This window comes from Sminthopsis crassicaudata, chromosome 2 (genome assembly GCF_048593235.1).
Source record: "Sminthopsis crassicaudata isolate SCR6 chromosome 2, ASM4859323v1, whole genome shotgun sequence".
Taxonomy (NCBI): Eukaryota; Metazoa; Chordata; class Mammalia; order Dasyuromorphia; family Dasyuridae; genus Sminthopsis; species Sminthopsis crassicaudata.
This window is the reverse complement of record NC_133618.1, coordinates 444,999,593-445,061,489: the sequence shown is the minus strand read 5'-3', so window position 1 is coordinate 445,061,489 and position 61,897 is coordinate 444,999,593. Positions and strand designations below refer to the sequence as shown.

The 61,897-nt window shown below is 40.6% G+C and overlaps 1 long non-coding RNA gene across 1 annotated transcript; it reads left to right on the top strand.

The window, feature by feature from the left end:
* The first annotated feature begins 11,028 nt into the window (after window positions 1–11,028).
* On the top strand, window positions 11,029–40,630 carry LOC141553585 (uncharacterized). The gene is made up of 3 exons (XR_012485537.1): window positions 11,029–11,193; window positions 34,537–34,639; window positions 40,227–40,630. It is a non-coding gene; the product is annotated as an uncharacterized LOC141553585 (long non-coding RNA).
* The last annotated feature ends 21,267 nt before the right edge of the window (window positions 40,631–61,897 follow it).

Genomic DNA, 61,897 nt, shown 5'->3' with positions numbered 1-61,897 from the left:
TTCAAGAAGAATATCAGGCTAGAAATAGATGTGCCCATTCCTTGTTATTTCTAGGCTAGGGATATGATTTGGGGTGGGAAGATATTAAAAGGAAAGTAGCTTCCCTGATTGCTCTCAAGCCCTTGCTTATATACATTAACTTAGTCCCTTCCACCAAACACTGATTGGGCAAAATGGTAAATAGCAAATAAACCCATTTAACCAATCTAAGTGGCAAACAAGTGACATATCAAGGAATAACCAAGAGTAAATAAGCCCTTCAGTGGGAAGCAAGATAAAATCTCAACTTAAACCAGAAGAGAGAAAATCTCAAGGTGGGGGAGAGGAAGGGAGGGTTCTAAATTCTAGAATGGCAAATCCTGGATGCCAAGCAATATGGTGAGACTGGTTTCTTATCTAAGTCACAGCTCCAAGAGTTCTATTCCATCATACCTTTCTGTCTGTCTCTCCCACTCCCCCAGCATAATCTCCTTTCCTGTGTCTCTCTGTGTGTCTGTTTTTCTCTCTCTCTCCCTGCCTCTGTCTCTCTTTATCTCTCTATGTCTCTCTATATCTGTTTCTTTCTTTTTGTCTCCAGCTCTCTTTCTATCTCTGTCTCTGTCTTTGTCTCTCTCTGTCTCTTAACCCCCATCCAGCATGTGTGTGTATGTATATCCTTCTTAAAAGCCATCACATCTCTGAAAGCAACAGAAATAAGTCCCGTAGAGTAGTCATGCAATGTTAAATTCTCTCAACTTATCAGGATTCACATCTCCTTATCTCCCCAAAAGTAGTAAGTAGCATTTAGGATTATCCTTCTGGACTCTACCTTTGAAATTTGGGTTGTTCCAACTGAGAAAATTATGAAGTGACCTGCCCATAGTCATGCAGCTGATAATACAACTATGACTTCACCAAAATCTTAGTCTTTTTTTTAATAAAGCTTTGTATTTTCAAAACATATACATAGTTTTCATCATTCACCCTTGCAAGACCTTGTGTTCCAAATTTTTTCTCTCTCCTTTCCACCCCTCCCTTTGACAGCAAGTAATCCAATATATGTGAAAATACTATGTTATGATCCATACTCACCCCCCACATTCCTCTCTCTGACTTTTTCCATCGAAAGATCTCACTATTGAAAAGAGCTATGTCTATCAGAATTGATCACACAATGTTGTTGTTGCACTGTCCCATGTCCTTCTGATTCTACTCATTTCACTCAGCATCAGTCCATGTAAGTCTCTCCAAGCCTCTCTGAAATCATCCTGCTGGTCATTTCTTACAGAACAATAATATACCATAACATTCACAATTTATTCAGCCAATCTCCAACTGATGGGCATCCACTTAGTTTCCAGTTTCTGGCCACTACAAAAAGGGCTGCCACAAATATTTTTGCACATGTGGGTCCTTTTCCCTCCTTTAAGATCTCTTTGGGATATAAGCCCATAGAGACACTGCTGGATCAAAGGGTTTGATAGCCCTTTTGGCACAGTTCCATATTGCTCTCCAGAAGGGTTGGATCAATTCACAAATGTAGAGAGCCACAGACAGAAGGGGAACTCTCGGTGAGACTTATGAAAAATGCCTGTTCTGACTAGGGTCCTCTTCTCCGTTTGTCAGAAAGTTTGCCTCCATGACATCTCACAAGATTCAACACCTGCTATAGTGTCTCACCCTGCAACCATCCAGAGGACTAAGAAGGAAAAGACTTTGATGGTGCCATTTGCCTTCCTCATTATGCAGACTCAGATAACAGCCGCTTCACAATATTGAACAAACTCACTGGCCCTGCTGATGGGGGGGAAATAATCATGTTCTCATAAAACAAAAAACAGGGAATTGTTAAGGACCATCCCTAAGTGTGAAGGGGCAGGTCAATTCTCCTGAAAGCCCCCACAGCTGTGAATTGTGACACATTTGAAGGAATTGCAAATCAGTCTTTACTGACACAGATGTTGCTTGTGAATTGGGAATGCAAGGGGGAAGATGAGAGAGGTCAGAGAATTTGACTGCCTCTCAGTCTCCTTGTATCATTATCATCCTCTCACATAAAGGGATCTGTTCTGTTGGTCAGAATAAGATACCCAGCAGCCACTGGTAGGTGGCTCTCATAACAACAAGCAGCCACTAGCAAGTTGCTCCCATAACACACAACTCTACTAACAATGTATCAGTGTCCCAGTTTTCCCACATCCCCTCCAACATTCATCATTATTTGTTCCTGTCATCTTAGCCAATCTGAGAGATGTATAGTGGTATCTCAGAGTTGTCTTGATTTTCATTTCTCTGATCAATTGTGATTTAGAGAATTTTTTTCATATGACTAGAAATGTTTTAATTTCATCATCTGCAAATTGTCTGTTTATATCCTTTTGAATATTTATCAGTTGAAAATGGCTTGTATTCTTATAAATTTGAGTCGGTTCTCTACATATTTTAAAAAATAAGACTTTTATCAGAATTCTTTGATGTAAAAAATGTTCCCAGTTTATTGGTTCCCTTCTAATCTTGTCTACATTGGTTTTGCTTTTACAAAAACTTTTTAACTTAATATCATCAAAATTATCCATTTTGCATTTTATAATGTACTCCAGTTCTTCTTTGGCCACAAATTTGTTCCCTCTCCACAGATCTAAGATATTCTTTGTTCTTCTAATGTGCTTATAATATCACTCTTTATGTCTAAATCATGAACCCATTTCTACCTTATCTTGGTATAGGGTAAAAACCTTAGTTTTCTGGCTCAAAGGCCAGTGTTCTTTCTACTATGCTATTTTTGTATATTCATGCAGGAAAGAGTGGAGTGTTTTTATTATGACAATCTATGAAACTCTGAGGCACCACTTCACACCTCTCAGATTGGCTAAGGTGACAGGAAAAGATAATGATAAATGTGGGAGGGGATATAGGAAAAACTGGGACACATATATTGTTGGTAGAGTTGTGAGCTGATCTAACCATTCTGGAGAGCAATTTGGAACTATGTCCAAACAGCTATCAAATTTTGCATACCCTTTGATCAGCCCTATCTCTACTGGGTCTGTATCTCAAAGAGATCCCAAAGAAAAATTTTTTAAAGGGAAATTATAGTGGCAAGGAACTGGAAACCAAGGAAGTCTACGTGAAAATCTTTGTTTAGGGATTTATATCTTTTAAACATCATATCACTCAAATAACATCATCTTCATAACAGTGTTTCTAGAGTAAAAGTCTAGAGAAGAAGTGTTCCTATCTCTTTTTTTGCACATATGCATCCATGTCACTCCTATAGTCAAAAAGCTTTTATGGCTCCCTATTGCCTCTAAGATAAAATAAAAACTTTTCTGTTTTAGGATTTTTAAACTCTTCACAATATGACTTTAATGGCTTTTTCTAAGCAGATTATTCATTACTCCTTCAAATGCATTCTACATATTCCAGCCACATTGGACAAGTTGCTGTTCTTCCATACATGATATTCTGTCACCCATCTATGTATCTTTGCACAGGCTATCTCTCCTTTCTAGATGTTCTCCCTCTTCATCACTGACTCTTGGAATCCCCAACTCCCTTCAAGTCTCAATTTAAATGTCATTTCTAGGAGACTATTCCTGATCCTCAGGAAGTTAGCATTCTCCCAGCCCATTAATTTTTATTGACTTTGCATAAGCCGACTTTCTTATTATTGTCAAGGTTACCACTCCTCTGTCACCCAGACTCACAATCTAAATGTCATCTTTGACTTCTCACGTTCACTCACCTCATATATCCTACTTGTTGCCAAATCTTATTATTTCTAACTTCACAATATTTCTGGTGTATGTCACCTTCTCATTACTCACACGGCCACTCCCATTTACAGGTCCTCATAACTTCTCACCTGGACAATGCAATAACTACCTAATTGGTCTCTCAAATTCCTTACCAATCCATCCTCCCCTCAGCTGCTAAAATGATTTTCCTAAAATAATGATTTGAAAACACACAGAAAGAGAGAGAGAGAAAAAGTCCAGAATGTAAACTCCTTTAGGTCTATTTCTTTTTTTGTCTTTGTATCTCTAGTGCCTAGCACAATGTCTGGTACACACTAGGTGCTTAATAAATGCTTGTTGAATCATCAATAAATATCAGGTTTCCTGAATCTAAGCTCCTTACTTGTACCATTCTCCTATATTTTAGGGCAAGGGTTGATGGGCTGAGATGGGGTAGAAAGGAGGGTGTTCACTGAGGACCTAGTAAAAGGTCTTCATCCCCTGTAAGCAAAATGGCAAAAGAGAACTCCTTTAAAGTATTCTGCAGTCCTGGCTTTAAAGTTCAACTGTCCTCATCCATTTGTCAAAGCCTTGCTTCCCTCCCCTTGGTGTTCCTCTCTCCCAGCAGCCCCAGTTTGGATACTCACATCCAGCCAACTTATAACCAGTAACCCTGAAACCTCAGGCTCCAGCAAGTCCATCCTGGGCCTCCTGAATTTCCCTGCTGGCTATGAGATTCTTTCCATATATAAGTGGGTCACTGTCCTTTCCATGAGGGGCTGTGAGAAACAGAATCACAAAAGCAATTTAAAATCACTTAAGTAAATCATGAAAAATTCAACAGAGACCCAGAAAGAGCCCTGACAAATGGCTTAGGCTACTGCTTCCAAACACTCCATACTGCTGCCTCCAAGCCCTTCTCATCAGTGCCTTGGTATGAATCTTGTTCTTCTCTCTTTAGGGTTCTTAAGTAGAATAATTATAGCCTCAAAGGACTGAAAGAGAGTTTAAGATATGAACCTGAAGGCAACTATACTAAGGCATGAATAGTGAGGCAGATCTTATCACGTGTGTAACTCTGGGAATGTCCATTTCTCCATCTGTAAAATGAGGGAGAGGTAATTAATTTGATGATATTTAAGGTCTCTGTCAATTATATATCTATCACCCTATAACTCCCACTGTGTATTTTCTTATCTATAAAATGGGGGTAATAATAATAATGATGATGATGGTGCATTCTCACCCTACTCAGTGAAATACTGGAGCGATATACTTCTAGAGAGCCAATCATAAATTTTCCATGTGAGCATTTATTCCTCAGAAATTGTTAAAATGCTGCAAATCAGGATTTGTTTTATTAAATATTTTATTGATTGATTGGGATTAAGAAAGTGTTAGAAAATATTGATTATGTAGCTTAAACTCAAAAATATAGCCTACTTAAATTTTTTTTTTTTTTTGCAAAGAGCCTGTTGTTAAATATTTCCCAGCAAGCCACTGCCCCCATGTCACAACTCTGTGAAAGTTTTGTAAGGCTCTATAGAAATAGGAATTCTTCACTTTTCCCTTGAGACTTCACATAACACTTTTTCTAGCATTTCTCTATGCATACATTGATGTTCTCATTTGTATTGAACTTAGGTCTAGGCTACTTCACACAGCTAGCAAACTGAAGGTGGAGTTCCATATTATTGAACCTTTGAATTTCTAGAATCAAAAAAGCACCATGAACACAATAGGTGATTGATAAATGTTTTTTATATTGAATATATCCATCTAGTTACCATACACAGAAAAGGAAAGGGCATCACTGAGGAAAGCTCAGATAAAAAAAAAAAAAATTCCTAGTAAGGCAAGAAGATAAGGGATTTGTGCTTAGGTTCATAGGATTTAGATCTGGGAAGAACCTTAGAGATCATATGATACAATTCTCTTCCGCATCCCACACTCCACAGGTGGAATCCTATCCCCTTGCATTTTGCAGATGTATAAGCTAAAGTCAAAGAGAAAAAGCGATTTGTCAGGGTGACCCATTTAGGGGATATAGGCTAGGTTTCATTTGTTCGGTAGCTCAGGTTCAGACACTTCTTCTCCAGACACTTTTATCTCTCACCCCATCCCCCATTTTCCCTTGCAATTAGCTCTGCCCTTTTCCCACTTCAGAGCCATGAAGACCATTCCCTTCCTGAGATGGATCATTAATATGCCCCCATGTCATTTCCATGCTGGAACAGATTCATCCCTAAGGCTCTTGTATAGGTTAAGAACAAATTGAAAGGAATTTAAAAGACACAAAGAGAGAGATGGACACGCATACACACTCAAAGACACACACAGAAGGAGACACACACACACACACACACAGAAAAAGAGACAAAAAGAGACACAAGAGGAAAAGAGAGAGACACATACAGACACAGAGAGAGAGGAGAGAGACAGACAAGCACACACAGAGAAAGAGAAAGATCAGAGAGATACAGAGACAGAGAAGAAAGGAAAGAGACAGAGACCCAGAACAAGAGAGAGAGAGAGACAGAAACAGAAATAGAGAGAGAGAGAGCCAAAGAAAGAGACAGAAAGACAGAGAGAAAGATCGGTGGTATCTGGTCCTTTGACCCAGTATAGGCTATGCTCAGCCCCAATAATCATCATATTTCACATTTATTTAGACTTTTAAGATTTTATTAAATTCTTTTTGTAATAATCCCATTCAGACAGGTAGTATATGTCTAGTTTTCCACATTTTATGGATTAGGAAACAAGGCTTAGAGAGGTCACAACTTTCCCAAGATCACAGAGCTAATAAGCATCAGAGAAAAGATTAAATCCAAGGTGTCCTGACTATAAACCTGGCGTTCTTTTCGTTACACTGAGCTGACTATAGGCCAAATAGGAGTTACTTGCCAACAGGTACACCTTTAAGAGGTATCAGAGGTCGCATTTAAAACCAAGTCTCCTTGACTCCTAGGCTAACACCCAATCCACTGAAACACATTCGATGCCTCCTCCCCTGCGTGCCTGAACATAGATTGTTCCTGTCCCTGTTTTCTGGATCCATTGTCTTGGCTTCTTCCCTTTCACTCTGGTTCTGGAGTTTTGAAGAACATGTTTTTTGTCTTGTTCAGCTAGTATCCTAGTCCCGTTTTCTCTCTTGCCTTGCACATAGTAGATTCACAATAAAGGCTTATTAAATTAAGTTGATAAATATGAAAGTGACTATATCTCATGGGAACAATGGGGAAGGAGGTACAGGGAAGCAAATTTTACTTCAAAGGAAAAATAAGGAAAATGCTTTAGGTGCAAAGAAGTATTTACACTTCTTTGTTCATTTAGATGGTATGAAAGCCATCTTTAATCAAGTTTTATGTTGTGATGACTAGACATTTGCTGGATAAAAGATTAGCTAAGCCCTTGGTGATTAAAAAAAAAAAAAACCCACAACCGTGCCAGCTCTGGAAGTCAGTCCAACTGAAGGAGCTCTAGAAGTTGAAGTGTAGTCACTTCTGGTGAACTAGAGTAATTTTCCAATAAATCTTGAGACTTGATCATTCCAAAGATAAGGAAAAAAGACCTAAGAAAGACCTAAGATTATCAGCTTTTATTCTCAATATTTTTGTTTTGTTTTTTCCCTTGGTACTTTCCAGAATAGGAAGACTAACCAATAAGACTTAAGAATTGGTCCTTCTTGGGAGAGGTACAGAGAAAAGGCCTAGAATTTAGTTCTCCATCGTTTTTATTTTTCTCTGCATCTCTCATTTTCTCTTGCAATTGGCTCTGTCCTTTTCCCACTTCAGAGCCAGAGCCTTCCTGGGATGGGTAACTAATATGGTCACATGTCGTTTCCATGCTGGAAAAAATTCATCCCTAAGGCGCTTGTATAGGTTAAGAACAAATTGAAAGGAATTCAGAGAGACACAGAGAGAGACAGAGACAGAGAGAGACAGAGGCAGGGAGAGACAGAGACATTGATTTCTTATGCTGATCTTCACAAAGAAGCACCAAACTAACCTTTATTGTGTCAGATTTTTTGGTATATTTTCCTTTCCCACTTTTTTCTTTAGTACTACCTTGTGAGAAATTATCATTAATAACCAATAATTTGGGAGGGGGAGATTCCAAACTCCCTGTTTTCTAAAGTCCTTTAAAAGTTCAGTCTGGAGGACATTATTAATAATAAAATTGCATTGACTGCCCTCACCTTGGCCAAACCCTACCCAATCTTGCAAAAAATTTAATCTATGGGGAAAAATGCCCATTGTATTCTACTCAAGCTTAGGTAAAAACAAATCCTTTTTTTAAAATAGTTTTTATTTACCAGATATTTGCATGGGTAATTTTACAACATTGACAATTGCCAAACCATTTGTTCTAATTTTTCCCCTCCTTCCCCCAGCCCCCAGATGGCAGGTCGACCAATACATGTTAAATATGTTAGAGTATAAATTAAATACAATATATGTATACATGACCAGACAGTTGAAAAACAAATCCTTTTGTCCAAATAGTCCAAGGCTGTAGGTCATCTAAGTAAAAATAATTTCCTATGTCTAAGGGTAATATAATAATGGATAACATCAAATCCTAATTGCTTAAAAGGGTATATAATCTGTAAATTCTGCCACCATAATTGTCTTTATATTAAAAATGGCCAAATAACTATTCTTTTATTAAAAATCCACTAGCCGAAACTGGAAGATGAATGGATGTCCATCAACTGGAGAATGGTTGGGTAAATTATGGTATATGAAGGTTATGGAATATTATTGCTCTGTAAGAAATGACCAGCAGGAGGAATATAGAGAGGCTTGAAGAGACTTACATGAAATGATGCTGAGTGAAACGAGCAGAACCAGAAGATCACTGTACACTTCAATGCTATATGAAGATGTATTCTGATGGAAGTGGATATCTTCAACATAAAGAAGATCCAACTCACTTCCAGTTGATCAATGATGGACAGAAACAACTACACCCAGAGAAGGAACACTGGGAAATGAATGTAAATTGTTAGCACTACTGTCTATCTACCCAGGTTACTTATACCTTCGGAATCTAATACTTAATGTGCAACAAGAAAACACACATATATTGTATCTGGGTTATATTGTAACACATGTAAAATGTATGGGATTGCCTGTCATCTAGGGGAGGGAGTAGAGGGAGGGGAAAATTTGGAAAAATGAATACAAGGAATAATGTTATAAAAAAATTACTCATGCATATATAATGTCAAAAAAATTATAAATAAAATTTTTTTTAAATCCACTAGCCTTGTTAATTAAATAATTAAATTACCCCAAAACTATGTATCTCAAACCTTTTTAAACATCATAATCGTATGCTAGAAGGTCTGTCCGGAAAAAGGGGTTATAAGCATTTAAAGGGAAGAAAAATCTCTAGAAGATGCTTAGCACCTTATCACCAAGGAATAATATGTGATAGAACCAGAATTTGTCTGACACAAATTCCTTTTCTCTACCCACAACATGGGAGGCTTTACCTGAAAGAAGTATCCGGGGCTTGATTGACCTCAAGTTCTCAAAAACCAACTTCTGGCTGCCTAGTACATCTAGAGGCACAAAAGTTCTTGCTACTTGTAGTCTTACACTGGTTGGGTAGTTGCCAAATCCTGTAGCTCTGAGATATGTTACCATGGTCACAACACTTTCTAAACCTCTGTTTTCAAACTCTATATTTGTGCCCACTCTTCCACTTATGCTGTATATATTATCTATAGGAAAATGTACTCCACAAGGAAATATTTTGAAGCTATTTTTCTCACTATTATCATTTCAGTAAATGCTTTTTCTTTGAGCTAACAAAATGCATGACTATTGAAGATGAACATACCAGTGGGGGCTCAGGAGGCATAATTATAGAAATATGGATTCACAGAATACCTTGAATTTGGCATAGTTGTCTCCCTGTAAGATCTAACCTATGAGTTAGGGTTTGGAGGGGAGTATACCCAGAGAGAGGCTGCATTATGAAAGATTATTTTAATCATTAGAGCTGCCAAATAACAGTCTAGGCTACCTGGGAGTATTTTCAACTCCCTGTCATTGTAAAAGTTTAAACAGAGCCCAGATGGCCAACTTTTAGGAGTTTATAGAGAGGGTTGGAAGAATTAAACTAGAAGACCTCTCTGGTCTCTTGCTACTTATTCTAAGATTCTATGATTTCATGTACCCTGTATTTAATGGAGAAATCTCTCCCAGTTTTGCTCCTGGATGATGTTAGCAAAGAGAGAATGCAGATTCTTCCAGAGGAAGCCAAGGTCCTATTCTCTAATCTGTCACAGATGGTCACACTTCAAACTGCTATCAGTCATTAACACCTCAGGTTGAATATATTTCAGATTCTTTACTGAGAAACACATTCGTTTAAATACATGCAGTGGGGAAGTAGACTTGGGTTTGTACAAGGTATGACTATACAGTAAATATGGCATGTTTTTAAAGAATACAACAAAACTGAATCCTCCCGATGATCGGGATGCTTGATCCAAAAGATGATGTGATTGGAAATGAACTTGACAAGTTCTAGAGTCAGTCACTAGTAATTCCTCAGTTTCCCTCTTTAGAAAAAAAAGGAGTGGTTGAGATGATCCCTTTGGGGTATTAATCCTCTGATTTTGTAATTCTCCCCCATTTGCTGCAGTCCCAGTACTATACCAGAGCGTGCAGAAGATGGAAGAGAGTCTGCCGGGCAGCTTCCTCTGATCACTTTATAGCAGGGTCACTATGGGGGCTTTAGATCATGCTAATCAAGCAGAGAGACCCCACAAGCAGAGTGGGGAGAAGCAAGAAAATAGCACATACAACGGCCAAAGGGGAGACCTTTCTCATTCTATTCCCCAGAAACTGCTCAATAAATGCTTTTAACATCTTTTTTTAATTTAGAAAAAGTGAAACTCATATATGATATTAACATTTCTCCCATTTTCAATTAGCCCAAATGATCTTGTTAAAAGCTATTAATAAACCACCTTTAGCAGAGGCCACGAACACATACCACCTGTTCAGCACCCACATGGAGCCCACGCCCATGAAGTCAAGGCATCAGTGAAAAATTAACTGCCTGAAATTAAGTTTAAGCATCCGAGCGGTTAAACCATTGTGCTGTAATTGTGTACCATCCTCCCTTTCGTCAGCAATTAAGGCTGTATTGATCTGATAATGTGGGGAAAGGACTGGCGAAGAGCACTCACTCTGCCTACCGTAATGAAGAGTGATCGCCCATTGTTCCGGGGCAACCAACACTCCCTCCCCTCCCGCCAGCCAGGGATTGATTCCAGCAGACAGCGGGGAATCTCCGAGCCACTTCCTTCCTGGGGGCCCTGCCCCCTCTTTGATGGAAAGCCTCCTCCTCGATGGTTAATGGGTTCCTGATCACTCTGCTGGAGGGGAGGTGGGAAGTTGGCTTGCTGTCTCTGTCAGTTTTCCAGAATGCTTTTCACACCATCCAGAACCTGGTAAGTTCTGCAAAGCTCATACTCAGAGCCATAGCTCTCAACCCAGAAAACAATCATTTGAGTGAAATGGAGAAAGAGTAGGAAGGACAGTCCACAATGGGCACAGTCAAGGTGAGGGAGGACCCTGATCAAAAGGTATGGTATCCACTTAGGACAACCAATCAGCTCAAACAGTCCTTGAGCTCCCCAATAGGGAGCAGGAGTGGGGAGGCAGTCAAGTTAATGAGTGGGGAGGACTCGGGATGGAGGGAGACATATTAATGAGGAAAGACAGACGTAAACAGAGAAAATCACGCCAGTGTTGGAACCCAGCAGGTAGCAGGTGCCAGGGAAGGCTCCGAGAACAGCAGGTTGAAGGATTGATATCTGGAGAAAGCATGCCCTCTGGGATGTTAGCTCCTTTGCAAAGCTCTAGTCACAAGAGCACAGATATAGAGTTGTAGGAATCTTTAGAGGATTCCTGATCCAACTCTTCCTTATTTTTATAGATGAGGAAGCTGAGGTCCAGGGACAAGGACTGATGTCCAAAGTCATACAGGAAATAAATGGTAGAGCCAGCATTTTAATCCAGGTCCTTCAATTCTAAACTAAGTACATTTTTTCCCTGTTGCATTGTAGAGAAAGTAAAAAAAAAAGTTTAACAATGTATATGAAGTGAAAAATTGAGCCTTTCCTATATATACTTACAACTATCTTTATTCAGAGTAACCTCCATACGTTTTAGAGGCTTCACTGGTATGAGTACAACAAGCAAGTCTCCGGAAGCAAAATCAGCAGGAAATTCACATAATCTTTTAGTCGTGCAAGACAACCAACTATCACTGTTTGGGATCATCTCAATCAGACTAATGTCTCTCCTATTCCTGGAGAAGTCCCTGGAATATTAGAAGCTGGATGTCAGAGTTCACAACTTAAGACGGAGACATGTCCTGAAGGAGAGGGTCAGCTCAGGCATGCAACAAGGCTGAGCCTGGAGGTTTACCTTACTGTCAGGTCCCTATTGGGGTTAAACATCCAGTAAGGGGACCACCAGCAATCGAAATCAGACTGCAATCGCACCAGACATAGTATGGGAGAACCAATGGGCCACGGCCTGCTAGAGTCCTTTCCTAAAGAAGAGGACCTTCGGTATCATTTAAAAACACAGAGAGGGCAGCTTCCTTTATGAATTTCAGATCACTGCAATGTCATTCTCTAGCTTTTCAGATGATCCTACTTTTGTCTTCCCTCTGCATGCAGTCAGAACTAGTGGGGAAAAGGGATGTGCTGTCTCCCCTATAGAATACAAGTTCCTTGAAGGCAGGGATTGTTTTTGCCTTTCCTTCCTAGCCCCAAAAACTAGCATAGTTCCTGGCAGGTAACAAGCACTTAACAGATGATTGCTGTTTAATTGATTGCTTGGCTGGTTTCATGTAGTCTTGATGTGAGCAAATCAATTAGACCAACTCTTTATTACATAAAAGACTCAGAAGATTTAGGGAATTACAGCTCTGCCACTTCTCATCTATGTGATCTTGGACAAATCATTCAACTATAGCAGAAAGAGCACTGGAATTCAAGCTGGAGGCCCTAGGTTCAAATCCTAGTTCCATCACTTAATGCTTACATGATCGTAGAGCTAATTACTTCACATTTCTGGACTTCAGTGTTCTTATCTACAAAATAAGATGACAGGACCACCAGATGAACTTTAAAGTCCTTTCAATTTCTAAATCTATGGTCCAGTGTCCCTGTCAGGACTTCAAAGTTTAATTCTCTTTCTACTGTGCTACATTTATGTCTATATCTATATATAAATCACATTTGAGTGACAATTTCTTGCAGGGATCTCTCCTTAGCCCTGGGTTATTCAACATTTTTAGCAAGGACTTGAAAGCAGCATGGTGCTGTGGAAAGAGTGATGGATTTAGAGTAAGAGGATGTGGATTTAAATGTTGATTCAGATATTTATTAGTCAGGCACAATTCTGTGCCTCAGTTTCTTCATCTTGAAAGAGAGGGTTTTACAATCAGCAGGATGATCTAAGGCCTAGAAAAACTTACATCAACTGATGCTAAGTGAAGTGAGTAGAACCAGGAGAACTTTGTATATGGCAACAAGATTATGTGGTGATCAGTTATGATGGACTTGGTCTTTTCAGCAATGAGATGATTCCAGCCAATTCCAATAGACTTGTGATTCAAAGAGTCATTTGCATCCAAAAAGGAGATTATGGGAACTGATTATGCATTACAACATAGTATTTTCACTTATGTTGCTGTCGTTTGCTTGCTTTTTGTTTTCTTTCTCATTTTTTTTTCCTTTTTGATCTGATTTTTTTTGTGCAGCATGATAAATGTGGAAATATGTATAGAAGGATTGCACGTGCTTAACATATGTTGGATTGTTTGCCATTTAGGAGAAGGAGTGAGGGAAGGGAGGGAGAAAATTTTGGAACATGAGGTTTTGTAAGGGTGAATGTTAAAAACTATCTCTGCCTATATTTTGATAATAAAAAGCTATTTTTTTCTTTAAAAAAGAAGGTTTTAAGTCCTATTTCAAAGAATCTGTAATTCTTTTAGGAACTCCAGCAATTTGTTCAACTTATATATATATATATATATATATATATATATATATATATATATATTTTATCCATTAATGTTAACCAAAACTGAGAGGGGAACATTGAAATATCTTTCCATTATTGAATTATATGTATTCTTGAAGTCCAGTTAATTTTTCCTTTATGAATTTCTTTACTTAGCTTTATGCTAAGGATTTGGAACATAATAAGCTTAATATTGATTTGTTTTGTATGGATACTTACAACATAATATATTTTCCTTGTTTATCACTTTTTATGATATAAATATTTATATTTTATTTGATCGTATGATTATACCTCCTATTGTTGTTGTTTTATATTGTCCTAATTAATGCCCTTTATGGATTTCTTAGTAAATAATATCATAAGCAAATATGAAAAAATAAAATTTTATTCAATGGCTTCTAAAATCCTTTCCATTTTTAAATCTATGCTCTTAGAAATCTTTTTCTTTTTAATTCTCTGGACCTAAATTTCCTCATTCATAAAATGAAGAACATAGACAAAGACTGAATGATTTCTATGGTCCCTTTCAACTCTAGGTCTATGATAAAATAGCATGATCTGCACGTGGCAGGAAGGTGAGAGAGATCCTAATATGTTGGATAGCAGAATAAAAAAATATATAAAGGAGGAAAAGGACTCACATTTGCAAAAATGTTTGTAGCAATTCTTTTTGTGGTAGCAAAGAATTGGAAAATTAGTAGATGCTCATCAATGAGGGAATGGCTAAATAAGTTGTGGTATATGAAATTAATGGATTATTATGTTCTATAAAAATGATGAAAAATCTGACTTTTAGAAAGACCTGGAAAGATTTACACAAACTGATATTGAGTGAAACAAGAAGAATCAGAAACACATTGCACACAGTAACAGCAAGAATGTGTGATGATCAACTATGAAATACATGGTTCTTCTCAGGGATTCAGTGATCCAAGGCAATCCCAATAAACTTCTGCATCTACATCCAGAAAGAGAACTATGGAGATTGAATGGAAATCAGCACATGCCATGTTCACTTTTTTTTTTCCTGTTTTTTTTTTCTTTCTCTCATGATTTTTTCTTTTGTTCTGATTTTTCTCTCCCAGTATGATTCATAAAGAAATGTGTAATGGCAAACCATTTCAGTGTTGTTTCCAAGAAAAGCCCAAATGAGATACAACTAAAAAAAAAATGACTGAATACTAACAATAATCAGAACAAGGGAAGTGTAATAGGAAGCACTAGATTTGGAGTGAAAAAGCAAAAATCTGCTTTGATTTTTGAGAATTCTGAGATTTTCTGAGAAAGCTACAATTGGAGTTCTGATTTCTTAACTGTGTGGACGGGGCACCTCCATCTACTTTGCTCAAAGCTCCTTCCTTGGTGTCAACCTTTCATAAGGATCATCCATTTAGAGTGGAAAGAGAATTGAGAGCCCATCCAGTCCAGCCCCCTCCAGTTACAAATGAGAAAACAGACTCTGAAATGTTAAGTGATTTTCCCCTCACTGCTAGCACTCTCTCTCCTGCACCACCATATATTTATTTGTATTGATTCCATTTTTTTTTCCTATATGTACTTGTCTCCTGCATTAGAGTAAGGAATTTCATTATTTAAATTCCCAGACCCACATTAATGAATGCTTGATTGATTGCCCAGGTTCATACAACTAGTGTCAAAGGTGGCATTTGAACCCAGGTCTTTTAAGTCCAAATACATTGTGTTATCCCTTGGTTTACGCTGTCTTTCCTTCCTCTGTTCCAAAGCACTAGGTAATGGTATCCACTTCCCTGAATTTTGCCCTTAGCCACAGTTTTCTTCCAATTCTGAGTTTTTCTGTTTGCTGCTGTAGCTCTGATTTAATGATACTATGAGCAGAGCCATTTTAAGGCAGGATTGTACATGGGCTAAAGGCTGAAGACAAGGCCACCTTTCTTCTCCTCCCATCACCGGCTCTCAAGGAACTTCAAAGCAAAGTTCTTAGAGGAGCATCCACTGCTGGTCCCAGCCAGGGCTCTAGATGGTTTCCTTTCATACAAAAGGGAAAAGAAAAGGAAAGACTGGGTAGGCAAGGACAGAGTCAAAAGCTTCCAATTTTGCTCCATTATCCTGAAACTGCTCCTCAGCCGTCCTCCCAATAGGAGGGAGAAGGAGGGAGGGACCAGATGCCAAATTCTTCTCCCTTTCTTCTTGTTCCCCTAGTACCTGTGAGTAAGGAATCATACATAGTCAGGAGGAGATAAGGAAATGGAATAAAGAAGCAAACACGAAGAAGCACTTTTGTCTTTCCACCATTTTGTGTTTACATTTTCCTTGTCTGGATTCTCCATCCCCTTGCCTTTCAACCACAAGCCTAACGAGAAGCATATGGTTCATCCATTAGAAAACCTTTTGCCTCTAAGAGCCCCGTAGGGGGGTCCAAGATGGGTCAGACAGAGCTTCTTCCCTTGCCTTCTTGTTTAGGACCAGGATTTGTTTAGGACCTAGCATGAAGACAAAAACTTAAGATTGCAGATGAAGAATACTGAAAAATAAAAGAAGCATTCAGCCTTTTGTCTCTGGGGTCAACGTCTTGATTTAAGTTAGTGTGGAATAACAGAAAGAACCTTAATCCTTGAGTAGAGGACCCAGGTTCAAATCTCACCTTTGCATATGCTGTTTATATGACTTTAGACAACTCAATTAACCTCTTTATTTCTCAGTTTCTTCAGATCTGTGAAATTAAGGGATCTCAGGATGTAACCAAGATTGACCTAATTGTCCCACCCAGTCCAACCCAAATCAGATAAAAGCTCCTGCTTCAGCGACAACGGCCCCTCCTCTAAAGCCTTGTATCTAGGGTTCTCTGTCCCTTGCTGATTTTCCAGATGGATCCCGGGAGGTTGGTGACTGTACAGCCTTTCCTCACTTAAATCCAATTCACTTGGAAGTCCCGGCGACACTTTGATCTCATGGTCCCCTTCGAGATTGAAGGACAAAAAGATAAATTCTAGAACACATGAAGTACAGGTAGAGCGACGACCCAATCTTGAGATTCACAGCGTCAAGGAGGTGACCTGGGAAGCCTCGGCCCCAAGCAGACATGCGCCTGAAGGCGTGCAGGACAGGCGGACCATCTGCGCCCCTGGACTACAGGGCCCACTGGTTCCATTCCATCCCTTTTTGATGGATGGATATCATATGCATAATGACCCTCAGGTTTTTCTGCTGTGTTTTTTTTTTTTTTTTTTTTTTTTTTTTGTTAGGTTTTGCTAAAGCAACCTGCAAATTAATTTAATATCCTCCTTTGGTTAGGAGCTATGAAAGCGGGGCTCGGGGCTGATGATGCATAAACCATTTGTGGCATGTATTTAATCTCCGGACAATGGATAGAGATGTTAGTGCATGCTACACTAAGTTCTATTTACGCTGGCTATTAAGTGCAGTCAGGCTGAAGGCAATCGGAGCACATTACAGGGCCTAATGGGAGAGGAGCTAAACAACAGTACATTAAAGACTGAAAATGAATTAAGAGGGGAGCATGGTAGAGAAAGCAGACAAGCCAAGGGGTTTGTACATAGATAACTCTCATTGACAGCACACACACACACACACACACACACACACACACACACAAAATCCCTGACTGAACTCCCAAATTAAATTTGGGCATTGTACGCCTCTCTGTAGGGACAGCCTAGAAGCGTCCAGCAAGTCCCTTTTCAATCCAATTCAAGGCAAGGCAGGGCCTGTCTCTCGCCCTGAGCCAGGAAGCCGGCTATGTCTCCCTGTGAGATTTCTCATGCCAAGCCAGACTGGAGGAGGTTTCTCTCAGGCCTGCAAGTGGGACTGTCCCTTCTCCTCGGGCCCCCCAAACACACTTTTCCAGGCCCACAGAGGAAACCAAATCACTGTACTGGGGGTAATTTATGAAGTTAAACTATCTCTAAGCAGACTCCTATTCACACGCCTCTCTATTCCTGGACACTAGCTTCTCACTGGCAAGGGGCCAGTTAATTCGTAGCAGAAAAGGAATGAGGCCTTTGGGAACAGGAGGAATGGAGAATTCCTCCCATCCAACTGAAATCTGCTGAAGGACTCAGTGAGAGCAAATGAGATGTCACAAACACACCTGTTTAAAATGTCTGCAATTTGGAGAAAGAGTTTCATCCCTAATTCCTAACTCTCAGAAGAATTTCAGGGGACATTTAGCCCTTCACCAGAGCAATGATTCCTTTCTTAAGGAAAAAAGATGCTCCTGAAGACTTTATAAAATGATACAGAGTGAAAAAAAAAAAAAGAATCAGAAAAACAATGTGCCCAATAGCCATAATAATGTAAAGGAAAATGACACTGTAAAAGTTTCAGAATTCTAATTATGATTTCAGAGGACTGAGAGAGGAACACAGCCCACAAAGATATAGACTCCTTGGGAGATGTAGTGGACTATACTAGAGATGTAGTGTAAGGGATACTTTAGTACAGTTAATGTCTTTTATTTTGCTTGGCTGAATTGCTGTGCTATCGTTTGCTTGACTATTGTTTAAATTGTGTCCAACTTTTTTCATGAACTCATTTGGGGTTTTCATGGCAAAGATACTAGAGTAGTTTACCATTTTCCTCTCCAGCTCATTTTACAGATGAGGAAACTGAGGCAAACAGGGTGAAGTGACTTGCTCAGGGTCATGCAACTAGTAAGAATCTGAAGTCAGATTTGAACTCAGGAAGATGAGTCTTCCTGACTTCAGGTCCAACACTCTATCCACTGCTGCCCTTTGTTTGATTATCATTATTTGTAATAAAGAAGGGTTCCATGGTGAAGTGAGAGGAGAGCTCATGAAAAGTGACAGAAATATTGAAATAAGAAGAGTATCAAAAACACTTTTTTAAAAGGCACCATGAAAACTAATGAATTCATATGAATTCATTGGGGTTTGGTTTGGTTTTGAACAACTTCTGTGTTGAAAAAGAACACTGAATCTCAGAGTTGGAAGGGACTTCACAGAGGATCTGGTCCAGTGAAAACCTAAGCAGAAATATTCTCTTCAGCAGGGATATGAAACCTGTAGTTGGCCAGATGCACATAGTCCAATATGTCCCCAAATACTCCAGAACCAGAAGTATTTAGAAGTATTTAACAAAACAAATTATAAAAATGTAAGTGTTAATAAGTAGTTTTCTAAATTAATCTATGGCCACAGGGAGACATATATATATGTAGGTTAGTTGATCCTGTTCTATCTGAGCATAACTCCAATTCTAAATATGTCTAGTCATCCTGCATTTGCTTTAAAACCTCCAATTTGAATTAATTCTTTCCAATGGATTGAGCAATTCTTACCCTTCACATATTTACCCTTGAGTCATGGAGGGCAGAAGATAGTGCTCAAAGCACTCATTTTTTGACCATGTCCTAGTGCCTACAGCAATCATCAAAAATGGGAGCATAATGGAGCTCACACTGATATAGGATAGAAAGAGAGGGACTGGGAATCAGAATGCTGAGTCTGGAGGCAGCCACGTGATGCAATGCAGGGAGCACTGGATCTAGAGTCTAGAAGTTGCTGTTGTTATTCATTCATGTCCAACTATTTATGATTCCATTTGGGGGTTTTCTTGACAAAGATACTGGATTGGTTTGCTATTTCCTTCTCTAGCTCATTTGACATATGAGAAACTAAGGAAAATAAGGTTAAATGATTTGCTCAGGTTTGCACAGATGGTATCTAAAGCTGGAATTGAACTCATGAAGATGACTCTTCCTGATTCCAAGCCCAGTGCTCTATCCACTCTGCCATCTAGCTGCTGAACTGAGTTCAAATCCAGTCCCAGACACTTACTGTGTGATGCTGGACAAATCACTTTTAAAAAAACTCTTATTTGCCTCAATTACTCCTACTGTAAAATGGGGATAATAATAGTAACTACTTTGCAGAATTATTGGAAAGTACAGATTTATAAAGTGCTTAGCATAGTCCTGACAAGTGGTAGACATTATATAAATTCTTTCTTCCTTCCCCTAGATACCACCTCTGCCATTAACTTATTGTGTGTGAGCTTGGCCCTCAGTTGGTTCTCCTATTAAAAAAAAAAAAAAGTTCTGGATTAAATGAACTCAAAGTTGTTGCCAACCCTGACATTCTCATCTGAGTTTCCTGGATCTTCCCAAGTAATTACACATTTAAAGTTTGAAAGGGGCCTACCCTTCTATCTCATCATTTCCATTACCTGCTTCCTAAAGGTGGTGAGTTCATCAAGTGAATTGATGGTACTTAACAAGAGAGATCTCTTGATCAGTCCTCTCTTGGGCTTCTATGAAGGAAGCAGAAGTACTCCCTCAGTCCTACAGAGCAAAATTACTTCTGTGGACCTTCCATGCCCATATCTCCTGCCTATTCCTGCACACACACAGAATGCTTATATTACCTTCCCTCTCTTTTTTCTCTCTCTCTCAAGTCTCTCAGTATTCTCAGGTGTTTTCAATCAATCAATTTGACAAGCTTTTATAAGCATCTACTATAGACCAGGAACCATGAGAATATGAAGACAAATAAGAAACGGACCCTGCCTATAGGTGCTTGAATTCCACCACGGCATCTAACATGTATTTATATAATTAAGAATTAATAGAATATGTATAAGATAGTTGGGGATGGAAGAGGAAACATTAGCAGCTAGAAGGGGTCAGGAAAGGCTTCTTATAAAGGGTAGAACTGAATTGAGTTTTGAGGAAAAACTAAGGTTTTGAAGAGGCAGAGCTAAGGAAGCAGCACATTCCATACAAAGACATGGAGGTGGAAAACAGAGAAATGTGCAACAGATTGGTAGGAAAGCTATTTTGTCTGGGGTCATTGGAAGAACCAGAAGTAACTCAGTACAATCAGAGAGGTAAGCAAAAAGATGGGCTAGAAAGACAGCAGCTGCTGCTACCTCCCTAACCAGAGCATCAGAGCAGGAAAAAAAAATCAAGGAAAGGAAAAATCGGTGTGTTGATTTTCCTTAAGCCCTTATGCTATGACTAGAGTCAAGTGTGTTGACAGGTAGGAGAGTGAAAGAGCTAAGTATTACCTTATTGTGGTAGAGTAGCGTGACCTTCAAGAGTCTGTTTACCTGGTGGCCCTTCCTGTGTGTCTGTGGTTTTTGTACATATTTCTGTATTGTGTGTGTCCCTGGGACTCTTTTTTTGCATTGGTTTGTGTTACAAGCTGCCTGACCTCTTAGATACAGAAAATATTAAAAAGTCAGATGTTAATGACTCTGGCAAAAAGTCAGCAGATACCATGACTTTCCTACCTTTTGAATCTGCCATTCGGTTCAATGGTCCTGGATCACATGCAAGTCAAGAGACCTTGGTTATAGCTGAGTAAATAATAATAATAATAATAATAATAATAATAATAATAATAATAATAACTGATATTTATATAGCCCTTCAAGGTTTTCAGAATACTTGTTATATTTTTCAGCTTCACAGTATGCTATAAATCAGAGATTATAAATTTTATTTTCATTATTTTACAGCTGTGAAAATCAAGACTCAAAATGTTAAGTTGCTTATTAATGATCATGTGGCTAGTGAATGTCAAAAGTGAGACCTGAATTCAGGTTCTCCTGACTCCAGGTACAATAATTCACCATGCTACTTTTAAGATAAATAGACTTGGGATCCTTATCTCCAGTTCGAGAGCTCTTCCAGGAAATGGCAATTGACTTCACTAGGGTCTTCCCCAATGATAAGGAAGGATATCTCCTGGATAAGTGACCACTGAGATTTCCAAAGCCAGTGACAAATCCTAAATACCACCTTTACTATAATGTGGTTTTCCTCTTAAAATAGACTATTCACAGCAATGTTTGGTTCATAAGCAGCCTTAGAAGAAGGCTGCATTTCCTCTTCCTCCATCTTCTCTTCCTCTTCCTTTTCTTCCTCTTCCTTCTCCCTCCTCCTCCTGCTCTCTCTTCTTCCTTCTTTTCATCCTCCCTTTCATCCTGCTTTTCTTGCTAATCTTCTTTCTCTTCCTCTCCCTCTTTCTCTTTTTCTTCTCCCTTTTCTCTTCCTTCTCTTCCTTTTTCTCCTTAATCTCCTCTTTCTCTTCCTCCTCCTTATTTTCTTACTCCTCCTGCTCCTTTTATTCTTCCTTCTATTTTTCTTCCTCCTCCTCCACTTTCTGGGATGGAGAAGCTGAAATAAAATTCTGGGAGACTTGACATTGTGGTATGCTGATGCAATAGATAATGGCATTAGGTGATCTAATATAAAAGCTTATCAAATTAGGTAATTAAAGGTGAATCAAGGCATCTCAGAAAGGTCTGACTAGGATGAAATGGGAGGAATTTACTGTAAAAGAACCATCCTTCACTAATGCTTTCTACCTGGCGAGGATTCCAAGGAGCCATTTCCATGCTGCTGGTGTCTCCAAAGGAGAGAGACCCAAAGGATCCTCTTCTGCAGGTCAGCAATAGGGAGGCCTGGGCCTGGTGCCAAATATCTGCCCCATAACATCCTGAGAGAAGGGTGAGTGCTCTCTGCCAGACACAGCTTCTATTCCTCAGGTGTATTATGTACAGTGAGTGAATGAACACACAGTGCTTGAGGAAACAGAATGAAAAAGCAAATCAAAACCTGCTATTTCTTCTACCTGTCACTAAAATTCATGAAAGAAAAAGACGCAGTTATACTGCCCCTCCTGGACCAAAAATCTCCCCAATTATTATAATTTATAAAAAATAGAATTAATAATCTGGTGTACCAGAGATCCAAATCAGAAATACTTAACATTTTTTCTACCTTGGATTCCTTTGGCTATCTGCTGAAACTAAGGATCTCTTCTCTGAATGGTGCTTTTAAAATACACAAAATAAAATATATAGAATTACTTTTTTAAAAATCTGATTATTTTAAAATAAAGATGCATTTTTCTTCATCCAAGTTCATTAATCTGCCTGAAATCTATTTATGAATCTTTGGGAAATGTCAGGTTAAGAATCCTTGAGGATTCCCATTACCCTATCCAAATGACAAGCCCATCACCCCAGCTTAACAGCCTTCAGAGCCAAGATGACTTGGAAAGAATCAGAGCTCTCACAGGTTCAGAATAGTGGGAAGTGGCATTACACATGAGCTGCATTGGAAAAAATATATAGAAAAGAGAAATGGGCATAATAACAGGATACCTTGTTTTCTCTTCATTTTGGTTGAACAGGATTGAAAGATTTAGGTTGGTCATGACTTATGGAGACCTACATCCCCCATGCTCTGAAGATAAGCACAACAATGAAGGGGAAAGTAGCAGGAGCTTTTATATAACCTGCCCAGCCATGGGACCCCACAAATAAAACAGGCTTTTCCATACTCCTCTCCCCTGAAACATCATATGAAGTAGCTTTGAACCTAAAACTCCAATTTGTGTTTCTTTGAACTTAGGTTTCCCACAGCTTGTCTACAGATGAATAAGTCTAACTGTGACCACAGTAAATGGTCTATGGTACAAAAGAGTTCAATGTCCAATTCAGTCATTTATTTGCTTTGAGCCAAACACTTTGCCTCTCTAGTCCTCAACTTTCTAATCTGTAAAACAAGCTGATTGTACTAGATACACAGATAAGCAAAACAAATACTCACATTGGGCATAAATGAGTGATTCTCTGGCAGGAGGTGAGAAGCATTCTTTATCATCAATCCACTGGAATCATAGTTGGCTAATTGCATTAGTCAGTGTTCTTAAGTCTTTTAAAGTCTTTACAATGTGGTATTATTGTATAAACTCTCCTAGTTCTGCTCACTTCCCCCTCTATCAGTTCATACCAGCCTTCCTAGCTTTCTCTAAAACTGACATAGAACAAACTTTTTTTGTTTGGATTCATGAGATAATGTTGACATTATCTCCAGAACTACAGAACTGGCATAGCAAATTCTCTAGGTTGTTTCACGGAATGCCCTTGGTAGGCTGAATTTCACCTCTACATTCTTTTTTAAAAAATGAATTAATTAATTTTTATTATAGCTTTTTATATACAAAACATATGCATGGGTAATTATTCTATGTCAGATGTAAAAGAGACATAGAAATAGATAAACTGAAGAATTTACCATATAATACATGCATGGAATAAGCAGAGCAATATGAGAACCTTTGGAATCTAACATAAAATTCAGCAAACAACAGCAAGGTTGCTAAGGCAATGAAACAACAATTAAGTCTCCAACGTGGGTTGGTGTAGGAATTGGTGTTGCAAGCACTGAGCTATTGCTATAAAAATATTTAGTAGCCCTTTTTTGTAGAAGCAAAAAGCTGGAAACTAAGGCATGGGTTCCTGTTGGGGAATGGCTAAACTAATTGTGGTATTTGAATGTAATGGAATTATATTGAGCTATAATAAATGACAAAATGGTCAATTTCAGAGAAAACAGGGAAGACTTATATGAACTGATACAGAAGAGAATAGGTTTTTAAATAATATTATTTTTTTTTAAAAGACAATTTTGAAAGACCAGAAATCAATGCAATAACAAATCTCCATCCCAGAAGGGAAGGGAGGAAAGAAGGAAGGGAGAGAGGGAGGGAGGGAGGGAGGGAGGGAGGGAGGAAGGGAGAGAGGAAGGGAGGGAGGGAGGGAGGGAGGGAGAGAGGGAGGGGGGAGAGAGGGAGGGAGAGAGGGAGGGAGGGGGGAGAGAGGGAGGGAGAGAGGGAGGGAGGGAGGGAGGAAGGGAGGGAAGGAGGGAGAGAGGGAGGGAGGGAGGGAGGGAGGGAGGGAGGGAGGGAGGGAGGAAGGGAGGAAGGGAGGAAGGGAGGGAGGGAGGGAGGGAGGGAGGGAGGAAGGGAGGGAGGGAGGAAGGGAGGGAGGGAGGGAGGGAGGGAGGGAGGGAGGGAGGAAGGGAGGAAGGGAGGGAGGGAGGGAGGGAGGAGGGGGGGAGAGAGAGGAAGGAAGGATGAGAAATATAGTTCTGGGCACAGTCAATAAAGGAATTTGCTTTGATTGACTATGAATATCTCATCCAGTGGTGGAAAAGTGGAGAAATGAGGAAAAGTCTTAATGTTGCTTGAGGTTCAGAATTCCAAAGTACAATATGAAGAAAAGTGGCAGCTTCCTTCATATGTCTTTACTTTGCCAGAGAAAGAGCCCAAGGAGTATATAGTTAAGGCAGTCCTAGTCACAGCCTCAGTGTTAGGAGAAGTAGGGGAAGATGTCCTGTTTGCAGCCTGGGTTGCAGTCCATCCCATGCCTTTTACATTCCCGTAGATGGCTTGGGAGACAGAGGAAGCCATAGAGACCATTTGTTCTAACCCTAGTCAATAGCTGATGTTTCTAAGAAGAACACTTGGTAGAACACCACAGGAACAAATACAGCCGGAGCTGACAGAGAGAAAGTGTCAAGCAATCTTTATTGAGAAGATTTATTGATTTATTTATTGAAAAGAATTGTTCCTTCTCAATAAGAAGGGGTAATCAGAGAAAATGGACAGAGGTCAGATTTGCTGGAATTGAAATCAGGAGCCCCAAAATTCACAGCGCCTTTTGGACCAGAACTAGAAGGTCAATGCAGAGAGACCAGACCTAGGTTGCAGGTCAAGACTTGGGACTAGTGCAATTTCATGCTGGAAGGGAACACATAAGGAAGTAGCAGCCAGTCAAAATTCAAATTTTCCACTTGTGGGAAAATGGTTTGGGGCTGTTTACTTAAGACAGGTGACTCAGGGGATTTGAGCTTCCCTGGTGAGATCTTTGTGGAACCTGCTGAAGTTTTTATAGGGTGGAAGGTAGAAGAGACAGAAAATAAAATCCTCATTCATTGAAAAAAAATTAAATTTAAAAAATAAGTAGTTACTGTAAGATACTGACAGAACATAACAGCTCCACAAAGCAATGTGTATGTTCTTTTGAATAAATGTCTGTTCAGTTGTGTAGTGGGAAGAGCACTAATGTGGGAGTAAAAAAAATGAGTTAGAATTTTTACCACTTACTAGCTTTGTAACCTATGGCAAATACCTGCTCTTCTGGGGGCCTCAGTTTCCCCATTTGTAAAATCAAAGGATTAGACTTAATTATATCTAAGTTCCCTTCTAACTCTAAATTTGTATACAAGAGACAGGCCCTTTTTGTTTACTGCTCCTTCCTGACTTTGTAGAACCTGAGGAACTCCCCACAAATAAAGAAAATAAAGATGTACGTGTGTATGTGTGTGTATAGATGATGGATAGATAGATAATAAATAGATGTATGTATGTATATATATATAGATACATATATATTTATATGTGTGTGTATGTTTGTGTATAGGTGATGGATAGTAGATGTATGTATATATGAGTATATATTCATATATACTTAAAATATATACATATGTATACATATTTATGTGTAGATACATGGTAGATATGTATACACATATATGCATGCACTTACAAATAAACACTTATTTACACATTTACAGATACACGTGTAGCATGGGCAAGATCATAGCCACTCTTTCGGACTTAGTTATTCCTTTGCAAAATGGACGGATTTCTACAATCCCTAAGGGTCCATTTCATCTCTAAAGCCTAAGTCTTGCTCAGCAGACTTGGACATTCTGTCGCTAGACACACAGTTTATAAAGCAGCAGCCCTCAGTTACAGCTTCCCCCAGAAATTTAAAAAATATATATGAAAGCTTATACAGAAAAAAAAAAAAAACCACAAGCCTGTCTCTGAGTCTCAAAATCTAAGAACAAGGTGGAAGCTAGAAGTTAAAAGTGAAGCCAGGTGTCAGCTCAGCAACAGAAGCCGGTTTTCTGTCCCCTGTGCAGACTCATTAGGGAGTTTGGAGGGTGGACTGGGTTCTGATAACAATTCAGAAGACAGCATTTCTAGACTGGCAGTTGGCACCCTCTCAGAAGCCCAGTCTGCCAAGTCCCCACTTATTCACTCTAATGTAACAATCTCTGCCTCTAATAGGTCCCCAATCCTCCCCCAAATCACTGTGGATCGGAACCTCCAGGTCAGCCCAAGATCAGGGAAAGCAAAAGAGAAGGTGTAATTGAATTGTCAAAGGCTAAGGTTTGTCTGGGAGAGGCAATAAGGCCTAGAAAATTCACTTCTACAGGTTCACGATGGATAAAAGGACAATAATAATAGCTAACATTTATATAGCAATTATTCTGTGCCAGACACTGTACTAAGCACTTTAAAATTATCATCTTTTTGATCCTCATAACAACCCTCCTAACAATAGTATCTCCATTTCACAGATGAGAAAACTGAGACCAACAGAGGTTAAGTTGCCCAGAATTACATACTGTATCAAGGTTTGATTTGACCTCCAGCCCCTGTGTTCTACCCCACAAATCCAATAATCTTCCTAAAGGACAGGTCTGAACACAACATTCTATTACTTAAAAATTTTCAATGGTTCCCTATTGCCTCTAGTATAATAGGTGTAATTTTCAACATTAACTCTTGCAAAACCTTGTTTTCCAAATATTTCCCTCTCTTCCCCCAACTCCCTCCTCTAGATAGCAAGTAATCCAATATATGTTAAATATGTGAGATTCTTCTATACATATTTCCACAATTATTATACTGTACAAGAAAAATCAGATCAAAAAGGGAAAAAATGAAGAAGAAAACAAAATGCAAGCAAACAATAAGAAAAAGTGAAAATGCTATGTTGTGGTCCACACTCAGTCCCCATAATCCTGTCTCTGGGTGCAGATGGTCTTCCATCACAAGGTCATTGGAACTGATCTGAATCATCTCATTGTCGAAGAGGGCCATCAGAATTGATCATCATACAGTATTGTTGTTGAAGTATATAATGATCTTCTGGTCCTACTCATTTCACTCAGCACCAGTTCAGGCCTTTCTGAAATCATCCTGCTGGTCATTTCTTACAGAACAATAATATCCCATAATATTCATATCCCACAATTTACTCAGCCATTCTCCAACTGATGGGCATCCACTCAGCTTCCAGTTTCTCGCCACTACAAAAAGAGCTGCCACAAACATTTTTGTGGGTCCTTTGCTTTTTCATGATTTGAAGGGGATACAGGTCACATAGAGACACTGCTGGATCACAGTTTAATAGCCCTTTGGGCATAGTTCCAAATTGTTCTCCAGAACAGTTGGATCAGATCACAACTCCACCAACAATGTACCAGTGTCCCAGTTTTCCCATAGCCTCTCCAATATTCATCATTATCTTTTTCTGTCCTGATGGTTGATTGATTAATTAATATGGCTGAGCACTGGTTACTGGGAAAAGGAGCATGGCAGGAATATAAGTGACAAATGAAGCTAAGGTAACAGGAAAAGATAATGAATGTTGGAGGGAATGTGGGAAAAGTGTGAATACAATGCAGGCATGGAAGAGAACCTATGGGAAAAAAAAACATTGAGTAGAAGATGGAGTATCAACTATGAAGAACAGTAAGAAAACAACTTTGATTGACATGTAGAGCTCATCAAACAAAGCCATGTATATTAAACCTGGAAAGGTAAATAATGCCAGGTTGTGGAGACCTTTGAATGCCAGACAGAATATTTGATTCTTTTTGGTTTGATTTTTGGTTCTTGAGGTAATAGAATACCATTGGATTTTATTGAACAGGAGAATGACATGATCTATGTTTTAGGAATATCCCTTTGGCAGTTTTGTGGAGGATGAATTAGGGAGGAGGACAGGAGGCAGAAAATACAAGTAGGATATAATGGCAATCATCCAGAGGAGAGGCAAGAGAGCTTGATCTCAGATGATTGTGGTATAAATAGTGGAGGGGAAGAGCATGAGAAATGTTGTGGAGGTAGCTAGACTTGATGATTGAGTAGATGGGTGGGGTGGGAGAAAGTAATGAGGTTGACTGCAAGGTTAAAATCTGGGGGATTGGAAGGATGGAGAAGAAGCCTCTCTAGAAGGCTCCGGGAATAGGGCAAAATTGGCTGCCTCTGTCAAGCATTTCTGCCACCACACAAAGGTCTTTTCCTTGCCTACAATTAATATGGCATTTAAAGCCACCCATAGCTGGGCTCCAACCTTCCTTTCAGTTTTATTTCATACTTCTCCCGTAATGGACTCTGTTCTCCAAACTAGCCAACCAGTGGTTCACTGGCCTTATGCCATCCCCCACTTGTACACCTTTGCCTGGGCTATCCCTCACACTTCCTCTTCAGCTCTTCCTCCTGCTATTCTTAGCTTCTTTCAAGGCTCAACTTATGCTCTACTTCTCAGGAGATTCTACTTTTGAGCTTCCCAAGTGTCACTGCTCTCTGCCCCCTAAAATAATCTTACCTGCCTGTATGTTGTAACAATTCAGGGGGAAAAAATAACACTTTGAAGACAAGGAAATTTTTTCTTTGTTTTTGAATTTCTAGTGCCTGATACAGTGGCTTTGTATACTGCAGACACTTAATACATATTTGTTGTATTAAATTAAAGACCATTTAGTCCAATCTTTTCCATTTTACAGATGGAGAAACTGATGCTCAAAGAGGGGAAGTGATTTTTGTAACATAGATGTAATGAGGTCCCCAAGTTTCCCCTCACTGTACCAAATAATGTGCATCTAGGGGTATAGTCCTTGCAACCTATTTGCATCTATAACCTCTACACAAAGGGGAACGAGGGACAGAAAGGAGTTCCAAGGTTACTAAATGTTAAATTAATTCAGGAACAAAAACAATTGATTATTGTTCAATTGTTTTTCAGTCATGTCTGGCTCTTCATGATCCCATCTGGGGTTTTCTTAGCAAAGATACTGGAGTGGTTAGCCATTTCCTTCTTCAACTCATTTTACAGATGAGGAAACTGAGGCAAAAAAAAAGGTAAAGTCACTTGCTCAGGGTTACAAAGCTAGTAGGTGTCTGAGGCCAGATTTGTACTCAGAAATGTGAGTCTTCCTGACTTCAGGCCCAGCACTCTATCCCACTGTGCCATCTAGTTGCCTTTATGACAGATCAGTAACCTATCAGCCTACCTGACCCAGAACAAAGCTACCTGTGCCTAAATGATCCCACTTCTCTTGTGTGGGACAGGAGAGGGAGTATCTTGAAGAAGGACATCCTTTCCGTGAAGGCTTCCCATGGCACCTATATCATCCTTCTGCTCTAGGGTTTGTGAAATAGAGATTAAGGTCCAGGATCCATTCCAGGTGGAAAGGAAGACAGTTTGTGGTGGCTGCCTCCAGTGGGATATCCTATCTCCCCTTCCTCTTTGGCAATTGAGAAGACTGCTCCTTGGGAGACTCTCAAAAGAACAGGATCCCACAGTCCCCCAGGGTTGGGAAAGCTCCAGTGTGGGCACCTGTGATTTTTTAAATTTTACCCACACAGAAATGGTCTGGTTCCATCCCACATTACATTTCTCCTCCTCCTGGCAGTCCCTCCAAGTATGAGGAGACTGGAAGACCCCACTTCTGACCGTGCTCTCCCCTGCTGCAGTCATCCCGCAAGGGCACCCTTTCCTCTCTATCCTTCGTGACTTATACAAGTCCCTCTCTACACAATAAACTTGTCTCGAAAATAAAGTCGTCATGTTTACAAGACTTAATTAACAAAATCACTCATCATCCCGGGAGTTTATTGAATACCCATACATGACTCCACTTGAAAATGAATTAACCTGCATGAGGTCAGTTATCCTTCGGATCTGGTGGGTGGCTTCTTTTTTCAGCTCCTTACCAGCCCCTACATAGGCGCCTCCCTTCTCCTTTCCCCCTCAGTCCCCAACTACCCTTTGCAATTAACAGCTAATTAACAAACAAAACCAAACCTACCAGGTGGAACAGGAGAAAGCCATTCTCTCAGCTCAGGAAAGGAGCAATTAACTGGGGCCCCAGTCAGGACCAATCAATGTGCCCTCCATCACCTCTTGTGTTCTCACATCTGTTAACACAAAGACAGGAAATTGATTTAAAGGAAAAATTAAATCTCCTCTATTTCCTCTACATTAGATCACAACCTGGGCGATTCAAAACCTTTTTTTTTCTCTCCAAGACTTGCTGAAATGGTGAAAGCCTAGTATTCTGGATAAATCCCTCTCCTGTCAGGCTACAGAACTGAGTTCTAGCTTCAGCTCTGCCACTAATGCCCTTGGGCAAGCCACATCTCTCTGAGACTCAGTTTCCTTCTCTGTAAAATCTGGCTTAAACCAGATAAACTCAATAGTTCATTCCAGCTCTGATATTCTATGGATGACTCTATGGCTTCCTCACTTATCACCAATGCGAGGAGGAGAAAAAGAAAAACAAAAAGAAAGCTGGATTTTCATGGACAGAAAGACTCAGAGAGATTGGGGCAGGCGTAGAAAGAAAGAGAACTGCATTTTTCCCACCTGACTGCACCACACTCCTTTTTGACCTTCTCCCCATACTTCTCTCTCTTTTTCCACTTCCACACCCTCGCTTTTCAAAACAGACAGAGAGATGATAGATAGATACATATAGATAGATAAATGGATGGATGGTTAGACAGGTGTATAGATACATAGACAAACAGAGAGATGGACAGGTGGATAGGTAGGCACTCAGACAGAGAGATGGATGGATGGATGGACAGGGAAAGAGAAAGAGAAGAAGAGAGAGAGATGGACAGGTTGATAGGTAGATGGACAGGGAGATGGATGAATGGATAGACAGGTGTATAGATGTACATATAGATAGATAAATGGATTGATGGTTAGACAGGTGTATAGGTACATAAACAAATAGAGAGATGGATAGATAGATAGATAGATAGACAGACAGACAGATAGGTGGATATACAGATAATCAGACAGACAGAGATAGATGGATAGATAGATGGCTAAGTAGTGAGAGAGAGAGAGAGAGAAGAGAGAGAGAGAGAGAGAGAGAGAGAGAGAGAGAGAGAGAGAGGAAGAGAGGGAGAGAGGGAGAGAGGGAGGGAGGGAGGGAGGGAGGGAGGGAGGGAGAGAGGGAGAGAGGGAGAGAGGGAGAGAGAGAGAGAGAGAGAGAGAGAGACACAGAGAGAGAGAGAGAGAGAGAGAGAAATGGATGGATAAATGGATGGACAGATAGGTTATCTCCCATTCACATGAGAAATTTAATAGGAGGAAGACTGACAAAAGGACCGGGACAGGGACAGAGAATGCTTTAGGTCTGGCTATTGTTAACCATTCAACTGCTTTATTACACTTGTTCAGTGTCTTAAAACACTCTAATCTCCATGCTAGACTTCTTTTACTCGAGCCATGATGTGGAGCTAGGCTCACCTAAGGATGGATTCAGAATCCTGAATCGGCATCTACCTGTCTCTGCCCTGTGTGATTAGTTTACTGTGGATTTGAGAGTACTTGACGGACTCTCCCATTACCAAGCTTCCACTCTGCTGGTGAGGCTGGGATGGGGCACCTCTTGTGTGCAGCATTCTCATTGGCCAATTTTGTCCTAATAAACTACTAGTCCTTGGGAGAATGGGGTGAAAAGAATTATTAAGGCCCAAATGTAGACCTAGTCTCTCTAGAAGTTAACCTCTTCCAAGAATATCTTCTGCACTGAAATTTGCCTTCAAGGCACGCTTCTCATGTAACACATTTTATCCTCATTACAAACCTGGGGAAAATGTGCTGTTATTATCCCCATTTTACAGAGGAGAAAACTGAGGCAGGCAGAGGTTAAATAATTTGTCTAGGGTCACAAAGCTAGTAACTGACTGATTCTGGATTTCAACCTGGGTCTTCCTGACTCCAGGTCCAGTGCTCTATTCACGATACCTAGTTTCAACAACAATATAATAATAATGTATTCTAACGTATAATTCAATAAATATGTATTAAGTGCCCATTCTGTGAAGAGCATTGAGTCTTGCATGAGGGGTGAGTTTAGATAAGACATGTTCCCTGACCTCATGCAGTTTATAGCCTATGGGGGATAAAATGCAAACTCAGTTAAATCTAATATATGATAATGGCATTGATTTTTGGACCAGACCTGTGACTTCATTGGAATAGGAAATTTGTAGCAAGAAAACTCTCTCTACAAATAGAGCTCAGCACTTGATCTGCTTAAAGAGAAGCCCAAGCATTGGGAAGTATAGTGGCTTGCCCATAATCATATGGATCCGAACCTTGCGCTTAGCTCTTCCTGACTCTGAGGTTGGTTCTGGATCCATTATGCTGCACTGCCTCTCAGGTGACTGAGTTAGATTACTCAATCAACCAGTATTTATTAAGCACCTACTGTGTGTCAGGAACTGAAGATAAAGGTAGAAAGAATGAAACAATCCTTACTAAGAAGATGCTTATATATCTAAGCACAAATACATATGTAAATGTGCATGCATGAGTGTGTGCGTGTGTGTGTGTGTGTGTGTGTCTAAAATCAGGAAAGCCCAAGTTCAAATCTGAGCTCAGACACTTACTAATTGTGTACTAGCTGTGACTAGCTAGGTAAGTCACATAATCCTATTTGCCTCAGTTTCCTCATCTATAAAAAGAGCTGCAGAAGGAAATAGCAAAATCTCTCCAAATCTTTGTCAAGAAACTCCAAGTGAGGCCACAAAGAGTCAGACTGAAACAAATAAAGAACAGTAATATATATTACAAATATTATGTATTTAAACATATATGCATAATATGTGTGTGTAACACATGAATATATTCAAATTAGTTAAATCTGCAGGATTTGGGAGGAAGAGGGCACAAGCAATTCAGGAAATCTCAACTTGGAGAGGGACAAAATAAGGAACTGTATGCCTAACTGAGGGGCTAGATTGTTCAGAAAGGAAGGGAAGGAGAAGAAGCAGAGAGCATTTAACCTGGGACTTACAGGATGGATAAAGTTAAAGAGTCCCAAATTCCAATAAGTGAATGTACAGGAGTGTGGAAGCCATACATGTACAAGTGAAGAATTATGCAAAGTTCAGTTGGAGAGAATGTGGAGGGGAATGATATAAGAAAAGTAGGATAGTACCAAATTGTGGAAAGGCCTTGAATATGAATTTTACTGCATAGAATAAGGAAGATTTTTAAGCAAAAATATGAACAGACCAGTCTTATATACAAAAGATTATTCTGGCAATAGTATAAAGGCTGAATCGGAAGATGGAGAAAAATGAAAGGGGAAGACCTAGATTTCTTTACTATTAGATCCAGAAAGGACCTTATAAGTCATATCCAGCTAAAGAAATCCAGGACCAGAGACGGAATGGATTGCATAAAATCACCAGCTGCATTTCAAATCAAGCCCTTCAAATTCCCGGACCCTTCTATTTCAGCCAACCCATGTAGCCTCCTCCTTTTAGAAGGCTGCCACAATGGTCCAGGTAGAAGCCATGTTAGCAGCAGAGGAAATTGAGCAAGGAGACAGATGGGAGAGATGTAACAGAAGTGACCTGGAAACTTGGTCAGAGCTGGGAACTGAGGGAGAGAGAAGGGCCAAAGATGACCCCAAGGTTTAGAACAATAGCCAAATCCTTCATCCCAGAGTTCTCAATAGGAGGAAATAAGAGCCTGCCTGGTAGAACATGTCCCAAGTCCTCAGCTGCCATCATGAGAACTCGTCTTTCTAGAGTAATATTCAGGTAGACGGAAGTAAACGATTGGTTTCAGTGATTTTTAGAGAGGCCTAAGGCTCTGCTCTGTGAACCTGCAGAGACAGGGTCAGTTCCCTGTTGAGGAAGGAAGTTTTCCTGCTACTATTTGAAGCTCGCTAGCGGAGTTCTCAGTTGTACCAGTGTCTCTTCTTCCTCCTCCTTCTCCTTCCTCTTCTCCTTCTCTTCCTCCCTCCTCCCACTCATCTCTGTGTTCATCCCCCCACCATGCTTCTTTATCAAGCCCTTTTTTTCTGTCTCCTTGAAAAGGTTTGTGAAACCGGAACTGTACTTGATTCTATCGTAATTGGAAGGCAGCAGGAGCCCAGAGCCCCAGCCCTCCCCGGCATGAGGACACTTGTGTACAATCACGGTATGCAAAACAGCAGAAGCCTGAATTCATAATTGGACGTTCCAAAATGTAATTATGAAAGATGAAATGCTCCTTTCAATGAGAAGGCTGTAAATAGAATAATTAATTTTGTGTTTGCTTGAACAATTCTGTATTATGGACCTTATACTGGAACAGAAATTAATTAAGTGCACCAGGATTTATGGAGGAGGTGAAGAGAGAGAAAAAAAAGAATTAATCTGAAGTCAAAGATAGATGAGTTTGTGAGTGTAATGATGTGTTAGCCTGGGGTATTCTCTAACAAATTTACCCGGCATGTTCTGGGTACAAACGGCACGCACTGACAGAATTATCTCAACTCATGCAGCTGCTGGACTACAGAACAAATGGAGAGTTGCAGATGAGCACTTTAGATTTAAAGCCATTAACTGTTTCCTTGCTGGGGGCCTTGCCAGGGAAGCACCATGAGAACCCGGGGGGATCCACCTCCAAACAGAGATAAAGAACCCTGAGTCATCCCCAAACCTGCAGGAAGTGTGGGGATGAACAAGAAAAGAAAAGGGAGAGATTTTGCCAGGAGAGTTAGGGAGGGATTTGTAGTTTAGGGAGGGACCAAATGGATTCCACAGGTGTTCATGAGCTCAGCTGCTCTGGTGCTATTAAAAACACAATGTATCTGACACCAATAAACCTTAGATCCATCAAGCCTAGTTCTGGTCCTTGCTATGAGACCATAAGTAAGTTCCTTAATCTTTAAAGGCCTCAATTCCCTCATCTGTAAAATGGGACAGGTTAGCAATGCTAATCTTATATGAATCATAGGATTTTACATTTAGTGCCAGGATAGATTTTGGAGACCATCTAATGCACTCATCCTACACATGAAGAAAAGGGCCTGGAAAGGTCACACATTGACAAAGCAAGATCAGAACTCAAGCTCTCTCCCTTCAGAGCCAATATCCTTTCCCCCATGGGACATTGTGTTTTATAAACCATAAAACATCATAAAAATATCTATACATATATAGAGTTATGATTAGTATTATTATTATCTGAACTCAAGTGGCCCAAGGAGAAAGTGAGAAAGAAGCAGGAGGCCGGTTTGGGCCTGGCTCTGGAAGAGGCCCCTGGGAATGTCCCGCATCTCCATCCGCCTGCACCAGGTGAGACCATGAAATAAAGATCAAATGTAAAAGGAACAAAAGGCATAGCTAATATCTTCTGCCTCCCTGGCCACTTCTCCCTCTGCTCCCCACCACCACCACCATAGGTCCGCCTTAGGCAGAGAGCATAGGGCTTAGAGAACAGCATAACTCATGGACAGAGCCCTGCCTTTAGCCAGGCCCACCCACAGGAGAGGGGGAATCCATTCCCACCTTGATGAATAGTCTGAGTAATTCCATCTCCCTTAATAATATAGGGATGGGGAAGGATGACTTTTTTTTTTTTTTTTTTTTTTTGGTCATGGAGTTTTTTTGGAAAATCCTATGTACAGTTCTCAGGATAATAAAAATGGATTTCAAAATGAATCAAAAAAATATAAGATTATAAAAGAAACAAATTATATTAAAATATAATTATAAAAAAAATTTAAGCATATGTTCACAGACCCCCCAGATGAGCCCAGTTTTCCTCAGCACAAGTTATCATTTGGTAAATTCCAAAATTCATTCTGGGGAGTATTCTAGGGGCCAGAGAATCAAGAAAGGGATGCTTTACACAGACATTTATTTATCTGTAAAGCCAGACTCCCTGCACAAAATGGAGTTAAAGGTGAAGCTTTTAAATTCTTCCCTATTGTGTAAAAAGCAGATATGCATAACAATACATGTTGATCTCTGTGGGTAGAGAGCCTACATATGTAGAAAGCACAGCCTCCCATTTCTATAGCCTTTCACCAGAACCAGTGAAATGGTAAATGTAAAGTACAGTCAGTCTATACCAAGTTTGCAGTGAGAACTGCATTTTCCGCTAGCCTGATTATAGCTCTTTAAGCGACACATTATATTGTTTGCAAGAATACTTCTACAAAGTCTTTGCTTCATTTAACTCGGAGGACAATTCAGCCAGATTCGTCTATAAAAGTTGCACTTAAAATCAGGCCTGCCCCAGGACTGGACGTCATATTCCCTCCCACCCAAATTCTAAGACCTTGGAGGATGAGTCTGGGGACATATTTATGGCTTCCACATAACAGCTTCAGAGTTGCAGCAAATTCCGGTCACTTCTGGGGAACTTCTCTGTTGGGAAACCTGGCCAGGCAGCGGAAAGGCAGCCTCCTCCTCTTTCGAGGAATGTATTATTCAAGCATTTAGATATCTGTCATCGGGAAGGATGATAGATGGCTTTATTAACCCATGTAGACAAAGTCAGTGACAGCAAAGGACTCTCTTGTCAGAAAGAACTGTGTCGCAAGCACTGTACATTGGACTCCAAATTCTGCCTGTTCCCTGGTTGAGACTGGAAGGGAAACAGACTCCTGGTTATGATGTCCGATTTGGAATCAGAAAGAGCTGAGTTCAAATCCTGTCTCTGATAATTAGCAGTGTGACCATGAGAAAGACACTCAATTTCAATGCTCCTTAGAGTTCCTCACTCATAAAAGATGATTAAATCATAGAAGCCCTAAGGTCCCTATCAACCCTACAAGGTCAAGTGGAACAGAAGAAGTCAAGTTATGCTTCCATTATGGAAGCATAGGATTTAGAACTGGAAGGGAGCCGAGAAACAATCTAATCCCACCCCCTCAGAGAAATGATGTCTATAGAGGAAAAAGTAATTAATCAATTAACAAGCATTTCTTAAACACCACTAAGTGCCAGACATCATGCTAGCTTTGGGGGAAACAAAAATAAATATGAAAGACTCTGCCCTCAAGGAGATTACATTCTGCCCAAGATGGATAATAGGTACACATATAATTATATGCAAAATACATTTAAAATAAATACATGATGATTGCTGGGAGCAGGGACTTCCTCAGAACTAAGTGCATTCAAAAGGAAGAAAACCAGTTTGGGGGAGGGGGTATTTTTTAAAAATTTATACATGTCCACTCATTTTTATATATTTCCATATAAGTCATATTGGGAGAGAAATATCACATCAAAAGGGAGAACCACAAGAAAGGAAGTAAAAAGGTAAAAATAGGATACTTCAATCACATTCAATCTCCATAGTTTTCTCTCTGGATGCAAATGGCATTTTCCACCCTAAGTCTATTGGAACTGGCTGGACCACTGTATTGCAGAGAAGAATCAAGTCCATCACAGCTGATCATCACATAATCTTGTTGTGTAGAATGATCTCCTGGTTCTGTTCACTCAGCATCAGTTCACATAAGTCTCTCCAGGCTTTTCTGAAATCAGCCTGCTGCTCATAAGACCACCAGTTAGCTGAATGAAGAATATGTGAAGGGTAGTAATGTGCAATACCTGAATGTATGACATCAACCTACCTACAGATGAGAATCAGGCTTTAAAAGACTTCAAATTCCACGCAGAAGAGTTTGTATTTGATCCTTGAGATAACAGGGAATCATGAAAGTTCATGGAGCCAAAGGTTCAATAATGTTTAAAGGTGTGTCCGAGTCACCCAGGCAGCAAGTACCAGATCTAGAACCCATCCCAGGTTCTGTGACTCCAGTCAGGGCTCTTCCCAAGGGATACTGCCAAACCCAGCGCCTACAAATATTAGCCTTTCCCTTTGTCAAATACATCGACCAGTCCATTCACTGAGAGATGAGCACTAACCCACAGGGAATGATTTTCAAGATGCAGTCACTCCCAAAGTGAGCTGATGGATTGCTCAGGGTTACTGATTACTGATCACCCATTACTGATCTTGTAATATGGGTTCATAGCCACCAGACTTTTTGCTGCTCTCTGCACTCAAGGCCTTGGTCAACTGAAGTCTGAAACTCCCATCTTCCACTAGAATACAAAGGAATGCAACCAAACCTAAGGGGAAAGTCAAATCCTGCCACCACACTGCTCGGCCACAAAGAAATCTGATCTGAATGATCTCTCCTTCCTTTAAGGCTAGCTCGGCAACAACAGGAAAATTCTCCAGCCTATAACGCAGGCCAAGAAAAACAAAAAACAAAAAATCCCTCCTTTGCATTGGCAGAAGGTAGCCACAATGAGGGGGAGAGGGTGGCAGCAGTCTCAGGGTTCCTGGCAGTAGTTAATGTCTTCCACCCCCACAGTTCAATCACCCTGGTTAGGAGAGATGATTAAATCAGTGCCTCAATCTAGAGACTAAGGAGAAAGGGAGGGAGGGAGCTAGAGTCAGTGTCAAATGTACATAAGTGCAAGTCCTCATTCTCAAGGAATTCTATCAACCTGGGGGCTTAGTGCTTACTATACTCCAAAACTAGGGCATTTGTTGGGGGGAAAAACCCTTCCAGTTCCTTTATTTCCCTAATATAAAATCTTACGGACTCCTGAAATCTAAGGGCTATCTAGAACTTTTCAGCTGCTTGGGCCTATATATATATATGAGCAACATTACTTCTCTGCACCAGGTCAAAGCAGGATCCAGGAGCAGCAGGGGTGTGCTGGAGCCAGCTCTAACTGGCTAGTGTGCCAACTGTTAACTTTTCAGATTGAGTATTTACACCTCAGAAATAGAAAATAACTACAAATCAGGGCATGATTTATTTTTTCATTGGTTATAAGTTATAAGAAAGAGTTAATAATGTAGATTAAACTTAAAAATGTGTGTTCATATTTCTTTTCCCCAAGAGACTCCAGTTGTTAAACATTTACCAGCACACTCCTACATTGCTCTATAAATCTTGCTTAAGTTCAACGGGAATAGAGCAAAAGGTTCAGGGAATGAGGTTATCACCAAACTGGGGTCCTGGTAGCTATAGGTTAATAACAATAATAACTGTCATTTAAATAGTGCTTTATAGTTTGCAAAATGTTTTATGTCTGTTATCTTTTTTCAGCCTCACAGCACCCATGGATGACAGTGAAGAAGAAAGTACAAAAGTTTTGTGCTCTTTTGTATGAGTAAATACACTAAATTGTTTTGTGTATTATCAACAAAACTCATAGTCACATCAGCTTAGAATATGTTCCGTGAAATTTGTTGACCAGATTATCACATCCTGTTTCTCTGGTTCATTCATACACAATTTGCATGTTGATTTTTACATATTTCTATTCCTTTACAAATGTTCATGAATTTTTTCCTGTGGATATAGGCTATGTGCTCTCTCCCCAGGCAATAGTGAGCTGGGCAAGGACTGTCTTTTTTTCTGTTTACCTCCCTTTTAGTATCTATGTATTTTGTGTTCAGTCACATCCAACTTTCTGTAACTCCATTTGGGTTTTCTAGGGAAAGATCCTGGAATGATTTGCCATTTTCTTCTCCAACTCATTTTACAGATGAGAAAATTGAGGCAAAAAAGGTTAAGTTTAGTTTGCCCAGGGTCACACAGCTAGCAAATGTCTGAAGCCGGATTTAAATTTGCAAAGATGAATCTTCCTGATTCCAGACCCCTTTAATAAAAGGGATTGCAGATGGAAAAGACAATGTGACCTCCACCAAAAGTTAGTATGAACTCACTGCCAACAACCCTATATTTTGTTTCCTCCAGCTCTTCAAGACCAGTTACACCTTGAAACACACATCTTACATCATCTCTTCAGCCAAAGCCTTAAATTCATCATCTTCCAAGCTGTCCCCAAAGCAAGATTTACTAAATAACTGGGAGGAGATGAGGAGACGCCAGAAACCTTCATTTTGCACAACTGCAAGGACCCTGGTTCCAGGAATTCTCAGGAAAACAAACCTCCCTAAGATTCTTAATTCTCCACCATGACCATACAGCCCATGGGACTCTGCATAGCAACTTGGAATAATGGAAAAAGCAATGGACCTCTAGGCAGGAAAGACTTTTATTTTAGCCTTCTGGTTTAATCAAATTGAATATTGAATTGAATAGTCTTATGTCTGCAGCTTATCAGCAGGATGATTTTGAACTTGTTTTCTCCAGATCTCAGTTTACTTACCTGCAAAATGGAAAAAAATAATTGTATTTCAATTCAATTCAATAAACATTTACTGAATGCCTACTATGTGCCAGAACTAAGAGCTGGAAATATAAAAAGAGGCCAAAACAAAAGCCTCAAGGAGCTTACAATACAGTGGAAGAGACAACAAGCAAATAATTATGTATGAACAAACTATGTACAAGATAAATAGGAAATGATTAACAGAAGGAAGGTGCTGGAATTAAGAGGATTTGGGAGAAAGCTTCCTACAGGAGTTGAGGTCTTAATTGGGACCTAAGGGAAGCCAGGGAAGTCCGCAGCTAGAGTCAGAGAAAGAGAGCATTTCAGGTATAGGGGAGAGCCAGAGAGAAAATTGCCTACCTTATATTGTTGTTTTGAATAACAAATAATATAAAGTCTATAAACTGTCCTGTACATCATAAAGCACCATAGGAAAGCATCATAGCCAAGGGCTACCTAACACACAGTGAAGCAGTAGACAGAACACTGGGTTTAACTCAGGATGCAGTATGCCACTTATTAGATTGGCAAAGTATCTTCATCCTCTGAGCCTCACCTTATTTCTCTGCAAAATAGGAATAATAAGGCTTATTCTATCTACCTCATAACATTTCAGAGGTTTATGAGGAAACCACTTTGAGAATTATACAGCACAATAGAAATATGAGCTGTGGTCATTATTATTATTGCTATCGGAAAATCGTTTCCATCTCATTCCTTGGACTTAAGATATAAATAATCCTCAGACAAGTTGCTATGCTGCTGTTATCCTATTTTATTTAATGTTCTGTAGACTACGGCACAGGTAGATAAAATATCTGTATTTTTGCAGCTGAATAAAAGAATTAGGATATCACCTCATCCTCTAGCTTCGCTGACAGCATCCTTGGTACAGCTCCAGTATCTGACAGAATGATGACAATGATATGTACATTATCTTGTTCACCATGATTTTTGATCTCATCAGTAGGTCTCTATATTTTGAGAGCTTTGCGCTTCCCGCAGTTTGAAGTTTACGATTGCTTGAGATGGCAGTATCTATTGAAAATGCCCTTAAGTTTCAGTGCTGTGTCCCAGGGACTGAGGGCAACTGTTTGATTTATAAAATAGGCCTGGTTGTTGTATATAGTGCATTGGTTGAGTTCTCCAGGACATTATTAAGTCAATATTTATAGTATAAGGATGTGTCTATCAATCTATAAAAGACAAAGAGCTTATGATGTGTAATCCTGGCCCACCAGGTCATGTTGTGCTAGAGATTTGGTGGGTGGTAAATTTTTGCATCTTGCAGTGAGATTTTACCACATTTCCACCTTCCTTGCAGGAGCCTGCATTGATTACTAAGTTCGGGCTCCTTACCATCATCATCATCATCATCATCATCATCATCATCATCATCATCTCATTCTCCTTTTTTTTCTGTGGGGTTCAGAAAGAGACAATGATAAAATGACTTAGCCTTGGGGTTGGGATTGTGTTCTGGGGATTTTTCTTTGAAGAAAGGGAGCATGGTTAAAACTCCTTCTTTAAAAAAGCATTAATTCGGTTGCAAAAATAAAAATTCCATTTGACTCCCATAGATTTTCCATGGTGAGCTAGCATCGCAGAGAGCGTAATGGATGGGGGAGGGGTGGCTTCTATCAGTATAAATCAATGAGGACAGGAGGGGGAGGGAATAGAGGAGGACAGGGGCCGGCCGGGTGGGGGGAGGGGACTTCTGATGAAATCTCAACCTGTGAGAGCAAAGCCCCAGTGCTTAATGATCTCATCAGGAGGCCAAGATTGATTCCCAGCCTTGATCATCCATCCTTTTCTGCATTCATTACTTTAATAACATCCATATAGAACCAACTAAACATTTGCATCGGATGAACATTAATACCGAGTTTGTTTGTGGAGCCTGGTAAGCCAATAAGAAACATGAACAGATGATTTTTAAACGTTGGGACAGAAGGAGACAGGCGGGTGTAAAGATCAGGGGAAAATTATGGGAGAGAATAAAGGTGACAGCAAGAGGTCCCTAGCAGGGAAACGCCCAGGGCCCCCCCAAAGCCCGGCCCAGCCGCAGACTCTCCTCAGAGATCTCGCTACAAATATGCTCTACTCATTGTCAAATATTAACAAGCGGAAAACTTAAACATGGTTTTGAGGAGGGAATGAGACAAAGGTGCACCCCAGTCTGAACTGTGAGAGACTTTCATGTCTATGTGATTTTCATGCAAAGCCTTGACCCTCTCCTGGCCACTGGAAGCTGGTGATGAAGAAAGCCAGGTAAATAGTATGGGAAGGCAGGCTCTCTTCTGTCTGCTTGGAGGGATGTCACACACGGATGTCTCCAGCCTTAAGGAAACTGGACAGAGAAATTTCTCTGGTGATAAATGTATTGTCAGAGTTGGCAATGGCCAATTAGTTATTCTAAAACTGGGAACATGTCCAACGTGTCCATTCTAGAAAAGGTATTTTATTTATTCTAATTCAGATTCTCCGGAACTTCTTCCACCAAACCTGTGCTAATTAGTCCTGTTTCTTTCTTGGGGACATCACCTGTCTTAATCTTCCTTAACTTTCCCTGGAGAAAGGAACCAAAGTCTCCTATCTTTTCTCCCACAACTCATATCTCAGCAGGCCTTCTGGGAGGCCCTCCGGATTCCTTCCAGTGGGCCTTCCCTGAGATGTCTCCATGTGGGCACTCATTGCTGAACCCTGGCCCCCTCTATAGTCAGGATTGGACCTAAACGCTGGCTCAGGAATTAATCTCTGGTTGTTTTGTCAATGTTTGTTATCCTGTCCCCTAAGGCAATTAGGGAACTTTTGGGGATAAGAAGCTCCTCTTCTCATCCTCACCCTAGTTCAAAGACCTGTTGTGAACCAAGAGAATAAAGAATCAAGCCATTTGGCTTTAGAAATACTTTCATGCTTCAGGAATCCAGGAACCCACCACAACTTGACAACCCCTCTCATGAGCCGCTCTTCTCCCCCTCCCCCTAAAACCAGTCACCAGGTAGCCTCTTCAATTCAACTGATTTCAATTCAAGGAGCATTTATTAAGCACCTACTATGTGCCAGACTGGCTGCAAGTCACTGGAAGATGCACAAAAATGAAACAATTCTTACAGGGGAAGGATGGCCATGACATGTGCACTGATAAATAATTGCAAAGGTTATATAAAATAACTTAAATAATCCCTTAACTCCAGCAATCAAGAAAGGCCTTAAATAAGTTTTGAGCACCTGGCTGTACATGAAGTCTCTTAGATGACAGAGACACAATCTGGTCACCATCTATATACTTGGCGTTCTTCCATCCTGACAAAATTTCATAGAATTATACATTTAGAGCTAGAAGGGATTTTAGAAGCCATCAAAGCCAACCCCTCCTTCTACAGATAAGGAGTGATCCCACTTTCATAGCTAGTAAGTGTCTGAAGCAAAATTTAAACTCAAGCCTTCCTGGCTCCAAGTCTAGCAGTCCATGCACTGAGCCAACTTGGGGTCTGAATTGGCACAGCCTTTGAAAAGCCAGGGTACCTCAGGCTACAATGAGGAATCAGTAGAGTCCTGCCTTAGAGGCCTTTAGTGGAAGCTGTAGAAATGCTTATTGAGTGAAGCCCTTCAAAAGGACTGAAAAAATGCACCTCCTTCCCTTCCATGTCAAAATAGGGACCAATGGATTTATGGAGTGTTGTTTAGACTCTAGACTGTCACACACAAGTGATAGGTTGGTAGTTTGCTGAACTTTTTTCTCTTTTGTTTAATTTTCATCCAGAGAAAGAACTGATAAAGAGAAATATGAATGGAATGATTTTACATATATATGTATACAGATGATATACACGTCCACACATGTTTATGTCTAATGGCAGCTATCTCTACAATGGGATGGGGGAAGAGAGAAAAAAAAAGTTAAAAAAAAAAAGAAAAAGAAAAAACTTACATGATAACTTTATTTTATATTTAAAAGGAATACCAAGTTGTACATAATAGATTTTCAGCTTCATAGGCAATTATCTTTTTTCTATTCTACTATGTTATAGAAAAATTGTTTTATTTCTTAAGTTCAGACTATGAACTATGAAAAATTTTAAAGCGAAATATTTAAAAATGAAGATGATGTAAAACAAAAAGATATAAATAAAAATATTTGCAAAAATATATTTTTTATAAATTATTGGGGGAGGGGATATTCTTCTCGAATATCAGTGCTAAAATCAGGGCACTGACTACCCTGTCCCTTTTGACCTTGATCAAGTCATTTTATTTCATTAAGCCTCAATTTCCTCATCTGTAAAATGGGGGTAATTATAGCACCTTCCTCACAGGAGTCAAATGAAAAAAAAATATATATAGGTAAAATACAATATAATGATTAGCTATTATTGCTGTTCCTGTTGTCTGTTATTGTTTTGTTAGCTAGGATATGTGAAATGATGTCCAAAATCATGAAAGAGTTACACTCAAGGAGGACTGGCCATGTAAAAAGATACCATATGGAGCCCAGGGTTACAAAAAATCCTTCCTTCAAGGAGGGACTAATTCTACTCTGGAAGGCTCTCACCTTGCTGAGTTCAGTCTGTTTCTGCTTTGGGGCAGTATTATTTCTATGTGGAAAACCCCGTGCTCAGGATCGCCAAGGATGCTAAAATAAAACATAACTCAGCCTTATTCTTGAGGAACTTACAGAGCAATGGGATCCAGGCATTCTTCTATGATTAGAGGTGCCATGTGGTACAGTGGAAAGTAGGCTAGATCTGGAGTCAGAGGGGAGAACTTCCAATCCAGGCTCGTGCTACTCACTACCTGTCCGAGTCTTCTCAGCCAAGCTCTCTGGGCTTCAGTCTCTTCACCTTTAAAATGAGGTAAAAAATGACAAGATGACTTCTCAAGTGCCTTCCAGCTAACTCTGTGATCCCACGGATGCCAGCCTCCCTCTGGCACTTTGCCAGGAAACAGCCATCCCACCCCCACTTTTTTCCTCCCTTGCAAGAAATACAGGAGAATTCCAATGTAGGAGGGAAGCCCCCCCTTGATGTTTGGAGAAGGTGCTGATGTTGCACCAGATGTGCTGTTTGATCCGCTCCATAACCACAACCTCCCCCGCCCCCAGGTGGTCATGAGACACGGGAGACCAAATTCACCATCATGCTGTCCAACAAGGGACCCCATCCAGCTGAGCTGATGCATAGTGACTTTCCCAAAGGTGTTTTTGATCGCCATTCTGCACCATCTAATACTGTATTGGCTTAGGAAGCAAAAAGCAGGCAGCTGTACCAGCTCATCTCACCTTGTCCCCTGGGCTGTCCTCCCTCCAACCAAAAGCAACCCCTTCACCTTTCAGAGGAACACCATCTCTCCCAGTGCCCACCTATCCACATGTGTACTATTCAGAAATTATAGTGACAGTGATAAAAAATGATAATTTTTTTTCTTCCAGATGCTTGTAAAACAGCCCTAACATATGTCCGTGGTTTAATTAACAGAGCAGCAGCACAGTGGAGGGGTGCCAAGCTAATCATTTAAGGAAGCCCTCGCCCTCTCTTCTCATCCAAGTCTCATCACCTATCATGCCCAAAATCTAGAAGTCTCATTTTCTGGACTCCCAACAAATTATCCCCTCAAACAAGCCAGAGCAAATCAGGAGGAGAGTCAACCAATTCATTTTGGCTAAGGATATTTTTAAAGGGGGGGTGGGAGGTGGTTCTGTGCACCTGCCACATGAAGGGTCTGGTCCTTCCTCCCTTCTTTCCTACTCTTCTCTTATTAATCATTCAGTAAAAGGGGAGGGGAAGAAATATTTGAATCTCAATAGCCTGTTTCATAATTTGTGAAACTGGAAGCTCCTAGTTGGAGCAACTTGTCTTACCAGATGACACCCTTTCTCTCAGGTCCTTACTAAGACCAATCCTAGGCTCTGGGGATTGGACACTGGACATTAGACACCAGCCTATGATAATACATCAGGTAGCGATGAGGAGGTTTTTTGATCCATTTTAAAGAAGGCACAGGGATAATTAATCAACTATATTTGCAATTGCAATTACTGCAAGGGCTCTACCAATAATAAAACTCTTTCCAGTACCCTTTCCTATCTCCAGCATTTTCCAAGTGAGCATGCCTCAGTTTCCCTGGACAGTCACTAATTTGCTTCTGTTCATAGAGAAGCCATTTATAAACAGGGTAGAATTTTATAATCATTTACCTTCCTCATCCCTGGACAGATATAACCACCAATGCAAGGTCCCCTGCATGACTACTTACTGGCAAAAGTTCTTTCCAGAGACCTGGGTCTCCTATCCAGGGTTAATTATCAGTCCACACATACTCTGCCCATGTCTCCCAGAAGGACAAAGTACAGACAAGAAGGACTAGGAAATCAGTAACCTATTCTCCATTTGCTCTTATATTTAGTTCTCCTCATTAGGGGTGGGGATATGGAAAGGATCATCAGAAGACATTCTATATTTTATCAATGTAGATGCCTATGTCAAAGTCCAGAGGCCAGGAAAAATATCTCTCTCTGCTTTAGAGGAATTATTGACTCTTCCCACCAGGTCTCATGTTCTTTCCACCTCCCTAGAATTGGGTTGGCTGTCCTACCTTCAGATACCTCAAGGAAATGACAAAATCTCATATATAGATATATGAGATTTTGTCATATATATGTATAGTGTGTATATACATATATATGTGGGTGTGGGTGTATATATATATGTGTGTGTGCATGTATATATCCCAAAGGGTGTGTGTGCATAGTATAAATAGATGGATAGATAGATAGATAGATAGATAGATAGATAGATAGATAGATAGATAGAGACAGAAAGAGAGAGACAGAGAGATTGGGATAATACCTGGGTGGCTTTCTCTTTGCACCTGAATGTGTGTTCCCCGATGCTGCATGTGTCCTCGAGAGAGTGTTGCAGTCCTCAGCACTTCAAGTTTAAAAAAAAAAAAAAAAAAAGCCTATACCAAAGAGCTTGGGCAGTGATGAAACCGTGTCTCAAGGTCATGAAAGGCTGCCTACTTGAAAACACACTCTTCTCTCCCTCCCTAGCCCCTCAGATGTTTACTATGTTTAAGGCTGAAAAGCTCAATCAAAAGTCATGATATCCTGACATTCAGAAGTAAATTGAATGACCTTCCACTACCCCTATCTCTTGAACTCATCTCCAAATCTTTGGGGTGAAGCTTAAGTGAAGACTCCAGGTTGGACAATCAATAATGAAAACATGGAACAGTAAAGTTTACTAGAAAAATTCTGGACCTCTCCCCTTGACCACCTAAGTCCTTTGATTTTCTGCCGCCATATTTTTGTTACCTAAAGAAAGAAGCCATGTCATCCCTGAATGGCAGAGAATAAAGAAAGAGGCCACCTGGGATTGGCAGAGGTAAGGGTTTGCTAGGTTTGATAGTCCCTTGGAGCCTCTGATAGCTGAGAACTACCAGGCTGAACTGAAAAAGAGTTGCTGACTTTCACACAAAGCACCCTCAACTTGACTGGGAGCCAACCAGCCCCAGAGGGATGGTCCCTTCCCCACATTTATTTCTCCACCTGGCTTGAAGCCTTGGTTTGAGCTCAGAATCAGAACCTGCTGGCAATCCCAGGGGGAGGTTGGGGAACAGGTCAGAGAGATAGAAACAAAAACTCTCTGGGGTCAAGGATAGGGCTGGAGCCAAATGTTCTCACTGCAAAATTCCACAGTAAAAAAGGGATGAGCTTCCTTAAAGTTGAGCAAGGAAAATAAAAGATCATAGAATTATGGATTCAGAGTTGGAGGGGACCTTAGAATCATTCCTTTGTGCCCCCTTATTTTATTTAGAGGAAAATAGGAGAGGGGTGTACAATTATTTGCCCAAGGTCACATAGGGACTAAGTGGCAAAGCCAGGAATCAAACAAATAAACAACTCCAATGAAAGCCATTTTGAAAGGAGCTCAGATGAGAAGGTTTTCTTTGAAAATAATAACTATCTTGAAAGCACTTCTCTGAGGATCAGTCTTATCAAGGAAAGCACTGGCTTTGGGGCAGAAGGCCCTCTGCCATTCACTAGGCAAACCACTCACAAGATCTCAGAGCTTGAGCCGGAAAGGGTCTTAAAGGTCGTCTAGCCTCACCTCCCCATTTTACAGATAAGAGGTTGTGACTGGCCTAAGATCACACAGGGGGTAATTGGGAGGAGGGAGGAATTAGAGTAGAGTGTCTAGAATCAAGACAATGAGTCTTCCTGAGCTCAAGCCAGGCTGTGTGACCCTGGGCAAGACACTTAACCCAGTTTTCTCATCTGTAAAGTGAACTGGAGAAGGAAATGGCAACTACTCTAGCATCTTTGCCAAGAAAACCCCACGGAAGAATTGGATATGACTGAAAAAAATGACTGAACCCCAGCAGTGTAGAGAAATTGGCACTCAGTTGCCTCATCTATAAAATTAAGGAGTAGTATCTAACATTATGCTTTGCACATTTTATGTGTTTAATCAGTATTAACAAGGAATCAAACTATAGGTGATCTTAAAGCTCACTTCTGGCTCTAATAACTGGGCTTGAGGGAAGTCCTCTTTGTACACATGACTCTTAAAAGGAGTTAGAGGATTCTCAAAGGAAGAGGAGAGGTAGAAGAGTATTCCAGAGATGGGGACAGACAGAGGAAAGAGATGGAATATCCTACAGGACATAGAAATGATGACTGTTTGGCTGGAACAAAGATTGAGGAAGGAAAAATGATCTCTCTCTCCCATGTTCTAACCTCATTTCCAGTTCTAACGATCAATTCAAGTTCTAAAGTCCCTTTTACCTCTGATAGTCTACATGACTGAGGTGGATGTAATGGGCAATGACTGACGTTTGACTTTGAGATCCAGAGGCAAAGAAATAAGTATATTTAAAAGTAGAATCAAAGCAAAATTATAGCTCTGTACTCAGATTGGTCTGTATTCTGACTGTTCATTTCTAAGGAACCTGATTTCAGCGGTAAATAGAGAAAAGATATGATCTCTGCTGACTGGCCTACAAAGGACAGACCCAAAGTACCTAAAGGAAAATTAAACCAGGAATACTGAACTTGGTGCAGATTGGTCTCTTCTGAAAAAATAGAAGTGATCCATATTTTAATTGCTGGAATTGTTGCAAATCGCAGTCCATGAAAAGATAAGAGCAAAAAATTATGAAGTAAATGAGATTGGAATTTCAGCATCCCATAAAATTATGGCTCTTCCACTTAGATGTGTGGCCTTGGGTACAAGGCCCCCTCTGAGTTTTGTTTCTCTATCCTTACTTTTTTTTAAAGGATGGGCAGGAAAGAAGGAGACTCTCTTCTCCAGATAATGTCTAATGGAACGCAGTAATCTTTTAGAGAGTTGGACATGGAGCCCCTTTGACAGAGAAGATACTCTGATTTTCATTTTTTGTCTTCCAGAATTTAGCACCAGGTCCAATCTAACATTTAGAAGATGGCACCATCTAGACACAAACGTGGATATTGCTTTTACGGGACTAGTCTTAGGTTGGGATTCAAGGTCAGCTGCAACTCCAGCATGTTTGGAATCCTCAAGTTCTTCCCAAGGCCAAAATGGCCAATAAGCTTGTAAAACTCTGACCCTAACATGGAGAGGCCCTAGAGGCAGAATTAGCCATGCCCCGCTGTCATGGAGGAGGTACCCTACTTGAATCTTCACTCTTCCTCGCCTTCTCATATTTAATCAGTTGCCAAGTATTGCCCAGATCACCTTTGTAAAATCTCTCACATTTATTCCCTTTTTTCCACTCACAACACAACTAGTCTAGTTCAACTTTCAGCTTCATTCTGCTGACCTCTTAAAACAGCTTTCTGATTGGTTTCTAAACTGTTTCTAAACCTCTCCCCTTTCCAATCCAACCTCTAAACAGTTGTCAAATTAATATCTCTAAAGCATAAAACTGTGTCTCTTCCCTCCTTAGAAAGCTCCATCAGCTCCAATTTCCCCTTAAGGGGAAAAAAAAAAAAAAAAAAAAACCTTTACAAAGTGGTTCGAGCCTACCTTTCCAGCTGGTTGCACATTTCACCCCTTTACTCATTCTTTGTTCAAGCCAAAGCAGTCCTAATTGCTGTTCCAAGTCTAGGACAAATATATCTCCCACCTCTGTATCTATGCATAGCCTGTCCCTCATATCTACCGTGCTCCTCCTTCATCTCCACCCCTCAACCCCTGGAGGGCTCAACTCAAAGACCTCCTACAAGAAGCCTCCCCAAGTCATACAATCGTTGGTGATTCCTCCCTGAAATTACAGTCTACACATCTTATGCTGACTTCTCTGAGTGCATGCTGTTCCCTGTGGTCCAAGTGAGAGAATGTAAGCTTCTGAAGGCAGAGACTTTTTTTTGCATCTTGGAATTGGAGATTTGGGACCAAGTGTGATTTTAACACTATAGAGAATTCCCATGAGTTAAGAATTCCTCCTATTACCTCCCCAGGCAGCTCATGGCTTGCTCTGCATTATATAATCTTAGAGATTTGCCTGGAATCCTGGAAAATGTCTTTCCCAGAGTCACACAGTCATCGAGTGTCAGAATCAGATCTTGAATTCAGGTCTTCTGATTAGGAGGGCTGGCTCTGTATTACCCGCTATATTATCTTGCCTCTTACCCAGCACTTAGTAGGTGCTTCACAAACGCTTTGTTTTACTGAATCCTTGCATCGGTGGCTCGGAGCCAGAGGCCTCCGCGAGAGCCCACGGCTGCAGGGCCCCGACCCGGCAAACATCGCGTTCCCTTCCAACGGACTGGCAAGGCTTTCAGGGAAGAGCCCGCTATGCTCTGCGCAGAGCCTCGGTGAACGTGTGCATTAAAAAAAGATGCCGGTGCCATCCTGGTTAGTTCAGAAAGGTACAAAAGCATGACAAATATATGTAATTTGTAAATTGGCCGGTCTTTTGCAATAATTTAGAGGCACTAGTTAGGAGCAATAGAAACCCCACAATTACTGATGTTTAAAGGCTGCACTGTTGCCGTGTGAATATTTCATGCATAAATGAACTTCCACTAGACCAACTGCTGTTTCTGATGAGGCTCTCTGAGGCTTTATTGCCAAATACCCAGCAGGGTCCCACCAATGAGCCACATAAGGAATGATGCATGGCTCTCGGCGCTTAAATAATGCAGGGTGGCCGAGGCGGATGGAGCGGGTGCACTTTATTTACATAGCAATCGAGTGGCCGCGCGGAATATGAAGAAAGATGGGGAAGAAAGGAACGGGGCACTTTGAATATTTCATGGCAGTGAACGCCCCACAGGAAACGTCGCCGCTCCTCGCGATGCCCCGCGCTGCGGACCGGCCTGGGCGTGTGCACGGGCGAGCGAGGACTGGCATTAATGGCCCGGGAGCCGGAGCAAGAAAAATATCCCCCGGAAGCAGGAGGGGTGTCGTTAGCTGGAATTGATGATACCCCGTATCATTTTAACTAAACCTTGCTCTTTTATTCAAGTCAGCAAAATATCTGCTTCCTGCCTCCACTGTGTGATTCGTGGAAACTTTTGCAGCAAGAAGGCTCCTCGCCCGGCGCGGCGGCTGCTGCTTCCTCATCCATCCAAGGGCGGAATTCAGAAGTAGCCGGCTGGGGAAGAGAAGTGCAGCCTTCCCGGAAAGGCGGAGGGAGCCCGGGGTACTTGTTCCCCCCGTGGGCGGAGGCAGCTGCGCCCGGGCCCGCCCCAGCCTCCGCCTCGTCCCGGACTGGCCTAAATGTCTCTCGGAAATGTCACCCGGCCTGTGGTGTAGCCAAGAATAATAAGCAATCAGCGTGGGAGAGCGCGGAGTAGAGAAGACGGAGCTGGCCAGAGAACCAGGAAGGCCGGGTTGCGGTTGTCCTGCCTCTGACGCGTACGAGCGGGGTGACCCTGGGCAGGACCCTTAACCCTCAGCGCTCCGGGGCACTAGTAGTAGGAGAAAAGATGCTGACCTGAATGTGATAGCGGGAGGTTTGCTCCCTGGGAGTTCGCTATAAGAAATCACAGCTTCAGTCCCGTTTCCCACGAGCATTTATTAAGCCCCCAACTTGATACCCCATTAGGGAATAGAAAGTCAAAATGGAACAATTCTTGCCCTCAGGGAGCTTGCTTTATAGAGGCAAAGGCCATATAGCTATTTCTTCCTCTCCCTGTCCGTGTCTATATTTATCTAGCTACATCTCTAACCATATTTGTATCTATATGCGTAACTGTCTATGTTCCTATAGGTACAAATTAAATACAAGGTAATGGGAAGGATAACTCTAGAAGTTGGAGAGAACAGCAAGTAGGGGCAGAATCAAAGGACTTTTTAGAAGGTGGAAGGAAACTAACTGTGAAGGGTACTAGAGACTGTAAGAAGCAAAGAAAGGTTCCTGAGAAATAGGTGTTACAATAACATCCCCACTTTAAAGATGAAAAAACTAAGGCTCAGAGAATGTAAGTGATTTACCTAGGATCATACAGCCTGTAAGTGTCAAACCCAAAAGACTTGGGTTCATAGCTGGATCCAGCAATCTCTACAATTTGCTGCCTCTTCTACATGCATGGCCTTAAAGAGACAAGACTGCCAACAAAGGACAGAGCCCACATCCATCCCTTGCTACATTAGTGTCTAAGTCCACCTGACTCCATCAACTGGTGGACGGAGGCAAACTTATCGAATACTACTCTACGGGTTCCATATTCTATATTCCATGGGAGGTGCCACAGGGCCCATCTCTTGATAAACAAAACCTGGGTCCACAAAAATCAGTCATATTTGGATTTTACTGTTTAATGATGTCCTTTGGCCCCTCTGACCCTCTGAGGAATGACCACTGGTGAAGTCGATGTGCATTGAAACTCCTTCAGCACCTGTCTGCTGCTGTCAGAAGCTACCTCCAGCCAGGTGCCTTTTTTGAGGGAGTGTGGTATGGCACTGAGTTCTGACTTCTTTTTATCTGTCTGTGACCTTGCAAGGATAAGGGATCTTACATGTCACTTGGTAGAGAAGAGAGACTGAGGAGAAGGTCCAGGTAGAACACTGCACTTACCTGAGAAAAGTTACCTACAGGAAGGGGAGGGGGGGTTGTAACAGCAGAGTTGCTCTCACAAAAACTTTAATCTCTTTAATCTCTGTCACTTTGTCTTTGTCTCTATTTCTGTTTCTGTCTCTGTCTCTCACTTTCACTCTTGCTCTTTTTTCTCCCGGGGGCCCTTTGGGACCCCTTTGAATTGTCACTTTCACTGCTCAGCTTGCTGTTTTCACTGTGACAGCCACCAGATGAGCCCTTCCCATCTCTGAGTAATGGTGCCGCAGAGACCGCCAGCTCCTCCAAGTGATGACCTACAAACGTCGCTTCCACATCAGAATGAGAGCTCACCGGGCCCTGGAAGATCCCAGAATCTGCCAGAGTTTACGCGACAATTTGTGTGGGTCATCCCTCCATACTGCCAGCCCCTACACTCCCCTGCCCGGCTCTTGCTTGTATCAAGTCAGACCCTCCTGCAAAGGAAGGGGAGAAGGGGTGGGAGACAGGGGAAGCTTCAGGCACCAACTCTCCCGGCAACAGCTGAGACCTGAGAGGCAGAATCAGCTGCTTGGAGTGCCAGGGCAAGCCTGGGGAGCTGGGGGGTGGGGGGTGGGATGCGGAGGAGGGCCAGACGCAGGAGGGAGTGCTGGTCCACCGGCCACTGAGGCGCCAAGAAGTGAGAAGCTGCCAGTCCTGGATGCTTTGGGCAGTGCGGCCCGAAAACCGACATCCAAATAATGGATCCAACCGCTAGAAAGTGCAACTGGAGAATTCCAGCCACGTGATACCATTCAATGTGGCTGTTTCCATCAGAGCCTAATGCATTGGCCGTCTTCAGCTTATCAGCGCATTAATCAGCCCGAAGGATCAATGCTCCAGGAAGGAGGTTGCTCTAGGCAGGGTCTCTACACTTAGCCACAAGGGGAGGGATGGGGGGAGAGGAGATGGGGGCGTGGAAGGGGGGGAGGAGAGTACTTCTGAGTCCAGCAGAAAAGTGACTACTAGAAGGTACCTGCCACTCTCACATTTCTGCCCTTGATTCTATAGCCCACTGTTGTTTCATGGTTTTAACGACATCCTAACTAGATTGTGAGCCCCTTGTAGACAAGGCTTCCATTCAACCTCTTTACTGTTTCCCAGCTCAGTGTTACATATAGGCAGTGCACCAATTGTTCCTTCAACTGAATTAAAGGTTATGCAGCTGGTTCAAATTTTGTCTCTGGGGATTACCACATTGTGACTTTGGGTAAGTCTCTTAAACCTTCTTGGCCTTAGTGTTCTCATCTCCAAATTGAGAGGATTAAATAGTTTTTAACATCTCTCTGTGGTCTACTCAAGACTTCTTAAATTTTTCCCACTCACAACCCCTTTTTGCCCCAGAAATGTCCCATTTCCCACTTGATAGGTTAGAGGATCTTTGTGCAGTTTTCAGGCTAACCATCATGACAGTTATTTCTACTGGCTAGGAGTAGTTGAGAGGCATACAATGGGAAGAAGTTACCTAGACTGCTCTCATCTTTCCAGACCATTCCCTCCCTTCCATTATGACAGTGCCCATTTTTATGTCTCTTCAAGACTTACAATGCACTTTACTCACAATATAGTAGCTGACATCCTTTGACATTACAGTTTGCAAAATGCTTTACTTATATCTTCAATGAAGTAGGAGTCCTTCCAAGAAATCCTACCAGCAATCTGGTACTCCAGGCTCCCCATAACCCCAAAGCACTATGTTCCTGTGAAGCGCTGTGAGGGAAGTTTCAGAGGAACTGGAAAACCACAAGGTCTAACAGAGCTGCTCTAGGGAAGCTGAAATCTAAAGCACAATTCCTGAAACAATCCAAGGTATCCTAAAACCTGCCAGTGGTCTGAGTACAGACATACCAGGGAAAGTCAAAGTCAGCAATAGGAGTTCAAGAAATCAAACTCAGTATTAGACTGTACCTTACCACCCTATCCAAAGCTATAGATGTGGTTAGAACTTGACTCTACAAAACCTCCCAAATCAGGAACCGAGAGCTAAAAAATAAGATTAAGTAGGAAAAAAAAAAACACTAGACACTAGAAAGAAATATTGTAGGTCGAGATAATCTTAAAAGATAAACCTGGAAGAAGAAAATAATTCCACAAGTACAAGCAGACCCTCATAAGAACTAGAAAAATACCTAGAATAAATAAAAGATAAAATATGAAATAATTCTAGAAGAAAGAATTGGAAGACAAATAAATAGTTTAGAACAGAAGATAGAAAACTTTTCACAAATCACAGTCTCATGGAAAATGAGAATGGAACAAACAAAACTCAATAACTAACTCTAGGAGTCAAGAAGAAATATAGAACAAATCAAAATTTGAAAACACAGAAGAAGATATTACGAAATAATTATTCTTTAAAAAAAAAAACTGACTTGAGAACACATGAAGGAAAGTTAAAGTATGAATCATCAGGTTTCCAGGTTGACTAAACTGACTCTGTCTTTCCAGATACCCTGTACTGATACTTTCTCTTTTATCTCATCTTCCCCTAATTAGAGTGTGAGCTCTAGTAGGAGTGATTTTTATGGCTTTTTCTATTTTCATCCCCAAGGGTTAGCAAAGTGGTTAACACATTGTAAGTGCTTAATAAAGGTTTTTTTTTTTCCTTCTCCTTCCTTCAAAGTTTAGCTCAAAAATACCTTTCAACATAAATCCTTTTCTGTTCCTGTCCAATTAAAAGTGTTCCCCAGTTTCTTTATATTTTGTTTGTATTTTACATATACTTACATATGTACTTGTCTCTATCTCTGGAGAGTAAACTTCCTGAGAGGAGCAAACGTATATATTTTACTTTGTATCCTCTGTATCTACCACAATGCCTGACATGAAGCAGATGCTAATTAAATGACATAATTAATTGATTGATTGACCTAAGTAAAATCAACTAATATAAAGCCATAAATTTATGTAACAAAATAATTTTTATGAATGTGAAGAAAAATGGCACATTATAACTCACCACTATAACTATATATCTATAGAAAAAAACAAATAGTATGCTTCCTTCCAAGAGGCCTGAGTTTGGATACTTGACAGCATCATGAGGGAAAAAAAATTGGGTGAGAAGTCGACATTGCTTCCAGTTCCAATTCTACTAACAACTCTCTGTGGAACACTGAACAAGTCAGTTTTGGTTTCCCTAGGCCTCAGTTTCCCCAGCTGCAAAATAAGGTGATGCTGGACTCGATTATTTACAAAGTACACATCTAGCGATTTATGATTTTATATTAGCTTACTTTATTTATTCCTACCCATGTATATCTTAATATTTGATGGAAACTGTACTCAGTGATTCAGAGATATCATCTCTCTTTGAATTTATCCAACTATCACAATGGGTGTTACCACTATATATAAATAGATAAACATAAATATATAGATGTATATTTTCTTTTAACATGTGAATATGGTAGAGAAAGTCCAGAAAGTCAAGAATAGAATTAAAAGAGAACTAAAGAAATGGAGTTTGCTCAGAGGTTATACTAGCTGGTACAATATTTTTTTCCAGGACTATTTTGCAGAAGCCCAAAGGTTCCATGGACCCCGATTTGAAAAACGCAGCCATAGGTTATGGGGAACCCTTGAACATTTTTGAGCAGGAGAAATGAGATCATCCTAGGGAAGATTATTCTGGGTAAATGTGCATAACAACTTTTCAAAGGAGAAACAAGAGGCAGGGCTACTGTTTAGAAGGCAAGGAAAGTATGGATGAGAGGTAATGGAAACCTAACACAAGAACAGTAAAAGTGGTAAAAGACAGCCAGGATGGAGAATGGGGCAGTGGACACTTGGTAGGAAATCTCTGTAAACTCAAGAGCCTTAGAGAATTTTCTTTATGTTATTATATTTCTTTCTGAACTGAAGTCTCCAATCATGAGCACTTGAGTAGCCTCCTCTTAATTTAAATTCATATGATTTATAGATGAAAAATTATCTCAGATTTCCAGAACAAACATGGTGCAAAAAAGATGCCTGACTTTCCCAAGCTCATAAATTAAAAAAAAAAAAACACTTCAAATTAAAATCCAGGGCTCCTAATTTCAACTCCTTATCTCAATATGATGCTACCATAACATATTTGCAATCATCCATTGGTGCGAATGTAGCAGAAAGAATACTGAATTTGGATCTTGGTTTCAAATTCTGTCTTTGCCACTTGGGCAAGTTACAACCTTGAGCTTTCTTGGTTTCCTCATATAAAATGCAGGGGGAAATTTGGAACTCAAGTTTTAAAAAAAAGAATATTTTTAAATGCCATTACGTGTAACCAGGGAGAAATATATTATTTCAAAAAAGAAAGTCTAAAATAATAATAACTAATTGTTTCTGTTTCAAGGATCCAAGCCTAGTTAAGTGTTAAGAAACCAATTACCAGAAGTTTTAAGTTCTTCTTTTGCTTTTCTTTGTTTTCTAAGGATTCAACACAATACCTGGCACACAATAGGAGTTTAATAAATATTTATTGACAGAAAAAATAAAATGCAGAAGGTTGAACTAGATGCCCTCTGAAGCCCCTTTTAAATCTCTGATCCTATGACCTTAAATAATGGATAGATCTTGTTCAAAGAAATTCAACTCCTATTTTTTTCACATGACAAGCCATCTCTCTTTTGTCTTTTCCTTCATTCCTTTAATGCTTTCCTTTTTCATCTCCATCCCCTATCTCCCCTGACTTCCTTCAAGATCCAGTTAAAATTATGCTCCTTCCTATCTCCCTTAAACCCAGTGACTTTCTTCTGATAATTATTTTCATGTTATGCTTTATATGGCAACTTTAACATAGTTTGCATGTTTTTTGCCCTATTTAGATTGTAAGCTCCTTGAGGTTAGGGACTGTCTTTTACCTTTCGTTTTATTTCCAGTGCCTATATCCAGTGACTGGCACATAGTAAGTGCTCAATAACTGTTTATAGACTGGCTAACTATTGGTTAAAGGAAGAATTTGCATTTATTAGCCTCACACTTTGGATTTCACTGTTCTCACCCACAACCCAGAGCCAGGAACCAAGCCCCCCTGCAAACCAATCCATGTCATGATCCAATAATCTATTGCTCCTGCGGCCCTTCCTCCTCAGGGCCCAAGTCCTTTTTTCAAGGCCAAGTGTAATAGAAACAGGTATGAATTTTAAATTTCATTTCAATTCTGTTTCTGTTATTCTTGACCTGTGTGAAGTTAGGGATTTCCTTTCCCAATGATTGCAAATGAGAGAGAAGCTAACACATATTGGACTACTTACCATCTAGGGGAGGGAGTAGGAGGAGGGGAAAATTGGAACACTGTTTTGCAAGGGCTAATGTTGAAGAATTGTCCATGCATATATTTTAAAAAATAAAAAGCTTTAATTAAAAAAAAATGAAAGAGAAGCTTCCTGTCCTTAATGGATAGAGATCTAGTCTTGAAATCAGAAAGATTAAAATTTGAGATCTCCCTGCTATGTGACCTCAGGGGAACGATTTTGCCTTTCAGTGTCCCCAGCAACATCCTAAAACTAAGAATTATAGACAATAGTCAGTCTATGTTTTTGCAGGGAATTTTCACACTAGGAGTACCTACACAAATGAGGATGTTGTTTGGCCTTCATTCTCAAAGAGGGCCATGATACGTGGAAGGCAATGCCATGACATGCAAGCAAATTAAGTGTGAGGGAGGGTGGGCTTTGCAAAGTCACCAGCCTTGCTTTTTCCTCTGGAGCTGTCTGGATTCTAGGGCAAGACATAGATTAGGATTCATAAATCCAGACCCCTCCTCCTCGCCTATGAAAAAAAAAAAAGTGTGTGGATTAGAAATTATCCTTAAGATCCTTCAAAACTCTAAATCTTCTACTCTGTAATTTATGGGAGGAGAGCCCTGGAAGCTGGGAGCCCCAGAGATCCCTACAAGGGCAGCCCTGACTCAGATACAGGAGAATGGAGGAAGGAAGGAAACAGCAGGGAGTGTGGGATGAGAAGATACCCAAGTCAGAGGCAGGAGGCAGGACCAGGTGTGAGGAAGAGTAGTAGCAGGGGCGGGGGCAGGAACAGACACTCCATTTGAGTCTGCCACCTGGGATTGCCGGCTCTCCCACTAATGCACACTGAACAGCTAAATCATACATTATTGATTTGTCAAACGTATTTGCATATAAATAAGCATGATCACTCATACCAGCCCTAATGTTGTTGTTCTCCCTTTACTGTTGTGATCACAGATGGATGGCACTGGTTAGACGCCATTCAGGAACGCTGCTCCCGTGGCCCAGGCGTAAGTCGCTGATTTAAAACTGCCTTTATTGGCGCATGTAAGTGTGACAGCCTATTGGTGAATTTGGGATAATTAGTCTAAAAGACAAGATAAATGAATCCTGAAAGTGGTATTGTTAGGAAGAAATGAGCCCTCCCTGCTAGCAGAGCCCCGGTGCCAAAAAAATATTGCAAATGATAATTAACTGGGAAATGTAGGAGGAATTATGTTTCAATTGTATTTTCAAAAGGACTCTAGGATTTTACACCCAAATTGATTGGGTTTCTTCCCCCCACACCCCCACCCCTTCCTGGTGATTATGAAAGATTGTCTAATTTACAGCATGAAGTATGAAGTGTGTGACAAATTGTTCCTTTGAATCCATATGTCTTAGGAGGCTCTGCCTTCCTGGCACCATGGGGGTGGCTTCTTGTTGAGGGTTTTGAAAGCCAACCAGTGCAGGTACTTTTAATTAGTCTTGCCTGATCTTTAATCGAGATGGATCTGTAGGCCATCCCAAAACAGTGACCCATGAAAATTCTGTCTGCTGTATTAATTCATTAAACTTGCAAGATCAAGCCATGAGCTCTGAAGCTAGTATCAGCATTGGTGGTAGGTCTCAGGCAATATCTCTTCTCTCAACTACCAAAAAAACCCCACCAAAAACCATTTCAGGCTCTTCAATTCAGGGGAGAGGGAAAAAAACACTATTTACTAACACTTCATTTTAATTGTCCTAAATTACAGTTGAAGCTTTACAGAAGTGTGGGTGACAGGCAGTGAATACAAAAGGAATTCATTAGTATCCATAATGTTATAAGAAAGAACTGGGGAAGCCATGATTTCTGGGGTCTCACTCCTCCCCCACCCCAACAGCATCACACAAACACACATTTTGTCTTTGACATGAACAAGACAGATAGGTTTCCTTCTACTCAAAAAAACTTAGAAAATTTTATTTCATCCCAGTCCCTTCTGCATTCAAATTCTCTCATCTGGACATACAGTTCTTCAATAACATGCAGTTTTTTGAGGATTGTTTCATTTTGGTCATTTTATCATTAGTACCTAGAGCATAATAGGTACTTTACACATGCTCACTGATTGATTGCATGATGATTGCATGAGGGATGCAACAATCTTTGGTTCTTGAAATGAAAGAGGCAGACAGAGTAGCTCTTCAATTCTTAGGCTTTGATTCTTAATCAGTCATCAATTGGCAAGTGCCTACTACATGTCAAGCACTACCCTAGGCACTAGGGATACAAGAACAAAAAATAAAATAATCCTTGCCTGCATGAACTTATATTGTAATGGAGTAAGCAACAAGTATAAATGTATGTGTATGTAGGGAGGGAGGTATACCTGTACATAAGTTTATAAATAGATGTGTGTGTGTGTGTGTGTGTGTGTGTGTGTATACAAGTACAACGTATTAAACAGAAGATAGTACAAAGAGAGCAGCAGCAGTTGGGAATCCAGAAAGGATTCTTGCAAAAGATGGTGCCTGAGCTGCATTGCAAAGAAAGAGAAGGGCTATACAAAGCAGACATAAGCAGGGAAGGCGTTCTAGGAATGAGGAATAATCAGGACAAAAGCAGAGATAGGTGAAGTTGCATCGTGGGGAAGGTACAGAGAGAAAGCCACTTTGGCCAGACTACAAAGGACAGAGGGAGAAACTGAAAAGATAGGATGGGGCAAGGCTGTGTGGAAATGTAACAGCTAAACAGAGGAATTTATATTTTATCCTAGAGGCAGCTGGTAGGTGAATGAAGGAAGCACCTGAACAGGTCTGTACTCTGGCAGCTGAGAGTAGGAGAGATGGGAATGGTGATACACAAAGCAGGGAAACCAATTAGGATTTGTTACAATAATCTGAGAGAGAAGCAATGAGGGCCTGGAATAAGGCGGTAGATATGTAAGGGGAAAAAGAAAGATTCAAATAGAGAGATGAGTTCCTCTGGTGTTCTTCACCCCATCTTCCCTTGTGTTCTATCTCCCTCTATTATT